This window comes from Akebia trifoliata, chromosome 7, assembly GCF_017979445.1.
Source record: "Akebia trifoliata isolate Shusen 1 chromosome 7, ASM1797944v1, whole genome shotgun sequence".
NCBI classification, from domain to species: Eukaryota; Viridiplantae; Streptophyta; class Magnoliopsida; order Ranunculales; family Lardizabalaceae; genus Akebia; species Akebia trifoliata.
Window position 1 is genome coordinate 22,400,849 of NC_141381.1, and position 72,089 is coordinate 22,472,937.

A 72,089-nucleotide genomic window follows, 5' to 3' on the forward strand; every position below is an offset into this window, starting at 1 on the left:
TTGGGACTCCCGAGATAATTCAGTCCATAAAAGATTCCTTTTGATCCTCCCATCTTCTACTGTGTAGAAATCTTGGGACCACTCAAACATTGCTTTAAGATATTGTTTATTATTGAAACTTTCCAACATTCTCTCGCGAATTACCATCATTACTTGCACCATGCACCACGTGATCTTTCTTCATTTTCCATTATATAAGACACAACTTGAACTACTTAATCATATTTTTATGGTCTAAATATATATTTTTTTTAACATGTAAGACTTTCAATGGATCAGGTTCGTCCGAGGTTCATTCAGGACCAATCCGAACTCTTATGGAATAATTAAAATATGAAATCTAAATAAACTTCATATAAAAAATAAAAATATTATACTTTATCATATTTGATTCTTATTGGATTAAGACATGGTTGATCCAGAATCGATTTGAAAATCTATTGAAATGGATTCTTATCGAAATTCACATCATCGATTTAAACCCAAAGATCCAGAGATTGGAATAGATTCGATTTCGAGTATGATCCGATCCATTGACAGCCTAGTATGGTCCCAGCCTCCTTCCTTGGAGATGATCCACATTTTTGAAATATGGAGGGACCCAAGCACCCTTTGAGTCAAATTGACTAACTCTGAAATGTTGTCACGTGGGAAAGACTTGTTTGTAAGTGATTATACACTCAATTGTCCGTATAAGAAATCTTTTATCTTTGAAGAAGACTTTTTTTCAAAAGAAGTGAGAAAGCAAGCACCACTACTGCTGCTACTACTTGTTGTCACTTCTTTTAATGAGAAAGGTTGATCATGGTTTGGCTAAAGCAGATTTTAGGGGTAAAAAGTTGTTTAATTGTCCCACCATCCATCGTTTATGGATGCAAATTAGCGCGTATATAATATTAATGGATGCTAATTTGTAAGGTCAAACTCAACAACAACATTAAAAGATGAGCCAATTGCCAAGACTTGACCAACTGAATCACCATCAAGCCATACCTTTAATCATCACCAATCTTTTGTTATGTTCTTATCTTTTCAAAATAGTTTCTAACTTACCTCCTATGTTACTGTATTTTTGGATCATATTTAGCTCCCTTATGTTTTGATTTGAGGTCAATGATACCCAGGGGCGAAGCCAGGATTTTTGGCCAATGGGGACTACACTGATAATCTTGATTTCCTTATATGAAAATGTTGGACTTATCACAACAAACAATGGTTGGCCAATAATCTCCATAAAAGTGATAGGAACTTCCCACCAAAACAATAAATTTTTGACTTGTAAAAAAACTTGACTTACGTTTAATATATCAAAATTTTAATTTTTTCAATATTAAAATCTCAAGAATAAGAAAGGATTTTTAGAGAGTTGAAGATTATAGATTTTGACAAGAATCTTAAAAAAATCATTTTTATACTCCTAAAAAATATTTCAATTATTTTATGAAACTTTATCAAATTATTTGAATTAAACCAAATTGAATTCCCTATGAAGAATTACCGAATCCAAACTTTATTACCATGTTTCTTGAAAATGAAAAACGGTTGAAGGTGAGTACCCTTAACTCATTTTTCATTAATCTAGGAATATCAAGGTCAATGAATGCATGTCGTCAATTTGAAAGAAAAAAAACACACATAGGAGTCATCTCTAATATCGATCAATACGTTGAGGGTTAAATCACACACAAAAAATAAAAAATAAAAAATAAAAAAAATTATATTCGATGGGGTCCCTGCAAGGGATGAACACACAAGAGTATCTCTACCATTGATTAAAATTGGTAGGGTAGGGTGGGAGAAGGCTAAATTACCTATACTTTCTCCAAAAAGTAAGTGGAATAGATATAGAAGATGATGGTCCTTAAGTTAGGGTATGTTTGGTAACACTTCTAAAGTCTGAAGTTGGAAGTTTGAAGTCTATTTTCCAAAATCTGGAATCTGAAATCTTATTTTGGAAAAGTTATTTATTTATCATTTTTTAAAGCTTCTGATTACAAATAGAATTTTAAAACAAAATGGCCATTTTGACAATATTACCCATTTGTAATTCTAATAAATTGTTAACCGAAAAACATAACATGTTATGCATAATAAAATCATCCACACATTTAATTTTAATTTCTAACACATCAAACATCTCAAAAGTATTATTTTCAATTTGAAGTCATACTTGAAAAATTATATTCCAACAAGGTAATACTCAAACAATAAATAATCATTCATTTTCTAGTTGAAAAATATAGGATTTTAAGGTTTGTATAAAAATATAAGGTTTTTAAACACAAAACGAGAGAAAGGGTAAAGACTTTAACAACATAGTTATAGAGGAAGGAGAGGTAGAAAAAAAATAAGAGGTAGAAAAGTTAAAAATAAGGGTTTGAGGGTTCGTATAAAGAAAAGATAAGTGATAGAAATTAGGGTTTTGATAGGGGTATTTCAAGAATAAAAAAAATCAGATTCCAGAAGTTTCATCCAGCATCCCTCTATCACTAGTTCAAAACTTTTAAATTTTGATTTTGAAGTCTGAAATCTGAACCAAAACAAATGGAAATAAAGCTTCTAAAATCTGAATTTTAAAGATGGATCACCTCCATTCAAACTTCAAAAGTATTACCAAACACACACTTATTTTTCATTGAAAAACACTTTCCTTATTAAGTAAAGTTTCTAGACCTCACCTTGTGGCATCCAAAAACATGAAATGATGTCATAGGGTTGTAGAGGATAAAATTCTAAGAAGTTTGAAAAAAAAAACATTTATAAAAACTTATTTTTGACCATAGAATTTTAATTTTAAATTTGGAAGTTCAGTAACCACCCATTTTCAACACCTTGGATCAAGCCCAAAAAAGACTTTTCTTTTTTTAATACGAATTTTTCTATGAAATCTAGATCAAGGGTCATAGTCATGGATTGCGATTGTCGGAATCCATGTGGACTCAAAGACCCTTAGGATAAGTTAGGCTAGCCTGACTATTTTCTTGTGAGTATTAGCCTTAGTCTTTTAAGATCGGAACAAGGGATGCATGTTTCTTCAATTTGAAAAAAAATAAAAATAGGGGTATATATCCAACATCAATAAAAAAGTGGGGGTTAAATCACTATATATATTTTTTTCCTTTTTTATAAAGGTCAATGGGGGCCAGTGTAATTAGGGGTGTCAATGGGTACTCATTTACCCGGAATCGAAATCGAAAACTCTGGTTCTGATTCCCTTTTTATTGGAATCAATTAGAGTCAAGTATAATATGAAACCAAACTGATAGGAACCAGAGCCATTAGGTTTTATCCGATGGGTACCTCAAATCGATTTATTTTGTCATTCATGTTTACATTGTACATTATTCAAGGTAATCTTATATTTTAAAATTAACATATATAATATAAAGTTCTTCAAATTTCATATAAAACTAAATATTTGAGATTAAGATGAGTCATTTCTTTTAAAATTTATTACTTGTAAAGTAAATAAATTTTAATATTTGAAAATAAAAGTCATTAAATCATCTTTTTAGTGGAACAAATTATTATTAAGTTGATACTTTACAAATAATATGTTATTTTTTAGAAGGATTTTTTTTTTTTAATAATGATTTTGAAATAATTTTTCTCATTCGATTCTTGAGAATTGGATCCGACAAGTACTCGTGATTTTTTTATGGTTTTAGCTCCGGTTCCGATTCCACTTATTTAAAATTAGAACCGGAACCAATAAAATATAAAGGTTATGGTTCCAATATTCATAGGAACCGAACCGGAACCGATCCATTGACACTCCTAAGTGTAATGGATGCATGTAGAAAATTTGAAAACACGGGTATATATCTAATCTTGATAGAAAGGAGGGGGCTAACTAAATCATCATGAGCTTTTTCATAAAGTTCAAAGGGTTGTGTAACCAGGGATATGTATCTAATACGGATTAGTATATATTGGTCCCTACTTGGCTTCGCCCCTAATAATACCTCAATACGGTGCATGTTGGCTCAATTGTTATTGTGCCTTAAAATAGTTTATACGGATGAAAATTTTCTCCTAACTTCAATTTACTTTATTTCAATTGGTGGTGAATTTTAACTTCCAATCAGGTCAGTAGAAAATGTGTACATTTATTTTTGTCATGTATCATTTTTAGGATTTTGAAAATACCTGACCATATCACATTCTAAAAGATTGAAATTGTCATAAGAATTATCAATATTATTGAACAATCATAGATCTTCCAAGACATTCATAGATAATAAAAAATTATTACCAGAAAATAATAATCAACAGATTCTTATCTAGAATGTCTTCAATCTATGAATTTGCAGAGACCTATTTTTTACTTTTCGCTTGATTGATTTACTCATCAATCCGATTGTGGTGGTTCTTGATAATGGACGAATGTTCTAAAGGCTTTTGTTTGTCACTAGATATGTTCTAAAGTTCACCTTAGAAATATGACTCTAAACATAAAAATTATCATTTCGAGACTAAAAAAAAAATTTTACAAGAAAAAATATTAAAATTTGATCAAATTATCAAAATACCCCTAACACAAGAACACTCCTAGAGACTACATCACACTTAAGAAAATACTTTTGAACACATCAAATCACGACTTGAAACCAAATGAACCATTTCGAAAATTTTCATAAAATTACCAAAATACCACTTGTTTGGCTCGCACCTATTTCAACTCAAAAATTCACAAATGACATAAATCGACATCTCTAAAAAAAAAAAAAAATTCTTGCAAAAAATCGATTCTGAAACACACAAAGAACATCAATATGAGAATTTACCAAGTTTAAAAAGTCAAAAATCTAATCGATTTTAAATATCTTAATAAATAAAATTTTAAATTTTAAATTAATAAATGCAATTAATTAAGCTCATGAGTCCAATTTCATGTATTGGCCCATTTATTTAAGTGAGGTCACCATATATATAATCAAAGGACCCTTCATGGGAGATCTTAAAGAATATCAAATAATTAAATAAAGAACCATCCAGGGAGTATCAAAGAATTTAAAAGATTTTATTCTCTTGTAAGTCAAATCCAAATCAAACCACTTGAATTTTTTTTCTAAAACCACAAGAGGATTAGTTAGAGATAGGTTTTATATAAAAGAGAACCAAATCTAACTGAAACATTATAATTATAAAAAATTAAAAAAAAAAAAAAACTCTTTAAAAAACACATTACCACCAAATCTCGTATGCCTACAGAAATCTTATGAAAAAGTGGTCAAAACTTCTTCATCATCCCCGAAACCCTAATATTGAAGTTCCAACTTAATATGCATACCCTAGACCTTTATTTCCAACCGAAAAACACCTAGAAAACATTCAAATCACCTAGAGTTCACAAGAAAAACACTAAAAATTCTCATCTTAGAGCTTGGTAACAGATCTAAAAGTATATGCAAATCGAGGAAATTTATAAGAAGAACGCTCACCACCAATTTTTAAGAAACACTAACCACCAGCAATCAACCATCAATTATATCTGAAGGTAATCATTCTAATGCTAGAAAATAAGTTCTTTTTATAGTGTACATTTTTTTGTAGTAATAGAGACCGACTTTTATTAGGTGGGATTAGTGTCTAAGACATTCTAATCTCGTAATCTGATTCCCCGATCTGATCTCCTCGTAGGAATTCATAAAATTTGATGAACCAATGCGTCAAATTTTTCATTGTCAAATTTTTTTTCAATGGGCTGAAACTGTCAAATTAATGGAAGATGGGGGAAATTTAACGGCTCTAAACCATCAAATTTAGGGAACATAAAAAATTTCAACAACTTTAGACTGTTGAAATTTGATTTCTAAAATTTGTGCGCCTTGGCCCGTCGAATTTTCTAGTTTCCATGAAATGAACTCAGCATTTTATCCATATTAAAGTCAATTTCAGTTTTTAGATTATAAGATTAGTAGCGACTCGATAAATATCAAAAAAAGATTTTCCCCTAAAATTAAAGCGAATCCGCACTCACGAATCAAAATGGTGACTGAAACAAGACAAAGTCTTAACGACAAATACAAGGATCTAAATATCAAAGTGAATTTGATACAATTCAAAACTTGGCATTAAGAGTAACTTTAATAAAGATTGGAAAATACCTTCAATTAGTAAATCCATGATTAATTTCGTGGAGATTGTTTTGTGCATGATGAATATTTAATAATAATTCCTCCATTACAACTGATTTCTAGAATATCTATTGGCTGGTTATATTACCTCTTGGACGTGTCTAAGAGTCTATCCAATTTAACTCCCAACTAATGATTAACAATGGGGTATTCAGTATTCCCAAAGGGCATAAACCTATCCAATTTTACCATTAAATAACAAAGAAACAAAGACACATTGAGATAAGTATAATATAAGATTAATTTGAATCTAAAACTGACTTCCTAACCACCACATATTCCAAAATTATTATTCTTTTGGGAGGGGCGAACCCTACTACACCCCTACTATGTGTAGGCCCTAAACCACCTAATAACTTCGAAAGGCTCGAACCAAGGTTTGTATCATCGATTCCCAACTCTCCTTTTGATATGTGGTCAATCTTAAGGAACCACGACACCAACTTTGGGCCATCTTTTAGGTGGGCCTAGAAACCAAAATTCAGTCTTAATGATCACTCTAGCTAGCTCTACAGGCCTTTTCATAAAGCAGGTAATAAACATTGATTGATTTCAAACAGTAAGGATTTTGCAGTCAAACTAAATTTTGGTTGGTAGATCTTCAAAGGGAGTGCAAAATATTCATACATCTGATGTATAAGAATATAACTTATGGCAATTAAAGGAGATGTGGAGTTGTGTAAAGCTGTAAGTCATGTAGTAATAGATCTTCACTGTTCAATCATTCACCCTATATTTGTTTTTAGCTCAGACGCAATCCAAATATCTCTGCAGAGATTTTTCGAAGCCCGACATCCGTTATCACACTACAGCGAACATGCAAACTCTGGAAGGACAAAAAGAAAAAGTGTGAGAGAGAGAAGATGGCGTTAGTATTTGGGTGATTTAGATGTACCTGTCCAAATTTTAGTGAATATTTGACATACCACCCTGTATTGTCAAACTAGTGAAAAGCCCCTTGACCTGAATTTTTTTAATAGAATAATAAAATAACCTAAATGGCATGTCTTCTACCACCATGGTTTTTAAACTCGGTATCGTGTCTCGTCTCATTCAGCTCCGATACCGAGTCGTCTCAGACGAGTTTTTCGATACGTGTGAGACGTCTCATGAAATAACTCAAAAAATTACATTGTGAGACGTAAAAATCGGTCAAAAAATGACTTGGTGAGTTGGTCTCATTTAGCTCTGATACCGAGTTAACTCGGACGATACGTCTCGATCTTGGACGAGTTTAAAAACCATGTCTACCACTAGTAAAAAAATTCATTGATTTTTCGTCCTAAAATATTTTCTTCAGTGTCTTGCGTAAAATATGTTACTCATTGGATTTTGCAGGCACTAAGTAGCTTAGTGGAAGTATTGGCGAAGGGGATAATGGAAGCCTCTATATTTTTAACTTGAGTCGGGCTAGGGTGACACAGTATTAACTGTGAATCTCACAATTTTGACGTGGATATGCATATATAACTGTAGATGATTTTTACTCGTATCACGAGAAAATACATATATGGTTATGTGCACATCCCACGTCAGACTTGTAAGAAGCGCAGTAAATGCTTTTTGTCATTTCAGCATTTTCCTTTTAACTTGTAGGATTATAGTTAATAATGCATTAAAAGTAAATATTGCTGTGGCAATAAGAATTCTCTTGTCTATGATTTGAGTAGGGGTTGAAAATGATTTTCAGATCAAATCCAATACTCATATATTCATCTCTAGGTCTTGTGGCACAAGTCCTCCCAATGATGGGCTAAATATTTATTATTATGTATTCTATTTATAGACATCTCTTATAATCCCTCCCTTATCAACAATTGTATCTCTTCAGTTATAGTCGTATCTCCTTTTCCATAGCAAATTGTTTCACGGGCGTCGGAGCAAATCTTTCCCTTAATTCTCTTCATTTTTTGCTTATCAACTTCAATTCATAACCCATCATCATAATCAAAAGATCCTACTACAATAACCTCAACATATATGTTCTCTCTAATATTTTACATGTGATTTTGAGCAAATTAGATCCCAATAATTATCACCTATATATGGTGATTTGCGTTCCTACCAATCCTACAAGAGCATGCATGGCCTATTGGGTTTCATTAAGTGCTTGTGACAATGGTTTTGTGTTGTATCTATTCCTCAAGAACTCATAAATATTATCATTGATGAGTATTGAATAAAATGGGAGGGGTTCTACTAACCCTAACTTATAGATCAAAAAAAATAAAATATTAATCTCATTAACCCCAATTTCTACGTGAAATTGATGAAATGTTATCCCCAATTGTCACCAATTACTACTCGGAATGAAATATCAAAAGATCACAATCTTAATTCTCACATGGATCTACTTTATCAAACGCAGTCCTTCCCTATATTGTTGGATAATATTCCAATATTCCAAAGCTGTTTAGGATAATCTTGAACTATCGTATGCTTCCCAACATAAAGTAGATCTAGGGTTGGGTAGCTATCTTACTCCCAAGTCATTGTTTGCACAGTCACATAAATAATTTATTTTTGTGTGTACTTTGGCACATTAATTCTGGACCATTCTTTAGTGAATCAAGTTGCAAAGTCAAGTAATCAAAAGAAAGTGAAGTCGTTATTACATTCAAACATGAAGTCAAACTAGGACTACAACGGATAATTTTCGAGGGAAATACCCATGAGATCATCACTTTTTTATAAGTCAAAAAGACTATATTAGAGGGACATGCCGTGATCACTCATTTTTTTTCCTCTTTTGTCTTAGGGTTTCTTTGAAGTGGATTCCAACATTCATCCAGTCCTTAATTCTTTTCAAGAAAGAATCTCCAAACCTAGCTTTGTATTTGAATTCTTCTTCTTTTTAAATACTATTCTAATTTGCTGAAACATAAAAAATAAAAAAAATGTATTTGTGTTGCTAAGGGGTGATAGTTTAAATTAAGAGTCATGCAACACTTACTCCGAATGGGACTGCATTCAAGCTGCACTGACGTGGCAGTGCATAGATAACCATAGATTTCTTTTCTCAAGGTACAAGGAAGAAATCTATGGTTGGTTGCACACTGCCACGTCAACACAATGTTGAATGTAGTTTTGACAAAATCAGCTCAACATTTTCCTTAAATTAAGTTTCAAAATGTATACATTTGTAGTTTAATATTAGGAAAAATTACTTAAAGGTCCCTGACGCTAACTTTTCTTTCTGATTAGTTCCTGACTTTTCGATGTGAGTTAAATAATCCATTTACAAAATCTCATTTTTCTAATCAGTCCCTCAACCACATTTCAATCAAAAAATTTGGGGAAACTATCCTAACCATTCGACCTCGCCATTTTGCAAGAAAACACTTTGTTTCTAATCCCAAAATTGTGATTTGTAGCTTTCATACCTACCAAAAACGTGAAAGAAAGAAAAAACCATTTTTCTAGGGTGGGTTCAAGTATTTTAACATGGCATGTTCTAGTTAGGGATTTTCAATTTTTCACTTCGTTTTTGAATGAAAATCCTTTGAATTCATCAAATAATGTTGTTTTAACATTTTTTTTGGTGAATTCTTTCAGGTTTTTTGTGAAAAAAAAAAAAAAAATCGTTTTGGATTTACAACGCCGAGGTCACTAATAATTTAATATAAATTGTGACCTCGACAATAATATAACTAAAGAACAGGTGAGTTCGATAATTTTATATAAAATTGTCGAACTCAAAATAAATTTGATGACCTCTATTATTTTTAATCAGAGTTCGACAATTTTATTGTCGACCTCGATAATAATCGAAAATATTTTTATCAAAATCTTAGACAAAATCTTTAAATGTCGGACTCAAAATAAAATTGACGACCTCGATAAACTTGTAAAGCTGAGGTCAAGAATATTTTAATTTTTTTACAAACGAAAAGTCAAGGTTGGCAAATTCTTTTATTATTTAGAGTCGACCATGGGAATATTTTTTCTATCCAAATGTAGACCTAGACAATTTTTTTGCTTCTCTTGGTTCAAACACCATTGAATGGTAACATCTACTTTAATTAGTTCATTACAATTCACTTTGGTTATTTCAATTGCTTAAGTGAATCAATTGTATTTCAAACACCATTGAATGGTCACATCTATTTAATTTTTTCATGCTATAACAAATCACAATTCAAACATCATTGAATGGTTATATCTACTTTAGTTGTTTCACGACATAACAAATTATATTAACTAGTTTATATAAACCTTTGGAATACAATCATTTCGATCTAAACCTAACCCTCAAGTCTCAACTTTGTCTTGTTGTTGACAAAAGCCTCATTATCGATGATTTCAAGTATCAAATCTCCTATTGTAATTACTAGTAATGATTTTGAAGAAGAAATCATGACCACAAACAATGACGATAGTCAGTCGGATGACTACTCAAGAAATTCCTTTTACCACGCGAGTAGCTTAGACAAAGTAGATCTTGGTGATATAATCAAGGATATATACAAACTATATAATTAACTGAAGAGTTTTTCAATGAAAAAAAATGTACAGTGGCATGCATTGGTCTCTGAAGTCGAATGTCTTAAGATGGTGATGTGTGATATTAGAGAAAAAAATTCCCCAGAAGAGAGCAAGAATGTACTCAAAGAATACATCATCTGCATTTGATCTATTTTTTGAACGTATAGAAAAAGAAAATACAGATTAAGAATCGTGGTTATCAGGATGGTGCTTGTCACTAATGATATTAGTCATTTAAAAGTTATATTTTCCATTTTATGTTATGTTATGTTTTCGTTTTTATATGATGTAAAAACTATACTTTTATTTTTTATGTTATGTTTTTCATTCTATGCTTCGTCTTCTATGATCAATCGAAGTCCCTATGTTTCTTCATAATCCAAAATTTTAACAAATTTAGATAATTTTATGACAATGGATTCAATCATCAATTGGTGTGCTAACTTGATGCATAACTTATTTACAATTGGGTATACATGATGATTTACTTCTACATCATGTCTTGAAATATTACATATCCATATCACTTCAAAGTTAGAAATGATCATTCAATTTTTTAAACAATATTACAAAATATAATCTCAAATACTAGTGTCTTGAAATACTAATAAAAATAACAATTCTAAGAAGGGAAATATGTTTATTCACAAAGCCTTTTAAATGTAACAGTTAAATCGATTTTCAGCTTCACTCCTACATCCTCAGTCGATGTCACTCAGGCTGTTTTTTCAAAAAGACAAGAAAACTCATCAATATTGAAGAGTTTTGATTTTCAATTGTTACCTTATTTCGATATGTTGATGATGCATCTCCCTTGTCTATCTTGCCAATGAACATAAAATACCCACAATCTTGTTGGCATTTCTGATATAGACATCATTTGTTCTTCGTGTCTAATTTGACAATAAAATTTATAATCGTTTCTCTTCGACAGTTGGGGCATACAATTTTATTCAGACATTCTAGGGCAAAATGTCCTGGTTGATTACAAGATCAATGTACATAAGTTCATTTTCCATCCATACTTCAACTTGGTGGAAAATAACAGTTGCAATTAGATAAGATACAACAAAATAACGTGCCCAAATATTGAGTTCAAATTAATAGAAAGAAAAGTGAAAAAATAATCATTTGAATTTGTATACCACCATGTGAAATCAAAACAAACTAATACAAATATTTCATGTAGAAAAATTTAAGTATCCATTTTTGTAGTTACTTACTACTGTTTTCAATAAGATAAAAACCTTAATATAAAATCTTAATTTATTCTATTTTTTTAGTTACTTGGTATTATTTCACCAACAAATCATATTATAAAAAAAAATTGCAATTGAAAATTTGATCCCATCAAAGACACTAAATTTGACTTCCAACAATAAAAATGTATTGCAAACAAACTGATCCCGTCAAATACACTATTTTTAGACATTGTAATGCATCTTGGTGAAACAAAAAAATTAAAAAACTCAACAAAAAAGTGAATTTTATTGCTGTCGAGGTCGACAATAAATTAAATTAAAGAGTTGTTATTGTCACATCAACCTTTACTAATTGACGTAACAGAAGCATATGAATCAATAGATTCGATAAGTAGTGTTCAATGGAACACTCAAAATTAATTTGAATCAATAGATTTAATTGATAAACAAATAATAGCTTAAAATAAATAAATCATAAAGCTAAAAAATAATCAAGAGAGGAAAGAAAATTGAATTGATTGATTGGTTATTTTCAAATTTTGAACTCTTTATATAGATAACTTTATCATAACAACTTATAATCTTACTAAAATACTAAAAATTAATATTCCTAACATATCTATTAGGAGTGCAACTTGGTCTAGTTCAAACTAAGAACCGAACCAAATCGATAGCTTTTGAGTGGTTTGGTTTGGTTTGGAACAAGTTGCGATCTGATTTTGAATTATGAAAATAAAAAATCAATCAATTTAGTTCAATTCTCGAATCAAATTTGTATAGAACCAAACCAAATCGAGAATCGAAACCCCTATGCAATGAATAAATATATATGTATATAATAAATATTATAAATTGGATAAATTAATGACTTTTTATGGATGGACATGTGATTGATTGTATGAAATTTTATGTTTGTTTTTTCATTAAAAAATATTACTTACAATTTATAGAATATTGGCAATCCGTATAACCGAACCAAACCAACTTTAATTCGGTTTGGGTTGGGTTGGTTCCAATGGAATTTGGTTCGATTCTAGTTCTTACTTGGTGGAACCAACCTATATTGGCTTGGTTCTAATTTGAACTTAAACCGATCCAAACCGAACCAAGTTGCACCTCTAATATCTATAACATAATACTAATTTTCTAATCCTATTAAAACTCAAATTGGATATTTCTAAACACTTTTAATATAGTCTAAATAATAAAAACGAATTTAAATAAAAAAAGAAACTAATAGCGAATATTACTACTAAAGTAACTAAAAAATAAATATCTTAATAGAATTAGAAAATAGAAACAAATCTAAATAGAATTAGGAAACTACTTAGAATTGTACATGTTCTACATCAATAATGCCACACCAATTCCTATGTAAACCACCAAAAATTTGCACATAGCTTATGTGGCGATAGTAAAAGTTGGTGTGGAATAGTAACTTTCTTAAATTATTACCGAGTTTGTCAATTAATTTTCATCGAGTTCAACAATTTAAAAAATCGAAAATTAACGAGTTCGATGATAATTTAAATTATTTTCGACCTCGACAATAATTTAATTAAATTGTCGAGGTTAGTGAAAATTTTTATAATAAAAAAATATTGTTGACTTCGACACTAAAACATGTGAAACATGATTTTTGGGTTTTTCGAAAAATGAGAAAAAAACTTGATTTTTTTTTTTTTTTTTTTTGTTCTAAAGGAAAATATGGACCATAATAAGTTTGTATAATACTAGTAAATAATAAGACCTGGCTAGATTCTTAGATCCACATAAAAAAGAGGTAAAACATCGAAAAATAACTTGTTCGAACATGTATTAGTAGAAGAAGAATGGTAAAAGAGCTCAAAGAGGAAGAAAAATCATCGAAAATTATGAATTTGGAACTAATTAGTATGTTATAGAAGAAGAGAACCAAAAGATACCAACAAGGGTTTGTATATAGAAAAAATGGTTTTTTCGGTAGTTCACAATTGAAAATGGAGGGCATGGGTTAGAGGGATTGAAAAAAGAATTTTGTAAATAGACTATTTAGTTCTCATTGAAAAGTCAATGACTAATTAGAAAGAAATTTAGTGTCTGGTCCTTTAAGTAATTTTCCCTTAATATGAACTCTCTCTTTTTTTAATTATGAACTAGATTAATATATCCCATAATAATAATATAAAAAAACCAAATAAATTGATTGGGTTAAGATTTTCAAAAATTGGGTCAAGATTATGAAAATCTCAGATGAGATGACTCAGATCTTGAACAGTTCTTATGACACGGGTGAGTCACAATGGATATCTCATTGGGATGAGTCTTCTAAGTCTCGATCAATTTTAAAATTAAAATTCATAAAACCTTTAATATTAAAAAGAGCGAGAGAGATAGAGACCTTCAATTGCCTTCCCAACTTTTCCTTATAACACACCAATTGAAAAATTATATATCAAAAAATTAAAATAAATAAATACCAATATCTAACTAATTAAGAATAAGAGAAAAAAAAATACTGAGTTTTACACCACAACCTCTCTCTCTCAATCTCTCTCCTTCTTTGATTGTGATGGTGGAAAAAAATATAAATAATCATCCCAACCCTTTCAACATCAAAGTAATTATACAATTGATGTATGGTAATATAAAATTGATGTCAAATTCAACATTTTTATAGTTGAGCTCACCACTTTTTATTATTGAGTTCAACATGTAGTCCAACATTTTATTGTTGAGTTCGATAATTTTTATTGTCAAATCCAACACTATAATGATAAATACATGTATTGCTATAACTTTTCTTGTCGAATTCCTCTATTTTCAAAAACTATGAAAATTTTAAGAGCTATGTTGTAGATACATCCACCTCCACAACCTTAAATCCCAATATATATTTTTTTTAATTGTTGAACTCAACAATAAAACTTGTCAAACTCGAAATTAAAATGTTTGAACTTGACAATAAAAAGTGGTGAATTTGACATTGTAAATGTGATCCAAATTTATTTTATTTTTGTAATTTTTCTGACTTTAATACTTGATAGATCTTCTCAAAATACCTAAAATGCATATACTATAGTTATGAAATTGACACTCAAATCAAAAGTTATAACGAAATCTTAAAAAAACATTAGAATCTCAACTTCATTCTTCATTTATTGTTATAAATTGTTGAAATAAATAAATAAAAAAACATATAAAATATTCAAAATTAGGAGTATCATTCTTCATTCATCCTTCATGGTTAAAAAAACCATCTGAAATAATTGAAATCGTGGTTGGAAAACCTATGTATATGGAGAAGATAAGAATAAGGGTACTTTGGGTATTTTAAGAATATTATAACGAGAGAGGAGGTTGAGGGTTTTTAAGAGAAACTCCAACGCAAATAAGCATCTCTACTAGGCATTTTATTGCTGAGAGTCATTTTGCCTTTTCAAGAAATCTTCACTCCAACCGTACTAGCAAAATTAATTTTCATAAATTCAGCTACAGTAATCTGTATCACAATTGCCATCATTTTTTACCGTCAATAAGTAGAGAGAGAGAAATTCACTTTCTTCTTTTTCCTATTGCACTTTCTCTCTCTCCAGAAAATTTTGAAGTAGAAAACTAAAGCCCGAGTGCGTTGGAGCTCTTTAGGAAGGCTTTGGCTCTGCATAATGGCATTTGAGAGAGAATATAGAACGAGAGTCTGAGTATGTTGGAGTTGCTCTAAGAAAGAATTAAATGCGGATATCAAGCTACAACTCAAAAGTTAGGACTATTTAGAAAGAAACCCCTAACATAGGGTCCATTAAGTAATTTATTCAAAAGATTAATTCTGGTGTCTCCCCAACAAATAATTGAGCCCCAACAATGTGGCTTATAACTGCAACAAATATTTAAATACATGGAGAAAGAGGACACAGTTGTCCAACTATAGAAAGCTTAGAGGTTTATATGAATTTTTTAAAAATATATAGCGATTGAATTAAAAAAGTGAAACCCCCTTACTAATATAGTAAGATTTTGAGCCTTACTACGGGTCGTTTTGCTCAAATGGGACATCAGAAATCCAATAGCACAACCCTCTAAATTTCATAAAAAAAACTTAGATAAAATTTTTTATTTTAATTAGATCCAAGGTTTTAAAAATGGACGGCTACCGAACTTCCACGTAACTCCCAAACTTAAAAATGAGATTCAATGGTAAAAATTAATTGATTTTCAATTTTTTTTTTATTTTTTTATTCTAAAATTCATAGAATTTTGTCCTCCACAACACTCAAGCATTAGATTATGTTTTTGGATGCCAAGAGATGAGCCCGAAGACCTTTATGCTATTTTTGAATTGGGAGAAATGAAGAGAAGAGGAGAAAGTAAATGAGTTTCTCTCCATTTCTCTTATTTGGATTGTTGAGTGGGGAGAGAAGAGAAAAGAAATAGAGAGAAGAGGAGAGAAAAAAGAGATAATTTTTTTTTTTTCTCTCCAAAATTGAAGAGAAGAGAGAGAAATGAAGAGAAATACTTTTAAAATATTTTATAATTTCAATTCTACCCAAAATCATTTTTAAGTGATTTTAAATTCTAAAGGTATCCTAAATTCTCTCATGTGAATTCAAGCATGATGAAGAGAAATTGAATTTCTCTTCTCTTCTTTTAATGAATTTCCCTTCTGATCACTTCTCTAAATCCAAACATAGCCTTAGTAAGGGTAAAATCCTTACAGACTTAGTAAGGATGAAGGACTAATTAAAAAAAGCCCAAACAAGGGGATGGAGGCCCACACTCATAAAAACTTGTACTTTATTATTATTTAGCCACACAAAACAAGCTGTCGTTTTACAATGTCTATAAATCCCCAAACAATTAGCTGCACTCCTCTGTGTTTCTATGCATTAAAGATCCAAAAGAAACAAACTCTCTCTCTCTCTCTGCCCTTTTATTTCGAGTTGCAGAAGAAGCTTTCAAGCTCTGTTAATGGCGTTCTGTCCTATATTTCTTCTTCTTCTTCTTCTTCTATCAACATTTTCAACAACACCATCAAATGCAAATCTTGAAGGTACATATGGAGACTATACATCTGTGAATAATTTTAATTGCTCCATTATTTCTATTTTTTTTTCTTAAAACAAATTGGGTTATATTTGTTTAATAGGTGATGCTCTTTATGCTCTGAGGAGAGCTTTGAAAGATCCAGGAAATGTTCTACAGAGCTGGGATCCAACATTAGTGAACCCATGTACATGGTTTCATGTTACTTGTGATAGAGATAACAGAGTTACTAGACTGTAACTACTATCCTTCGTCTCTCTTTTTTTCTCATTCTTTTGTTTTTTTAAACTCTTACCTTCAAAGCTTCAAGATTTGCAGAGCTTCTTCGTTATTAGAAGATTAAGCTTCAAGAACTTCTTCAAGTCTACACTTATCAATCTTAATTCAAAAAATATATATATATTAGAAAATATGTGTCAGACGACGTTTGACCTACTGCATCAAGCGTACAGTTGAGACAAGAAACAAAAACAAAATATTTAGATCTCTAGAACATCAGTTTTGATACCAATAAAATTGTGTTTTTCTCTCTTTATCTCAACCGTACGTTTGATGGAGAGTTTATAAAAATCCGACATTATATATATATAATCAATTAAAATTTTATTATTATTATATATTAAAAATTAAGGTTGTGGTTATTTGCAGAGACCTCGGAAACGCGAAGCTGTCGGGAAATTTGGTCGCCGAGTTGGGAAGGCTTGAGCGTCTCCAATATCTGTACGTATTTTAAATTTATTACACATGTGCCATTGACTTTTTGCCAGATTTGCTACGAAGCACACATATCTAAGTTGATATATATATATATAAGCAAGGCTGATTGTTCATTTATGATGAACCTATCCCACATCCCATCAGTCCATCACCATCACTTGTATCCGTTTTAATGCAAGTAAGTGGTTGGTTGTGTACAGGGAGATGTACAGAAACAATCTAGTGGGACCCATACCTAAGGAACTAGGAGGATTGAAGAGCCTTGTAAGCTTGGATCTGTTTCACAATAATCTCACTGGGCCCATCCCTCCATCTCTCTCAAATCTCACCAATCTGAGGTTTCTGTAAGTTATTCCTCTTTTACCCATTTATATAGTTTGCAGTTGAGCTAATATAGCAAAAATTTATCTTTCATCATTGATCCAATGGTGGTAAATAAAAGTGGCATATATTTGAACGTAGGGTGATTTAGATATACCCCTTTACTTTTTGTTTAATATTTGAGTTGCCCCCTGTGTTTTCAAACTGACAACATGCCCCTTGACCTCAGTCCTTTTTAATGTAGTAGGAATTGACTTAAATGCCCTTATTTTCATCCTTTTAACAGACAACCCAAAACCATTTTATAGACCTCTCTGATAAAAATTTACCCTACTCAACAACCTAAAGATTGTAACTATTTCAACATTCAAACCCACCTTAGAAAGGATTTTTGAATGATGAAATAATTCACCATAATAGAGGGTTTTGAAGAGATTGAAAAGGACTGGTCTGGAGAGAAAAAAAAATGGTATGTTTTTTGTTTACTAGTTAAAACAAGGGCATCTAGGTCATTTTCATTAGTGTATGGGAGAAGAGCAAGGGTATCTCAAATATATTCACCAAAACGTGGAGGGGTTGTCTGTATAGAAAAGTGTTAAATGACGAAATTGTCCTTGGAGAAGGCGTGTTTTTCCACTGAAAAGGAAAGAAAAACCTGCAAAAATGATGGTTAATTATTCTTATTCTTACAGTCTGCTTACGTTATGTCTATTTGTAGGAGACTAAACGATAACAGACTGACTGGAAGAATACCAAGACAACTTACAAAGCTTCGAAGCCTAAAGAGCCTGTAATTATTTCTAATCCCCAAAATACCCCTCTCTCTCTCTCTCTCTCTCTCTCTCTCTCTCTCTCTCTCTCTCTCTTCCTTAAGAACTAAACCAAACCCATTTGAAATCTGTGCAGAGATGTCTCAAATAATGACTTATGTGGTACAATTCCAATTTCAGGCTCCTTCTACAGGTTCACAGAGAAGAGGTGATCTCTCTCTCTCTCTCTGTCTGTAAGATAGGCATAAATAAAGCCAAATCTGAACTTACAAGTGCAGACAGAATAGTATATATGAATTATGAGGTTTGTGTTGTTTTTTTGTTGCAGTTTTGAGAACAATCCCAGACTGAAAGGGCCAGAGCTGATGGGATCTGTGAGTTATGATATTGTAGGCTGTGACTGACATCACAAGTTGATATGTCGTAATGGTTTTCTGCTGGAAAGCCTTGACAGTAGAGTACATATCATATATATGTATTTTTATTTTTATTTTTACTTTTTTAAGTTAGATATATGTTGTTGTGTTTAATCATTTAAGATCAATATGAGGGAGGTGTTGTATATGTTTCTGTTTGTAATACATTCAATTCTGAGCAATGTTTTGGTAAATCTGCCTATTAAATATGCCCATTAATGCAACAGATGAAGAAATTACCTGCACTAAATACACAAATGATTTGTTTGGTTTACTGGTTTCACATACATACATACATACAAACATATTTGATAAATTTTGCAAATTAAAATAAATTAAAGTATTGGTCAAACCAAACAGTAACATGTGCCAGTTTCTTTTGGTCCATCTCTGGATGAAAGTTCATGACAAAAGGCTGTCTCTGATTGATGGGTTCTAGTCATTTTATTTAAGAAAATTTTAGTAAGTCCACCAAACACTTCTTTATCATGATGAAAAAAAACAAAAAGATACAATTGAGATGTATTGGCAATATTTTTTTTTTTTTTAAATATCTAATAATTTTATATATTAAAAAGTATTTTTCCAATTTTCAGAAAATATAGTCTGATCACTTTTTATATCACAAAAACAATATTTTTTTCCGTAGGTGAAGGGATCTTCATTTTTCAATCTCATTCTTTGGATGGATGAAGGGAAATTTTTTTTTTTTTTTTCATAAAAATGTTTGTTTGTTTTCCATCTTTAACCATCAAGATGATCCATAATTGGAAGTTTGAACCGATCAATTTGTAGATTATTTGTAGGAGTAAGATATTTAACTGTAATTTGATCATTAGGTGCTTAATCATCAAGATGATCCTTAGTCAGAGGTTTAACCCACAAAAAATTGATCGGGATACCAAAAAAGAAAAAAAACAGACAACAGTATCCAAAGAGAGGAAATCGATAAATTAGACAATTGTTGCTATGTTTTCAATTTCAGTATGCTGAAGGTAGTAGGGAGGTTTGATTGATTGGTTGAGAAGATAACTATAATGAGGAGGATTTGATCAGGCTCAAATGGTTAGACATGGATCTTTGAAAGAGTTGACCAATGATTTGATCTCTTCGAAACAAAGAGAATATGCGTACGAACTAGATGTCCAACAACACCGCATTATTTGGTGATGTTAGATGTGCCCATATCAATGGAATGAGTGATTCCTTATTTCGATGAAGAAGATTATTTTAACACTTAGGGTATATTTGATTGCATGAAAAATGACTATTCATAAAATTTGAAATCTATGAAAAAATACTGATGAAAAATAAGTAAAGTAAAAAAATCAAATTCTATTGTTTAACTTTACTTGAATAAAATCATGAAAAAAATATGAAAACAACAGAGGGGGGAAAAAGATGAGAAAGGGGGGGAGAGGAAGAAGAAGATGAGACAGTGGTGATGGTAGCGGTGACAACAAAAGTAAATGAGGAAGATGGAAGAACGTGGTAGTAGTGATGACAAAGATACAGGATGGAGAGAGACAACGATATTGACAACGACGAAGTTAGTGTGATAGTTGTGGTGGTAATAGAGAAAAAGACGAGTGGATAAGAATTATGGATGAAAAACATGGGTGAAATTTATTTTCCCACCCATATAGATGGGAAAGTAAAATCTATGATTTGGTGGACTTTTAAATTGGGATAAAAAATGAATTTCCATTTTTATGTGCACTCAACACTTGAAAAATGTCATTTTTCATAGAAATTGATTTTTCACCTTATTTTCCATGTGCAATCAAACATACCCTTTGTCAAAATCTTACTAATCAAATTCCATTATAGGCACAATTTTTTCCTAAGAACTACCCCATGATATATTTGATAGTCTCTCTCAAACAGTATGACCATTGATCTTAGACATTTATAACATTTCAGATTTTACCATTTTTGTTTGCTGTCCCTTTGACCTTATAAATAAATAAATAAAATAAAAAATAAGTAGATATCGAACCTTTTTAAGACATTAAAACCAGATTTCACAAGACAAGCATCCTTTGCCACACCTTAAGGAATAAGTCCTGAAATGTTTTTTATTTTTTATTTTTAAACAACAGGTAGGACCATATCTCGTGAATTTTTTTATTTCGAATCATTATGTAAAGACAACTATGCTGAATAAGTGAAAATAAGATCATCATCATCAATGACTGAAAATGGAAATATTTACGGATGAAGTTGGGGTTGATGCCCCCATCAGGGACAAGATGACTTAAGGAGGGAGATGCTATAATTATATATACATTAGCCAGGAATGAAGACTCCGAGAAAGAGACCATTATCCAAACCTGTCAGTTGCCGATATCGAAATACTTGGGATCCGTCGGAAAATGGTAATCCACATTCAACTGCCATGACAGAGAAACATACCTCATTAGACGAATCAATAAATTACACAGAACATAAAGTAAAATAACCAATGTGGACCATAAGTAAATGGCTAGTATTTTGCTCTCTTTGCCTAAATCCTCAGAGAGCTAATATCCTAATAAGTTTTTTTTTTTTTCCTTCATTTTGAGCTCTTTCATAGAGACCTTAAACAAGGAATCTTACTTGAATTGAAACATCACATTTTCAAGCTACTAAGGAGCTCCCATCTTATAAAAGCTTTAGTTTTGCTAAACAATTATTATGGAAAGTTCTACTTAAAATGTTTATAGCCTTCTAAAGACTGTACAGCAGTCCAACATCCTTTTTAAACAATCGAACAAGTCGAACAATATTTACAGTTATTCAAGTACCAGTAAATTCTATTAGATAGAATATTAAATTACCCTCAAAGTATGTACTATACTGTCAATGTAAATCTAACATCCAATGTACCCAGATATTCCACTGGAAAATCAGCTAAATGGCCTTGAAATTTTATCTTTTAAACAGGCTATCGAAATAATTTGAAAAAAAAATTAACTGCAACAAAAGGGAACCAAGGACTTGAAGTAGAAGTTCCAATAAGTAGAGCACAAATGGGTTGCCAAAATCTACAACCAACAAGTATACATAGAATTCAAGAATAAACAGCCTACAACTGGGGCTGGCAATGATCCAACTATTATCCGGAATCCAATCCGAAAAAATTGCAAGATTTTGGATGCTCAGATCAGATTTGGATTGAAAAATAGAGATCCGAGAAATTTTCTGATCGCGTTCAGCTCAACCCCCAATCCAATCCGATAAAAATCTGATCCAAATATTTTTCTTAATACAAACCCCTCGTCTCCATTAAAAGTACATAATTCTCTGTGTGTGAGTGTTAAAAATCTACCTTCAATACCCTAACCCTAATGTCAATCCAGAATATGGCTGGAGCTAAACCGAAAGAACCCCCCCCCCCCTCCAACAAATCTACTCCATCCTCATCTCACCCGGAAACCAGATGGGAATCTGGCAACAACCCTCTGTCCGATCACAAATCCGCCTCTCCCAGTAAATCCAAACCAAGAAGACCCTCCTCAAACCTAAAGACAAATCTCCAGTTGCTCTCCCTCACTCCCTCCCTCTCTCCCTCTCTCCCTCTGGACGTTTGCTTGGTTGGGTTGTAAACCCCTCTCCTTGAAGCTGGTTTAGACGAATAGATCAATTCCCTTCATGACGACGAACATGCCAGGACAACGAAGACATGGTCGAAACTCACACCACACTCTGACTCACTCACTCACTCAGAGAGATAGAGATAGAGAGATGCCAAGACAATGAAGACATGGTCGAAACTGACATCTCTCAGATCTTAAGGAGGAGGAGAGGCATCATGGATTTCTTTTTTCTTCTTGAGCCCTGCTACATTAGCTCTCTTTCTCATTCTCTATTTATGACTGTTCTCTGATTTGTCCTCAAACCCTAGAAGATTTTGGGGTCTCTGATTTTACCCGGATCCATACTTCTCCGCAGACCCCCGATCAGATCAGATCGGATCAGTTTTGGATTATATAAAACCTAGATCGGATTTGGTTCATACAGTTCATACATTTATTGATCCGAACAAATCTCAATCATAGGGTAAATTTTTTGGATGAGTAGTGGTTTGATACTGAACCTATCCATTTCCAGCCCTACCTATAACAAATTTGATGGTAAGGAAGGGGAACAATGTTATAGTCACTATTTTGTTTGACTACAAATAATTAACAAACAAATGCATATAGAATACCTTAAGCAAAAGAATGATGGTGTCAAGCGAATTCAACAGCCAAAACAGACGAACTCAATAAGGTTTGCATCTAAAGGGAGCAGAAAAATTGGAACTGAGACATGCTCAACTGCACCTATTCCAAGTTCAGTTTTAACCCATGCCCATCATGTGTATCGAAGGGAAAAAAATCCATACAAGTCAATGACCACATTGGGGGTAAAAAAGTCGCATAAATGTAAGTCATAATTAAACCCATACCTTGCCCTCATCAGCGTCCGAATGGCGTTGTGGGAACACAACCCTCAAATCATTGTACAAGTAGAAGCGCCGCTCCCCATCAACGTCCAAACTCTTTGTTTGTGGAGAAGAGGAGAAAAGATCAGATTTGCACCTTTGAACCGACCTTGAAGATTTCTTAGGAGAAGGGCATAGAAAGCGAAGATGAAGAGCATAACGCAGAACACCAGCACCAGTGTTATTCTCATTGACCTTTGAAGAACTATGTATAAATTTCCTGTCAGTTTCACGAAATCCGTCCATTTGACTGTAATCCCCTTGATCAGTCTTCTGGCATTCACTAACATTGAATTCATCTATGTTATCCATATTAGAAGTAAGATCAAAGCCCATTGGTTGCTCAAGATAGTCTCCCAATGAAAAGTATGGGGGGCTTGTCGTCCCTTTGTGCTGGGATCGATTATGCAGGCCAGATTGTTGAGTATCACCAATATATACACAAGATTCTTGATTTCCAATAAATTTTGACCTTTGGTAACTTTTCTTTAGGACCGGAGTAGTCTTGAGTGCAGGATCTTTGCTTCCCCCTTTAGATGAGGCCAGACTGACCTTTTGGCGCAAGAATGTCTGCTTTCATATGAACACCAATGCAGCAAAAAAAACAGTCATATGGAATCTCATCTAGAGTTTCACCATAAAAACATAATTTATAAGATAACTACACATGCAAAAGAATGTTATTTTTGGAAAAAGAAAAAAAATCCACATAGTATTCCTCATACATGATACATTTAGAGTACAACAAATGGTTAAAGGTTTTTGAGTTATATTCTTTCTTATTTTCTCACTTAGTGAGAATGGGGGGATTGTAGCACTTGAACATCCAAATCTGGGTCAATAGCAGAAAAAACATCTCTGAACAAATGCCAAATGCGTCCAACATTTCCTTCTTGCCTAGATAGACACATTCCAAATAGTCACAAAGTTGGAAACTTATACAGGTATTGCATCATATCATCATTACCTTCATTGTGAACATCCTTGATGGTATAAAACTCATTAGCAACTCTCCTAGCTATCCAATCTCCTATTCTCCAAAGAAAACCACATGAATAAGATAATTCCTAATTAGACCATCACAAATATCCCAAGAATCCATTCAGGGAGACCAAGAATTGTGTAAACTTGATCTAGAGAAGCGACCATGTGAATAGGGCATTCTTAAGATATTTGGCAAGCCACATGGGTTTGGGGAGAAATGGATAGTATGGGTAATGGTAGTAACAAGATTCTTTAAGAGCTCTATTTATAGGACTAAGGCAAGGTGATACACAATCTCCATTTTAGTTTGTCAAGGTAACAGATGCCTTTAGACATTTACCATCTAAGGTAGTGTTTATTGGTGCCTAATCGAGATTTACAATAAAGGATGAAGACCCCTTTTATCACACCAACATCTGTTGATGATAATCTAGTTTTCTGGGACAGATCAATGAACCAACTGAGATTCTTTAGAGGCTTGCTTTGTTCTTTTGAGGTGATCTTAGGACTAACCATTAATTTGCAAAACATAACATATGGGGTCGGCTCAACCAACAACCTGCAAAGGCTAGCATGGTCTTTTGGTGGTGATAAATTTGGATCTTTTCATTGTCTTATTTGGGGGTTCCTTTCGGGGCATGTGTATGAAAGCCAGAATATTAGTCACCCAACCATTGAAAGAGATTGGGCTCGTGGAAAGCAAAGTATTTTTCAAAATGGGGCAAACTGGCATTTGATCAAAAGCACACTACAAAGCATTCCAATATACTTTCTATCCACATTCTCGATTCCACGAAGTGTTGATGTGAGGCTTGAGAAGTTATAGAGAGAACCATAAGTATCATCTAAGGAAGTGGAAATTGATTTATATCGCAAAGAAAAACAGGGGATTAGGTGGTGAAGGGGCTCGGGCACATGAACTCGACATTATTATTAAGAAAAAGGCTATGGAGTATTGGGGTGAGATCTTTGGATGGGCAAGTTGAGAAGTGAAAAGCTCCTGTGACTGTAGCATTTGGAAAGGTGGTGTCAAGATTCTGCCAGACCTCCGAAAGACGATTGCACTTATGGTTGGCAGAGGAAATAGGGCCAGGTTTTGAAAGGATCAATGGTGTGGTGATTAGCCCATCTCTACTCTCTCCCCCCTAAAAGGAATTTATCAATAGATGCTTTTATGATTTATAATGGAATGAGCTGTCTTGGAATTTTGGCTTTAGGACAGGTATTAATAACTAGGAGATCCAAGATATAATCAGCTTCATAAACTATTCAGCACTTCTATTTTCCTATCAGAAGAGGGCCGAAGAGAATAAACTATAATCGGATGGATCTTCTCAGTTAAGACATTATACTCAACTTTACTAACCTACCTCTTCAGTGGATTTTCCTGCCATCTCCATCTAAGACCCCAAAATCCCATCCAAAGTACCCTTTTCATTTGGCTAACCACTTTCGAAAAAATATTGACTTATAATCACTTAATTAATCGGAGATTCTATACAATTGTAAAGCTATTGGGGAATTAGTAGACCATTTGTTGATTCATCGCTCCTTTGTTAGGGAGATTTGGTTCCACTTCCTATCATTGTTTCATACCTATTGTGTTTCTTGGGTTTGTTTTATCCCAAAGCTGGCAAATCATAGGCCATTTTGCATAGAGAATGAATTATGTGGGCCTACCACTTTTTGCAGTTTGTTGAGGAACCTAAAAGAACAGAAACGGAAGAACCTTCGATGAGAAGGATATATAAGGTGCAAGAATCAAACAACAATATGTAATACCATCCAAGTATTTTAGATGCTTAGCTTTGGTATTACCCATGAAATAATATATATATATATATATATATATATATATATATATATATATATTATATATATATATATATATATATATATCTATATATATATATATATATATATATATATATATATAATTAGCCTTGGTAGGTGAGTTCAACCTGTCTGCCTTGATAGCGGTTCACAGTTAAGAGTGCATCAAACGTATAACCACGAGGCACCGCAGGACACAACTCACATGATTTTTTTTGTTATTATTATTAATAGGTATAAAAGGTCAAGGTGGGGGTTCTGATCCCAAGCCTGGCATTACCACTAACAGAAACTATCATCATGTAAACCATTGTTGAATTTGTCACTAAAAGTCAATATCAATATACTCATGAAGCACCCCAACCGTATGTACAGGAGTGTGAGGAATAAAAACTAATTGTGATGTATAATAGAACGCATTTCATTCCTGAACAAAGTGGTCTTTCTGCTTGTGATGAGAATGCTGCAAATATGGCTACATAATACCAATTTGGAACACAACCCACAACTTGCAATGTTCTTGTACTTGAATGGATGGTCAATGTTAACACATTAGGAATTGTAGGTCCTTGAGGGAAGGGTCAAGATCATGAATTTGATCATTTTTGTCACAATCGACACAAGGGGTAACCTCAAATTTCCATCAAGAAGTTGCTGACCAAATGAAAACATGTATGAACACACATCATAAATGAAGCCCCTTCATCTTTAGCGTCCAACGAAAAGATTCCACTTTGGATGGTTCACAAACTCAGGACAACGATGTGATCTTCGATATGTGCGCACATGTCCATCTTCCACATCACAAACAGATGGTCAAATCGAATGGAGATTAAAGAAGCCCTTGATCTTGAGGTAAAAATATTGGAAAACTTTTACTTCCATCGTGTTTTAAATAAACATAAAAAATTGGAGATTTCAGATCATAACTAATATTTGATGAATATCCAGCTGATGGACTTAGTTAATGTAGAAATTTTGAATATTGAACTACAAATAGTAGACTGAGATTCACTGCCAATTTCCAAAAAATATTGAGATAATGAATAAAGTATCTACGTGATAAAGTAAGAAGCCAAAGAAAATAGTTCTGAGATTAAATTGTCTCAACTCATTGTTTTAAAGGAGATTTATGATTTGCATAGATGTATGCCAATATCTTCTTAGGCTTATGTTGATCCATTAGGGTTGAACTTTTATGGAAATTTTCAACAATGATTCCATTCTGTTTTTTTTACGACATAGCTGCACCATCCTTCTTGGAAGTAGGACTAGTCCCTCCTGTATGCCCAGTCACAACAATTGTGCATCAGGTTAATTGCGCACGCCCGGGAGCAGTCGATCTCACATCTTTGGGCCATGGAGAGCAACCTAGGGCCCTGAACCAGTTAGACATTTTTTTTTAACAATTTCTTTGAGAAGATGAGTTCTCCATCCAAGAAAAAGTCAGACCAAAGCATTAAACTTTCTAAAATCACATAGTTGTAGATCAAAGGTCAATAATCGTTTGAAGGCAACACACAGATGTTGGGAAATGAGGTCTAGGTTCTAGAATCTTATCAGGTCTAGATATCGTTAATTCTAAGAAGTAAAAACATTTTAGATATTTGGTTAAGAAGCTGTAAATGGGTTGGAAAGCTCATTCAAAGATCTACAAAAATAATAAAAAGAAAACCCTAAGCCAGAGGTTTACAAGTCATTTCATGATTTTTGTAGTAATCCGCATGTTTTGAGCATCAATATTGTGTTTGAAGTTCTTCTAAATGCTTCGTAAGGGGAATTATAAGTATTTAATCCATTATTATGAAAAATGATGCTAGTTTAGATGGATGGCCAGGATTTGATACATAAGTCATAAGTTAGGTTTTAGAATTGTGTTTTTTTATTATAAATGGCTATTATTAGAGAATTGTATAGAAGACGTGATTATTGACAGACATTTTAATGTTTTTGTAGTTCTTTTGTGAACTTCAAGGTTTGCTTATATTATCACCCTACAAGAGGCTTTCCCTCAACAAAATCTAGGCTTCAATAGTGATCGAAGTTATCAATTTTTTTCACCTACCATTATTCTAGCTCATCATCATCACCATCAAAGTCTTATCCTAAGATTTTGGGGTCAGCTCAATGAATCTTGTTCCTCGTTTTAGCTGCCTACAAATTATAACGGAAAATACACATTTTTCTCAAATCCTTTTCCACTACATAAATTTGTAAGATATCAATTAAGATATGCTATTCAACACACCTTGGTTCCGGCTGGCATGTCACTCAAATCATAGTTGCAAAAGAAGGTGTGCACAGGTGTCTTCTCTGGATTGCTAAGAACCTGTGAAAACAAATTCAGCTTGTTAGTAGATAAGATATAGCTTAAGCTAATATTTGCACAATACATTTTTTTTTTTAACAAAATCTAATGCTGAAACTCTAATGTACCAAAAATAGAGGAAGTTCTTGTAATTTCTCAGAAAGTTCATACAAATCGAATTCCCATGTTCAATCTGTTAAGTTCACAGAACACATTGCCAGCATAGCATAACAATGAAATACCTCCCATTGCTTGTTAAGGCATTAGAATAGCCATGGTCTAGACTTTGGAGGAAAACATTAGTCCTTGCACTTAAAGTAGCATGTCTTAAAGATCTTCATATATCAAATTGAAAAAGGCCATGCACTTTGAACTACACGCTGCCACCTTAACCCATCTTAAGACTATACTCACTAAATATTTTTGGGGTGCACAAATCCATTTAACTTCAGTAATAATGCCCATTTTTGTACATATAATCCCGATTATCATGAGGGCATTATCATTATTCTCTTAGGTAAAACTCCCAAATTACACATAAAACCTTACACCAACACATTGTAAACTCTTTTGCAGTTTTGAGCGATATTTAAGCATCTCATGCAGTTCATGTAGGTCTCATGCAAAGCCAAAAAGTATAATTATCCTAATTGAGGGTATTTATTTAGTGGGAGGAGAATGTGGAGCATTAAAAGCCAATGGATCAACCTCGAGACACATAGAGCTAGAGATCATCTACAAGACTTCATGAGCATCATCCATAGCTATGTGGATTCATCTCATCCATTCATTTTAAGAAGATATCACATTTTTCATTCTACCTAGCATTATTCACCTTTTAACTTAGGTTTCATCCTCTCTTTTCAGCTCTCTATTTCCCCTAACATTAGTTTGAAGAACTTGGGAAAACACCTTTAACTCTTCATTCTCATGTCTTGTTTTCTTTTCACCAATCTCTTTCTCACATTTTACCAACCAAGCTTTAATTGGTTCTCCTTTTCTTCTCCCCTTTTTGCCCTCCACTTTGAATTTCCCTACTTTTCTCTATTTAATATCTTTCTCTCACCTTTTGGAAGATCATCACTCCATATTTTTCTCTATAGATTCACCCTCTCTTTTGTAGAGCATCTTCGTCTTCACTTCTCTACCTGCTTCTATGGCTAGTTCCACCATGACTAGCTAAGCCATTAGTCAGACCTAAGAGAATGTAAATTTCCACTCTCTTTTTTGTAAGATTCTGAAAATATTCACAACCATTAAGGTTTGATTGTACAAGAATTTCTTCCACTTTATTAATATTTTCAAGTATCTTTTACATTTCATATAATGTATGTTTTGTCATTAGTGATCTTGCACATTGATGGAATCTTGAGGTGTTTACTTTATTTCTCTTGTGAGTTTTTATGTACCTCATCTTTGACTTAGCACATCAAGCATTCTAAGTACTTAGAAAATACACAAAACACCAACACACTAAATTGTTCTAATTTGATCTTCATAACTTAAAACACCTTTGTGAAGGAAATTTACCTTATTTCCTCTTTTTTCGATTTAGTGTTTATCATTTGAGGGAAGACAACTCTTTAGTTGGTACTTCCCCTTATTATTTGCACTCAACAAGTATAAAAAATGGGAAGGGTTGGACTAATCTCAATGTCCTAACACCTCTCATCCTTGATTTTATCCTTAAACTACTTCCATTTACATTTTTACTTAGCGCTATTCTCATTCTCTCTTATCTATTGCATTCATGGAACATACACCACACCATCATTTTAAACTTCACCCATATTATTTTCCATTTTTTTTTTTCACTTGTAAGAAACCTTAGTATCCCGTTTATCACACCAATCCTCGTGGAAATAACCTTAGGTACAACCAAGTACTACTTGTCTAGAACTTGACACCCTACTTAGCACTCCCATACTTTGTTACATCATACTTTAGTGTTCAGAGAATTTAGTGTTGCATTCATGGTTTATTAAGTTGAGGGATGCATCATCGTATTTCTTTTTCATTAAAAGTGTGCACATTAAAACTGTAACATTTAGTCATGAAGCTTAAGATAAAAATTCAAATTTTCATATTAAATCCGCTCCTAAACTGACCACTCCATATGTATACTTGTCTTTTTTAAAACTCACTGCTACATCAAATTCCATCAGTAATCATGGATCACAATCAGACAAACTTGGCAAAACATAGTATCTCTGATAGTTTTTAGAATCTTACATAATTTTCAACATATATTAACTAATATACTATGGTATCTTTATGTTTATTCAACATTAACAATGTTTTATCCTACCAATTAAAAAATAGGTCTTAACCCAAGTAGTACAGTTCCACAATATGAATATTGTTTTTCCATTCAAAGTATATTTATATCAACTATATTTTCTATTTTCCTCTTTAAATCTTTTTTGAGAAAAACATACATGAAATGCTCTAAAAAAAAATTGTAGCCGAAAATTCCAGAGAACAAGACTCTTTAATATGGCTTAGAATCAACTATGACGAAGCTTCTATAAAAATCCTTTACTTAATGAGTAGGCCAAACTTTAAGTTGCCAAGTCCATGTCTAGCAACTTCATTGCATAAAATGCAAAAGATGAAGATTGCTCAGACGTAGAGCTTGTCCCAACAAAACCAAAATATTAAGAATAGCAGCCCCAAAAGCTTTGACACAGTTCCAAACATTCCAAATGCCCAGCCACAATTTTAAATAGCAGCCAATATAGTACAAAAAATACAAACCCACATCCCTTATTGCCACACCAATTCAGAATAGTGCTCAAATTTTGTTATTATATAGAGGTTGCAACCTGATCTTACTATGGGAATACACCTAAAAGATAAGATAAACAGGCATGTAAAGGATATCCCATTCCTTATAATTTCTACTGTTATTTCTTATAAACCACCATGCTATGGGAAGGCCATACCAAGGGCAAGTCAGTACATGATTTTGCACGAGTAGCAAGCTACAGGCCCTCCTAAGCACTTCAGGCTGTTTGGCTTCAGGCCAGCAACAGAAGGATCCCAACATCCAGAAATCACAAATAAATAATATAGTTATGGGGACAAGCAAACAAGAAGAACATGCGATAAAATTAACTGCTACTTTTTGTATTTGAATCTCTTATAGGTCATATTAGATTGGAGAAGAGCTAAAAAAAATCACAAAGCTAAACAAAAATCAACAAGCAATAACAGGTATTGACCATACAGGAAGCCCATTTTTATTTTTATCTTTTGCTAAGCATACAGGAAGCCCATCTAAGCAATAACTTACAGCAAAATAACATAGATTTATAGGATTGCCACAACAATGACATAATTATATGATAACAAAAATGACGAATGTACAATAAAAGTGAAGTGTATGTGAAGGATTGATGGTGAATATGAGTTAGTTCAAGGTGGACTCAAAAACACTCGGCCACCATTTCATTCTCACTGTATCTTAACGTTTCCCCTACCCACAGGAGTGAATCTAAAGAACATATATCATGATGGTTTAAAGGAATTTTATAATGTAACCAAGAGATGGAATTTTATTTTTGCTACACTGGACATGTTGATACACCAAGAAACATATTTAATGGTTTTCTGGTATAAATAAGTGAGTTGGTATGATTAATTCATCCTCCATACACATAACATAATCATTGTTTAATATTAGGGATCTACTTTCATTTAATTATGGTCTATAAAAATGTTTTCTTTTCACATATTCCTCTCTTCTTTGATTTAAAACAGTTGAGATAACCACACCTTAAACATTATGCTATAATATACGTGTATGGATGTGTCTGTATTTTGGGCTTCTCAGAGGACCATATCAGACACCTCAGATCAGTGTCAAACATGGACATACATGTTCGTGATACATAGTTTATAAGTTAAACAAACCATAATATATAACACCACAACTGTTCAAATGAAAAAGTAGTACCAGTTGTATGCACCCTTTCACAGGTATACGCAAGCGGCTCCTGGCAACTCGAGAATCGTCATTGCTAAGGCTTCTCTTCAGCTTCGGGCCTTTACACTTGTTTGAAGGCATACTTCCAGCGAGATCAATAGAAGCATAATATAGTAAGTAGCTATCTCCATCCACACTAGTCACAGAAAACGGGAGTTTCTGAGATGGCGGGGAGAAGTTCCCTCCCGTAACATTAAGAACAGCTAGAAAACCATCAATTCTCTGCATCACAAGAAGCCATATTAGAAGCAAGACAAAATACAGACCTTGTGTGAAGTGCATTACTAATAAGAGATACTAACCTTACTGACTTTGCCAGATAAGAATCGACCAGACAACAGTGATTCTTCAAATGAACCAACCAAAGACCTCCTAACTGGAAGCCCACTCAGACTTCTGTTTAATTTGATGAATTGAGGGGTAGGAGATGAATCAGGACCCCAATGCGGACCATCATAAGTGGTACTTTCAGGAGTAAATGGATCAAAATCTTTATGGAAACCAAGATCTTGAAATGATTTGGTCGGCATTTTGAATTCCTCTTCTTCCAGATAAAACAAATTTCCTGAGACAGCTCCATCAAGTGACTTCTCCATGTTCTTTAAAGTTAAGTATCCACCTTCCATTTCTCTACTGGCATTCCTATGTGCCCCTGCAGTTTTCATTCTTTCAGAGAATTTTGGACCAAGTGGAGACAAAGAGAGAGAAGGCGAGACCACCTTTTTTGGAGATATGGCAATAGCCCAAGTTTGGGTCCTTGCCTTACTTGGTTGCCCAAAAGAATCAGGTGAAACTAAAGATAAACAATGTCCATGAGTTGGGGTCTCCTTGTTATCAAGCAAAGGGCCATCAGTGAAGAAATCAGAGCTCGTCCTACTGTTTCTATGTAACGTATTTTCCCATTTCGGATAGCTAGAGGACCAGATTGAGTTTATGAGATGATCGTTGTTGTTGCCAATACCTGATTTGTTACGCTCTAGTGACATAGAAACATTAAATTTGTCACTTGGGGAATTGGAATCAATCTCAATATTGCCCCTAACAATCTCTAGAAGATCACCATTCGATTGATCTGAACGAAGCATTTCATTCAAAGGGGACAATGAGCGCTGCCTGACTAGAGACGACCCATGCAACTCAGCTTCATTAGAAGTAATGCCAGCCACAGTAGATGAATGAACAAGAGAATCGGATCCGCCGGATTCAAAACCCACAATCCTTGAAACGGGACTCTGAATATTCTGTCCAATTTTTGGAGTGAACCAACCATTCTTATTATCCCGGGAACCAATCCACAACCCATGAACATTGGATGCAACATCAGCAGGGCTTTTATATTTAAAAAGCCCATCTGAGCCTTTTGGGGACTCTAAAGTGGTCTTCCTTTGGAAATCTCCAAGAGAGGAGCAAAGAGAATCCCCCAACACCCCATCAGTGCTTCCACCATGCATTCCATCGGAATCACAGCAGTTGAATCCAGCAGACGGAGGCGAATTTAGGACAAATGTGCTCAATGTTCCCACGACTTCGTCAGCAGTTTTGCCAGACAACACTTGAGGCAACCCCATTGGCAAGATTTGCAGTAAATATCAAGGTTTCTAGCGTTCTTACAATCTAAGTGTCCTTTTTTATCACTCTTCTTAATGTCTTTTTCTTGTTCTATCTATTCTTAATGCTTTTGCAAAAGAAAGAGAATCCACTCTCAAGTTCTTGATGAATAAATAGAATCTAATCCTAAGGATGTCGAAACTCCAGCTACAATTCAATTTTAAATAACTAAATTTCTACCAGAACAAGTAACAAAATCTACTTGAAGCTGATACTATCTATCTCCCATAGGCATCCTTATGTCAACCACAATTCCTTTGTTACAATCCAAATAGAATGGAATGAATCGAGCTTCTGGCCTCTGTAACAACATGCGATGACCCACGAATGATTCATGATTGCTTAAGAAATCAATCCACAAGCCTGAAATAATAACCAAAATGAGGTTAAAAAAATTAACCAAGAAAATGATGAAACACCCATATGAAGAAAATGTAAGAAACAAATGTAGATTTGATTATTTTTCATCTTTGATCAATAATACAGAAAATATATCAAGAAATTGATCATTCCATTTATAATATTTTTTTTACCAAAAGAAACAAACAAATTCAAATAAGAGGAGAATCCAACTCACATTCTTATTAGAAAGGAAATAAAACTACAGATTAGCAAATAAAACATGAGTTCTTCATCTATCCATTAAAGAAGACTGACAAGGGAAGAAAAAAATTATATATTTTATTCCCAAGAGCTCTTTTTATCCTCTTTTATCGATGAAACCAAGCAGATTACACACTTTGATGAAACCCATAACAAAGTTCAATCTACAATCTACATGGCTACGATTTCACAAGATTCTGACCATCAAACCCGACATTTGGAAACCAATTCAACAGAAACAAAAACAGAACCAAACCGATTCTTTAAGAAGATCAATAAACACCTGAAAACACTCAAAAATGTTCCTTCTACGGCAAAAATTCACCAAAAACCCAACTTTCCTCGTCATATACCTTCAAAACCTCAACAAAACAGAATAATCTCACAATTTCACATCCAAACCCTCGTAATCCTCAAAGAATCCACCATTAAAACATCAAAATAATACAAAACGAATCACCAAAAGAATCGAATTATAAAACGCACCAGTAAACCGACAAATCATGATCGGTTTGCAGTCGATTCTCTTAAAATCGAGTTTAAAAATAAAAGAAAATCGTCCAGCCGTACAGAAAAATCTCTAGGGGATTTTTTTTCCTATTTTCTTCTTCTTTTCTTCCTAGTTGCAGTTGCAGTCGCAGTTGAGGTTTCTGTTGCTGTTTGTAGTCGTCCCATCTCTCTCTCAATCACTCACCTCTCTGTTTATATCCCCAAAAAATTTGCGTCACCACTTTTTCCAGGCAGAATTTAAAACGCCACATGCCACATTTTTCCTCTTTTTTTTTTTTTTTTTCCTTGTATTTTACTGTACATTTTGAATTAAAATTACTTTATAGAGCCACCCTCATGGTTTTGTGAATATCCGAGATACCCTTTATGTTTCCTAATTGAAGGCGTACCCCTTGACCGAAGTGTTTTCATCGATGAAAATGACCTAAATGCCCTTATCTTTGTCTCTTTTTCAATGTTTGAGAGTTAAAACACTTTCTATACTTATCTTCAACTTCATGATTAGGGATATAAATTAGGCTCATGAGGGTCTGGTTCGAAACCAAGCTTGCTACGGCCTAAGCCCGTTTATACATGACAAGCTTGGCCTGGCCTTTGGAAGCTCTCGAACTCTTGATTTTTCCCCCCAAAATCATCTTCAATATGTAATAGTAAATTATTTTTAATTTAATAACTTTAACTTAATTGCATTGAAATCCTTGATTTTTCTTGACAAAATCCTGTTACTTCTTCTTCTAAAATTTCATATTTCTTTAAGTTTGAAGGTTTATGTAAATAGAATCTTGTTTCAAGGCCACACTTCCATGTGGTATCCAAAAACGATTGAATGGACACATGGATGTAAAATACTAAAAGTTTAGAATTCTTTTTTTTTAATATAATTTATTACCGTTGGATTTACATTTTACATTGTTAATTTATTGATTGTTCATTTTCAAAACCTTTGATAAAGGCAAAAATTAAAAAATAAAAATAAAATTAATCTAATCTAGGTCATGAAATTTCAAGAGTTAAAGTCATGGTAGTCCATGTGAGCCCAATAAAACAATAAAATCTTTAAAGAATTTTTTTTTTTTGTTTTGTTTTAATAGACAACTCAATGTTGAATATGATGGTTTTTAAGTCATTTTTCATTAGCCTATTCAAGAGGAATAATGTCAAGGGGGCATTCATTTATTTGAATCATGGGAATAACTCAAATAATATCCACCAAAACATAAAGGGATGTAAATACATGGTTTTTGAGTTCAAAGATCACCACTATGTGAATTTGGAGTCGTCGCCATTCTTTTTATAAAAATGTGTGAATGGTCACTCGGAAGGTATTTTTTGAAACAAAATTTGATGTTTTGGCATCGTAATAACTCTCGTACGGTTTCGAATATTGATCCACCTAAGATCTAGATAAGAGTTCAGTTAGATAGAGAGGAGGTATTAGGCACCCCTTTCTTTCCATCAAAATGTGGTAACCTTTAAAAATATGGTCATTTTAAGAACATAAAGGAAACAAAAAAAAAAATCAAACAAACAACAATTTGTACCTTTAAACATAAGGGGTTTAATCTTGGCTTAGATCGTAAGGATCATCTCATTGAAAGATATGATCTTCACATAAATCTTGCTTTGAAGACATTATTTTGAAAAGTGTTGACTTATGGATATGAGCCCACTTTCATGGATTGAGGAAAACCCAACTATCAATAACCTTAAAAAGAGTTGAGTGGTGTGTGCAAATTGTGTTTGAGAATTTAAAATGATTTTCTTTTAAAAGTGATTACAACTTCTACACTTTCGATCCAATCAAAGTCCGATCTACTAGAGGTAGGGGAGGGTGAATATTACATCTCAGGGGTTTTCTAAAATCAAAATTAAAGAAGTGAGGGAAGGGGAGATAGAATAGGGAGATGGAGAAGGGGAAGATAGGGAATTTACATAAATTGAAACTCCTAGACCTACATTGAGGCTTGAAATTTACTTCTTCTTATTCTTAAGTTCTTATGTCCTTAGTAGAATTATAAAAGTTATTTCTTAGAGAAGAAAAAGTTAGTGAGAGGGAGAGAGAGAGAGATTTAAGTAGAGATTGAAGAGGATTTTTAGAATTTCTTTGGGGGCTTGAGAGCATAAGCTTTTGCAGGGAAGATGGGGATTTTTATAAGTTTCTTAGATTGCTTTTTGAGTTAGAGATGTCCAAGATAAGATGTTGGGGGATAATGACATGAGGTTTAGGCATGGGATGTTTATTATTTTGATGTTAGGGAGGGGTATATTGTAAAAGTGGATGGATTGTTTTTTACTCAAACTCATAAATAAGATCCAATTGGATTGGTTAGGCAACCTATTCCTAGGTTGAGGTTGAAGATTATGGGTATTTGATAAAAAGAATGACTTGTGTAAGGGATTAGATGGTTAGGTTTTGGGAAGGGTGAGTTTAGTTGTGACATGTGTCCCATAGTAGTAGACATGTGTAGCTTTATGATGGGTTGTGTGAGGAAATTAAGGAGAAGGGGTGTGAGAATTATTTGCAATGAATTTTTTGATGAGATGATGAGGGTGGGTTATGACATATAGTATGGATTGATTAGTTTTTTTAGGGTAGTGATGAAATTAAGTAGAATGGATTTGGGAGGTGAATTGTGGTGATGACAAGTGTCTACATTGATGATCAAGAGTTGCATGGATCTTGATTGGCTATGATCATGGATATAGGTGTGGCTTTGGGCTAGAATATGGGTTTAATTAGAATAGGCCTTTGTGTGTTGGGTTTGGGATTAGGTATGTGACTTAGGTTAAAATTTCCATTGGAATTGTTTTAAGTCTAGAGTTAAGGTAAGATTTGTCCTAAGGTGTGGCTTAAACGGGATTTAGGGTGATTAAGGATTGGTGGGCTTAGGAATGTGCTCGAGACTTAATAATAGGTTCGGATTTGAAAATGTGGTGGGCTTAGAAGCGTTATTGCGGCGGGTCCATGAGGCCTTTAGAGGTCTTTTGAACAAAATACCTAATTTTGAATATTTGAGCCCTTAGGCTTGTTAACGGATTTTTGGTAGAAAAATAATTTTTTGTGTCATTTCAAGTGAGTCATGTTCAAATTGGGGTGTTTACAAGGGGTATTTAAATATTTTATAAAAATAGGCTTATTTGAAGCCCATAGTGTTGATCAAGCTCGGGCTTGGGTATTGGTGCTCAACCCTACCTATAGACACCCGATACCACTTAAGTTCGATGCCTCCTAGCCTAAAGTCAGTCCATTACAAAATCGATCCACCCCATTTGCATCCTTATTAACAATTCTATTTCTTTCAATTTCAAGTATCAAAAAAAAAAAAAAAGATTTTTGTGAAAGTTCAATGGACTTTTAGATAAGGGTTTGTTTGATTACATGAAAATTAAATTTCATGGATTTTCAATTTCTTGAAAAAATTATAAGTAAAAAATATGAACCATGGAAAAATTTGATTATATCATTCCATTGCTCTCGAGAAAATAATGGGGGGAGAAACAACAAGAGAAGAAGAGGATAAGGAGTTGTAGAGAGAGAGAGAGAGGACAGGGCGAGATAAGGACACAGGCGAAGGGAGGAGGTAGAGAAAGAAGAAAACAATAGAGTGTGAGAGTGAAAAAGAGAGAGGTAAGAAGGGCAATGATGATGATAATGAGCAAAGGTGGAAGGAGGAATAATAAAAAAGAAGTAAATGGATTTTAGGAGTAGTTTTTTTATGAGGGTCAATATTTTTTTTCAGGAAAAAAAAAATCAATCAAAGAATGGAAAATGAAAATTCTACCCATTTTCCATAAGTAATCAAATACACCTTGAGAAAAATCTCAAGTGGTTTTGGCAAGAGATTAAGACTTACTTGTTTAAGATTGGTAAAAACTTTATTGCAGAGGTTGAAGAGTTTGAGGGTGTTGGAACTTTGGGAGAAACAAAATTAAAGGTATTTTGCTTAGAGGCTGAAGATAAGGACATTTATATCATTTCCCATTAGTATCTCAAAGAAGACCAAGGTCAAAGGTACATCGCCACATATTGAAAATAGAAGGGTAACTCAAGTATTACCAAAACCAGGAAGGTCACCTCCGAATCACCCATAAGTCAGCATTTCAGAGCCGTGGCTCTCTTTGCTTAGCACCTTTCTACGCCAGTGTGAAAAGACATAAACGTCCTTCAAATTATTTTATTAAAGCTGGCATTGGCATCCCAACTTTCACTTATTACACACCAAATACTTAAATTATTTACCACACCCCAATTAAGAATTAAGATTAAAAGACACTCTTTCAAACATTACAAAATAATATCAATAGCAGTTTACAATTATGATTAGGCTCATATAAAATTCTAAGCCCTAAAGAGAAAAAAATATTATTTTAGCACCTCAACTTTTACTTATTACATCCAATTAAAAATAAAGAAAATAAACAAATGATTGGAAATAAGTAAAAGTTGGAGTGCCAATACAAGTTTTTTTTTTTTTCCTTTTTCAAACGTTCTATTTTTTGGGTGTAGGATTTTATAAGAACTAATCATAAGTGTAAATTAACCATAAAAATTATGTGAATGGGTATTATAAACATTACCTCTTTGTAATGTTTGAAGAGTGTGTTTTAATCTTAAATGGGGTTGAGAAATAATGTAAGAGATTGGGATGTAATAAGTAAAATCTAGTGTGCCAATAGTAGTTCTTTATTTATTTATTTTTAATATATATATATATATATATATATATATATATATATATAAAAGAGAATAAGAGATACATCCCTTATTTTTAATTGTGATAATTATATTCTTAATTGTTATTGGATAACAATTAAATACGACAACTCTTTCTCTCTCATGCCCATAGTGAAAAAAAAAAAAAAAAAAAAAACTTTTTAATTTGATGACATTCAAAAACATGATACGATGCAATGGAGTTGTAGAAGATAAAATTATATGAATTTACAAAAATATTAAAAATAATTTTTTTTCACCGTTAAATTTTATTTTTAAATTTGGGTGTTCGGTGATCGTCCATTATTAATGTCTTGGATCAAGTTCAAAAAATAATATTTTTTATTTATTTTTAATATGAATATTATCATGAAATCTAAAAAAATGTGTTAGTGGATTGTTAATGCGGGCGTTAATCCTTTTTAAAATTTGAAATCTAAAAAAATAAATACGAGCACAGCAGACAAGAGAAAGAAGCTCTCAAGTGTGTGAGCCAAAAACAATGGCCATTTAGCATTTCTCAAATGCGTTTGGTGCTGGTAGAGCTGTGAAATTAACAGATACGTGTAAGACATGCACGGAAATGGGACCCATGTCACTATTTCCTAAATTGTTCTTATTAGACACGTTGTATCACTCTCATTTAATTGTTCTAAGTACCTTACTTCATCAAAATTTTAATTGGGGTTTAATTATTAACCACAGAAATATCCAAGCGCACGCACAAAAAAGACAAACTCTAATTTTTTGTGTGTATTAATTCAAGAGAGATTTACTGGGTAATTTTATTTAAAAAACTCTCTTAATTTATCAAGTTAGTTAAGAACAAACCTTACTTTATAACTAGACTATCATGACTAACTTAATAAGATTTTAAATTTTATTTAAAGTTATTAGGCCTACATGAATTATAAAATTATCAATCCAACAATATACTTTCTAGATTTTATGAAAAAATTCATATTCAAAAGAAAAAAAAATCCAAAAAATAAAAATCTTATTGAGCTTGATCATAATTATTGAAAATGGATGGTTACCGAATACCCAAACTCAAAGTTAAGAAAATTAATTGTTTTTTTTATTTCTTTTTTAAATTCTTAGAATTTTGTCTTTTACAATCCTATGACATCAAATCATATTTTTAGATACGAAATATTAATTAGATTGGAATCTATTTCAAGGTATGTGAAATAACAAATTAAACGCATAAGTTTGAATTTTATGACATGGAGTCCCACTCCAAGGTCTGTTGGGTAACAAACTTAATAAAATGAGGTTTGTTGATTAATGAACTTTATAAAGTAAGGTTTTCTTAAAGTTGTCAAAACTCGAGTTCTTATAATACAAATGCAACAGTTAAATCTGCCAGGTAAATCTCTCTTAAATCAATCCATTTCAAATATGAATGAATGTGTTTCTTCAACCAAAAAGCATTATTAACACACTGCCATAACAGTTATTATTACATTTTGGTAAGGGTAATATCGTCATTTAAAATATGTTACCATGAGAAAAGAAGTTGTCATCTTGCCCTTGACATTTTACCAATTGTATATAGTACAAGTGTTCATTGGTGAAAGGAGAGACATCTACTTTTTATGTGGCCTAACGCCTAACACAGACACATCTTGCAGCTAGAAATGAGAAAAACGGAGAGACATCTACTTTTTTATGTGGCCTAACGCCTAACACAGACACATCTTGCAGCTAGAAATAAGATTTTTTCGTATGGGACCTGTCACTCGAGAAACTATTGTCCGTTGAACAAGAATCTTGAGTTCTCCTCTTTTACTTCACTTCCTCAATCCTATTTTGGAGTTTTAATTTTTTGAGTTCAATGAATGGACATTTGGCAATTGGTTTATGGCAACGGAAGAAAAATACCACTTTTCTTTTTGTAAAAAAAAAATGCTGAAGTAACATGGAAATTGATATCGTTCAAGACATTGTTGACACGGATGTGTCTTTAAAACCATATATTATTTTCATTAAGACACGAGTGAGAAATATTCATGGTTATGTGCATACTAATGTTCCAAACGATGTCAATTTCAATGTTACTCTAGCACGGCTCATTTTTTAATGCTCAAAATAGGGTCATTTGCTATAATTACTCATGTTTTTGGATAGAAATGCCCCTACCTACATTTTCTTTAGTAAATTCTTGAAGAATATTCTCCTAAATTGTAATTTCCTCATTCCCAACATTTTATATTATAGAAATAGAGAGAGATCTCCAATTCCAACGGGTTGGCTCAATGGAAATTATGGACTGATAAGTGATTAATACTCGTAGGTCATGAGTTCAACACTCAATATGAGTATTAATTCCTCAGAGGCCAACCGCGAGGGCGAACCCTCATTTACTTAGTATGTGTGTTGCCACGTGTCCCGGGACTAGTCCTTGGACAAGATCATGGTCTATGGATTGGGCAAAACCCAAATACAAGTTCGGTCTACTGTCTATAGGGATACCCAATTATCAAAAAACAAAATAGAGAGAGATCTCCCCATTCTCCCTACCCAAACCCATCAAATAGCCATTAGAGCTTACTAACGAGACTCTGGCTTTGAAGAACGATAGTGAACCTTGAAGATATGTCCACTCTCATGATCTATTGGAATATTTCTCCAAATGTTACCGATATTTCCTCTCTTTATTTCATTTATTTAAATTTGTTTACATATTCTCATCAACCTTGATATATTTTTAATTATATAAATGAAAAATGATAGTTAAAAACTCAATGATATTGTGAAATTTTATAAGGTGTAATTCATAAAATCTACCCAATGTTGAACCTAGACGTTGGAATGAATGTATTAAAACGTCGAGGCTCAACGATACCTGTCATCAAAACTCAACAAATAGCTATAACAAAATGTTATAATACATTCTAGTGTCGAGGTTTGATGATAGGTAATGTTGAGCCTCGATGTTATAATATATTCATTCTAGTGTCGAGGTTCGACATTAAGTAAATTTTATGATTAACACTTTGACAATTTTGCCAAATTATTAGTTTTTTACTATACCAATTGCCATTTATATAACTATGAAGAAAAAATATATCAAGGTTGATAAGAATATATAAATAATTTTAAAATAAATGAAAGAAAGAAGAAAATAGTGATAACATTTGATGAAAAACTCTAATAAACCATGAATCGAACACGAGAGTGGACATATCTACAAGATTCACTATCTTTTCTCAAAATTAGAACCTCGTTAGTTAGTTAGTTACAATAGCTATTTGATGGGTTTTGGTAGAGAGCATGAAGATATTTTTTTCTACTTCAATGGGAGGGAGGAAGTTACAATTAAAAAAAATATTTTTCAAAGGATCATTAAAGAAATTATATGGTGAGGGCATTTCTATTATAAAAAAAAAAAAAAAAGAGTTACAATAGCAAATGATCCAATTTTGAGTATTAAAAAAAAGTGTCCCTTTTTTGTTAATGACAAAAACCTATGGAGTTTTTATGTTAAAAATCCTTGAGCTACATTCAAGAGTTTTTTTTTTTAATGAATTCCAAGGATCAAGAGGAGGTATAAAATTATTACAATTATGTTACTTGTTGGATTCTGATGCATTTGCTTAGAGGGTTTTGGATCGTGTGAAATCATGAATTTGAAACAATGAATATCAATCTTGAAGATTTAACTAAGGGTTTATTTGATTGCCCATGGAAAATGAGGAAAAATTGCATTTTTCATGTGTTTAATTAGCATTTTTCATAGAAATTAAATTTTCATCCTCATCTCTGAAGAATCAAGTTAAGGTTAGATTTCATTTTCTCACCACTTTTCACGGGAAAATGAATTCTACCCCCAAATATACCTTAAAAAAATCCTAAATAATAATAATAATAATAATTTCAAATGATAATTAACCCCATTTCAAAAAAGGTACATAAATTCTAAACAGAAAAAGGGGTTCGATTTTTATCCCTTCACCTTACAATTGTTGGCATTTAGTGAGAGACTGGATTTTGGGAGAAAATCACTCCTTTGTGATGGCAGATTGGACATTTGTGTCATTAAAGTATTTTATTTGTTTACATCTTTAAAAAAGGGATCCCAAGTCCCAAGCAGCCGCATTGCATGTTTGTGTGTTATAATACTCAACATAGCTTTGATACATCCCTTTATTCTAATACTGCCATGTTAAAACTTCTCATCTCATCCACAGCCGTGGCTAACTCTAACTTTTGAGTCCACCCATACAACACCCCAAAAAAAATTAATTAATTAATTGAGACCACAAAAATTAAATGCCACATGTCATTCGACTCACTTTGAGACTTTTTTATTGACCATTAAAATTAGGGTGAATTACACTTTGACCTTCTATAATTTATTATAATTACATTTTGACCTCTTAATATTTTGATAATTGTACTTTCCTCCTCTTTCATTGACAAGGTTATAATTTAGATGTTACTTTACTATTTTACTCTTTTATTTTATATTAATTTTTTTATTAAAAAATAAATTTTAAAATAATAATTAAAATGCCATTGAATTCATTTTTGCACATGCATATTTTTGTTTATAAAAAAAGAATAATATTTAATAAAAAGATAAAATAGTCTTTATAAAAATAATTTAAATGTTAAATTGACGGCAATTTGACAAGAGGGTAAGTGAATCCCTTAGATAATTATAAGGGAGGTAAGTGCAATTATCAAAATATTAAGGGGTCAAAAATGTAATTTACCCTAAAAATTATGCAGAAAAAATGATTTTTAGATGAATGTTCAATTTTCCTAAAATGTTATTTTCTACCCAAAATGAATTTTTTTTTCTTCTATTAGGTGGGAAAATGTTTTCACACCCCTTTTCCTTCAAAGAATTGTTGTTCTACCTACTAATCAAAATAAATAAAAATTGAAAAATCAACTGTGATTTTGACATTTTCTTTAATTAGGTGATCAAACAATAAAATGTTTTTTTCCATGATCAATTTGAAAATGAATTTTTTGCAATCATATAGTCCAAAATGTCAACATGACTAATGATTTTTGACATGAAAATATAGAAAATAATCATTTTGAACCGGTTGACTAGGTTTGCAAGTAATTTCGATGGCGACCGAAAATCAATAATCATGCAGATTTTTATCATCATGGGGTGTACGCAACATTCATATAATTACGTGGCACTTAAAGAACAGTTGCGATTACAACATAACTATTGGAAGTATATTATTGCTAATAGGTCCACACATATGCTTTGGAAATGGATCAAACATGCATTAGTTGCATCAAAATATTCGATCTGAGGTGACTCGATGCGACCTCCTCCAATCAATCTCATTTGTGATACATTAAATAGGCCACAAATTCTATAAGGAAACATTCTATTATAATGGTGACTTAGAGTTATTAGATTTGATGATAACCCTCTTTTGTTGATTTGTAGTCATTGACTTTACCTAACTTCATTAACAGTAATATAATTAATCAAGCTAAAGTTCCTTTTTTAGTAACTCTAACGAGAGAATAATCGAGTATGATAGGTTTTATTCATGAAAAATTGTCAACCTCTCTTTTTTGCTATAGTCTTGTATCATTTCAATTGATCACACCGTATTTATTTAGTGTTGTTTTTTAAATTTTTTGTCCTTACATATGTTAAGACATGTGTAGATCATTACGAGTGACAATTAAGAAACTTGTGCAAAGGTAAGTTTAGTAAGTTATCTAACTGATTGTTGTTGCTATTTATGATTAGCTCGTGCTTTTATATGTTGTTAGTGTACCACCTCCCATTCTCAAAATGTAGGCATTGTTTGTTTCTCTATTGCTCATTGTTCTATGGTGTCTTTCAAATGAGGTTTTAGCTAAACCTAAGTATCATGGGTTCGTCTCTAGTAATTTGAGCCAATTATGTGTTTGCAGGGACAAAGATGGTAAGGAGCTTGTGTGAGTGGGGGTGGGGGTGGGGCAATTTTCCTTACAAAACTTTAAGATATCCTTGTATTCCCCCCCCATCCCGACCCTCACCTCTCTCCTCATTTGCCCAAACCCCCTCACCCATTTGGCCTGACTTTTGTTATAAGAACTAAGATGAGGTTGACCCAACTTGTTGTATCAATGGAACATCCTAAATTTCATGTAATCACGATATATCTCATATAACACCGCGTGTCTCTATCTTCTAATATTTATTTACTCTAAAACAACGGCCATATATGGATCCGGAAGAAATGATTTTTCTTTAGAGGGCTGCTATTGGCACTCAAAATTTTACTCATTACACCCCAATTTTGAAAATTATTTATCACACCGCACTAAAGATTAAAACACTCTTCAACCATTACAAAGGCTTCGCTCAAATTATAATTTCAACATTGTAAAAATGATAACACTTTGAGTAGTTGTTTACAATTATGATTTAGCCCATATAAAATTCTAAAACTAAAAAAAAAAAAAGAGAGAGAGAGAATTTTTATTAGCACCCCAATTTTTACTTATTTTCAATCATTTACTTAATTTCTTTATTTTTAATTAGAGTGATGTGACGCTAATAGCAGCTCTCTTTCTTTATCATGAGAATCTGTCAAGAAATTGTTCAAATGGTTGACGATAGTTGGGCATTAAACATTTATTTATGCTTATGAGATAACCTTCACCACGCCTTCCACATAGGAAGGGATAAGGTTCTTGACATCTTTTTCGTATGGAGGGCCAAAACTTCAACTCAATTCCAGCCTTGAGAGTTCCAATACATTGTTTCTAGCTAACCACAAAGATAGTGCAAGTGGCACCCATCAAAGGATTGAAACCCACCTACCTATCTAAGAGATCAATGAGTCAAAAGTTAACCTGATATATGATCTTGACCCCTCACATTTCCTTTTTTATTATTTTGTTATTATTACTTTTTTATAAATGCCCTCAATCATTATCATCTTTTTTTTTAATGAACAATAATGAAATCTTATGCCTAACATTTGAGATTGGATAAACAAATTCTAACCCTTCATTTAATTCCAAATTTTATTATTTTCATACACTTGAAAAAATAATTTTTGTGAATATTGTTATTGTTCTATATAAATCCACTTTCCTAAATATTGGTTGGATTGGTGATTCATAATCTTCGAATTTTTTTTTTTTCTTATGATATTTGATTTTCATATAAACACATTCACGAATGGCTCCAATCATGTCAAATGCATTTTCTTTTTAATGGGTAAACTGGATTTGAACCCATGACCTCAACTTATTCATCCACACATGTCAAAATGTTACCCAAATATTTAGGGTTAGTTAAAGAAACCTTAATCTTTCATATCATTCTAGCCAAAATCACATGTTCTTTTATTGAAAATGCATTCACATCTTTATTTTCAAAATCATTTGAGATTGGGATGATTCATTATCGTTCATGTCTTGCCCTCAAACTCTACATGAATCCCAAGGATTCTTCTTTTAGATATCAAGGCATAATTAACTATCTCATCCCATTTTAATATATAATAATAACTAACAATAATAATGCGGTAGAAATATATATTGTCAATAAAATAATAGAGTGTAGAAGCTAATGACAACCATAACTATGATCCATAATATTCAAGTCTTATTAAAATAAGTTTCACCAATTGAAACAAAAGACATAACTAAGTAATAATATTGAATATAAATCGACACGCATTGCCCTGATATAAGTATCTCAAACTGAAATATAAATATCCTAAACTCTAAATACTACTCAAACTAATAGAGGTGGTGAAAGCACCCTCGATCCGCGGGGTGAGCGGATCCACTTTTGACCCTTGAGGTTTGGGAGTTGCCACCTAGTTATTACGGTCTAGGAACCAAACTGACTCTAAAATTGATAAAAAAAACTAATCTACTACAGAAAAAACTGAATCCGGAGATCATATTACGGGGTAGGAAGGTGTTAGGCACCAACCCCGCCCGGCCAATGACGGTCTCTACTTATCCCAAATATAACTACATCGCTAATGACAAAACCTAGATAAAAAAATAACAAAAACCTTACCTTCGATCTGCAAAGGTTCTATTCCTTCAGATCTGGTGAAAATGCTCCTTGTACCGTACTCCTTACTTCGTTCTGTCTCCGAATCTGATTTTTGATCTCCGAGGTAAAGTATCTCCTTCTTGGATCTGGGTGCTTTGAATTTGTTGTGGATTTTGGGAGATTTTTGAAAGGCTTTTAGGTATTTTTTATGCTAAAATCAAAGCATGGGTATTAAGTAAGGAGTTGGGGCTTCAAAATTAGGGTTTTGGGGAGGTTGGGGAGGCTTCTTCACCTACTTTTTCTAGGATTTTTTCTTTTATACGAAAATAGGGTGTGGAGGCTCCTTTTTATAAAGTTTTTTAGAAGCATTAGGGTTTGATTAGAGTTTCTTTTAGAGTTTTAATTAGGGTTTTGACTTTGATCTTATGAGATGGACTTAGTCTTTAGGGTTTTGACTTTGGTCTTATGAGATTGACTTGATTAGTTTAGGTTAGGGTTTTGACTTAGGGTTTTGACTTTAGTCTTATGAGATTGACTTTAATTATTTGACTTTAGTTTTTCTTGGTTGGCTTTTAATATCTTGACTTTAGTCTTACTTGATTGACTTTAAGATTTACTTTAGTCTTACTTGATTGACTTTAATATTTCACTTTATATTATTTAATGATTTTTTTATTAATTTCGAAAATTTTAATTATTAAAATTGTAAAATTACCGTTTTGCCCTCGAAGAGGATTTTTTACGTTTTAAGTCGTTTTTCAATGTTTCAGGATGTTTGGAATCAGTTTTTCGTAAGGAATTCAATGGGAATGTTGGTTTTTATCATTTATGAAATTTTTTGTGTCAAATGGTCATGAATTTTATGAGGGGTATTTTCGTAATTTTATCGAATTTTGTGAAAATTGACGAAGTGGTTTATTTGATTTCGATTGATTGTTTTATGTGTTTTGAATGGGTTTTCCTAAGCGTAACGTAGGTTCTAGGGTTGTTTTGATGTTAGGGGTATTTTGGTAATTTGGTCATTTTTAGTGGTTTTTATAGTGAAGCTTCTTTTTTATTTGCGAGATGATGATTTCTATGTTTCTGGGGTCGTATTTTCCTAACGTAGCGTGGTTTCTAAAGTTTTGTCAGTTCAAGATACCTCATCCGGATTTCTGAAACATATCTGGTAACAAAATAAAGCATTGGAATAGACATCCATCATTGAGAACCGTTGCGATCGGATTGACGAGTTGATTAATCAGGCGAGTACAAAAATGGGGTGTCTACAGGTGGGCTACTCATCGACACCCTCAACTTTAGGTACCTCTTCATGAATCTCCTCCTCAAAGACTGGCTCCTCAATAGTTGTATAATATAAAAATGTGAATGGTAGGGTAAGTAACGAGGGTTACCCAACATAAAATCTACCGTTAGAACGTTTAGTCACAACATGCAATATATAATCATACTGAAATTTAAATTATGTAGGTTTTGATATAATATAACATTCGAGTAAATACTATATGGAAATAAAAATAATAAAAACAGGTATATTAAGCATCAACCTATTAGTCTTATCATGTAAAAATGTAATCAGTTCTATCATGCTTTCAAAGTAAGAAAATATTTATCTTTCAACATACAATAAATATAAAAATAATGTAGATACGTGAGGATTCAAAATCTTTCGAGATTTTGATCTCATCTAGTTGAGGTTTAAGAGTCGCCACCATTCAATTAAAGTATGGATGAACACCATAAATGAGTTTTAAAATTCTATTTTTCTTGAATTGTAGTGACTCTCATATTCAAATGATAAAGGGGAAAGATCTACTTAAAGAATTAAGGTAAGAAGGTTCGATTGAGGGACAAAGAAGGTATTAGGCACCTTGTCCCTCTCATTCAAAGATGGTTATTATAAATTGACCATTTATGAGATTAAAAACTATTTTTTAGGTTTTGAAAGTAGAAAGAGTTATATAAACAATTTAGGAAAATTCAACTATAGTAATTTTAAGAAATAAAGAAATTAAACTAATAAGGAAGCTAAAAGTGAAAAATGGTGCTTACTGAAATTTTTTGTGAGCCTAGGAGTTTGGTGGAAATCCACATGGATTTCATCATCTTTAATCCCAAAACTCTTTTGAAAGCTTATGTGTACACTTGGGATCATCTTTTTGTTAATTTATCTTTTTTGAGGTATCCATGAGTTGAACACCACCATAAAAAGACTAAGGGCCTTTATGCATGAGTTGTGTCATCTTTAAGACTATCTTGTGTAAATTTCGATAATTAGGTAGAGATGTAGGAAGATCACCACCTTTGATTATTAATCTCTTTACAAATAAAGAGTGTGATGGATGCAAATGTGTATGCATAGAGTATTCCTAGAGGAACTTATTCATGGTCTTATGTTAGAGAAGATTATGTCACATGAGTGAGGGGTTACTCTCTTTCCTCATTGCCATTATAAACTAACAAAGATTTACTCTAGACATTTAAAAGTGGTTCAAATAAATTGCAAGAAATTTAAAGGACTTGAAGTAAAGTGCAAGGCATTTTAATGCTCTTGAAAAGCTTATCATAGATTTATTTTAGGAAGATTACTTCACATAAGTTAAGAATTACTCTTTTTTCTCTATACCATTAAACTAGAAATGAAATTACAACTGCATTGCTTAGAATTGAAATAACATTAAAGTAAAAGTGCTTGAAATGTAAAGAAAGAAATTTAGATAGAAGTGAGGGAATGAGGGAGGGGGGAGGGGGGGGGGGTTTAACTACATAAAGAAAAATAAAAAAAATATGAACTCCTCTCCACCTTGGTCTCTTTTTTTTTTTTTTTTTTTTTTTGATTTAGGCTTCTTGGGTATTTGAAAAAGGATTTGGGTAAAGATTTGGTAAGCTAGAAAACTTTGAGGAATGATTTGGATAGAATTTTAGATCACTAGAGCTTCTCCCCCTTTTTACCTTGGATGGGTTTCTTATTTATAGGATTTTGGGAAACCCTTGAGATAAACTTATCCTAAATCTCATAGTTCTTAATATTCCCACTAAAACCATTCTCAAGGACACTAAAACCCACTTGTCAAAGAGTCATTGATTGTCTTTTACAATTCTACGAGTCTAAGCAATGATGATAATCAAATGACATAATTGTAAAAGATAACAAGTTTTAGAGAATTCTCAAGGAGAGTCAAAAGAGTTTAGATTTTAGGTAAAACAAAAATAAATTAGGCTAGATGACATGTAAATATGAATTTGGATTTTGAATATTAATGTCATTTAGCTTGGCTAACTCTCTAACAACGTAGGGATAATCTAATATTTGTGCATAAGTTCTAGAACCTTATAATGGTTGGGCAAAATTGTCAATGCCCTTAGAAAATGATCAAATTACATTGAATCCCTTTGGATTGAGGATAAACTTAGGGTTACAAGAGTAAATCACCTTAATTTGACTCTAACAAGATGGGGTTAAGGTACTAATTGAGCTCATGTGGGGATCAACACTTGACCAAGGATCTTTGTTAGAAGATTTAGGAAATTTCTTGAAGATTAAAGTGCAGGAATTATTAAAAGATAAAATGAAGGAATTTCTTGAGGGAAAAGTCATTAAGAAGGAGGATTAGGGGATCATTTCTCTTAAAGAAATTTGAGCACACATGGGCTTGTAATTGCCTAACAGAATTGGCCTTGAGTTAGTTATGACCTGAACAAACTTATGCCTGATTGAATGTGACCTTCATATAGTGTAAAAATTAAATATAGCAGTGGGTCACCCCTTTACTGTGCAAAACTTTACTTTGGCCATAGGTGAGGTTCGGTCAAGCCAAAAACTGGCCTAGCCTAGGGTTACTCACGGCCAGGTGTAGACACCCCATTTTTGCACTCGCCTGATTAATCAACTCGTCAACTAGATCGCAACGGTTCCCAATGATGGATGTTTATTCCAATGCTTTATTTTATTACCAGATATGTTTCAGAAATCCAGATGAAGTATCTCGAACTGACAAAACCTTAGAAATCATGCTACACTAGGAAAACACGACCCCAGAAACATAGAAATCATCATCTTACAGACAAAAAGAAGTTTTACGATAAAAATTACTAAAAAAAGACCAAATTATCAAAATACCCCTACCCTTAAAACATCCTTAGAGCCTACGTTACACTTAGGAAAACTCATTCAAACACATAAAACAACAAATCGAAATCAAATAAATCATTTCGCCAATTTTCACAAAATTTGACAAAATTACGAAAATGCCCCTCATAAAGTTCACGACAATTTCATATAAAAAACTTCATAAATGACAAAAACCAACATTACCATTGAATTCCTTATGAAAAATTGATTCCAAAATATCCTGGAACATTGAAAAACGACTTAAAATGTAAAAAATCATCTCCGAGGGCAAAACGATAATTTTACAATTTTAATAATTAAAATTTTTGAAATTAATAAATAAACCCTTAAATAATATAAAGTGAAACATTAATAAAATTAATTTAAAAATTTTAACCAAAAAATCGACCAATCAGGCTTTCAGACAAAATTGTTGATGGTTGCGAGGATATTTATTCAAGGACCCCTCCATCTGGGGCCCAAAGAATTAAAGATATAATAAAAAGATGTCTCCAAAAATTAAAGTCAATCAAGTAAGACTAAAGTCAATCTTAAAGTCAATCAAGTAATGCTAAAGTCAAGATATTAAAAGCCAACCAAGAAAGACTAAAGTCAATCTCATAAGACTAAAGTCAAAACCCTAAATCAAAACCCTAATATAAACTAATCAAGTCAATCTCATAAGACTAAAGTCAAAACCCTAAATCAAAACTCTAATCTAAACTAATCAAGTCAATATCAGAAGACTAAAGTCAAAATCCTAAATTAAAACCCTAAAAACTAAGTCAATCTCATAAGACTAAAGTCAAAACCCTAATTAAAACCCTAAAAGAAACCCTAATCAAACCCTAATTCTTCTAAAAAACTCTATAAATAGGAGCCTCCACACCTTATTTTTGTATCAAATCATAAATCCTAAGAGAAGTAGGTCAAAAAGCCTCTCATAAACCCTAGTTTTAAAGTCCTAACTCCTTACCTAACACCCATACTTCGATTTTAGTTTAAAAAACACCTGGAAGCCCTTCAAAAATACCTCAAAATCCATAACAAATTCGAAGAATCCAGATTCAAGAAAGAGATACCTTGCCTCGGAGATCAGAAATCAGATCCGGAAATAAAACAAAGCAAAGAGTATGGTACAAAGAGCAATTTTATCAGATCTGGGGGAATAGAATCTTTGCGTATCAAAGGTAAAATTTCTTTTATTTATTATTTATTTATTTATTTTATTAGGTCTTTTAGCAATGTAGTTTACTTGGGAATAAGTAGAGATCGGCATTGGCCGGACGGGGTTAGTGCCTAACACCTTCCAATCCCGTAACTTGATCCCCAGACTCAGTATTTTTTAGTAGATTAGTCATTTTTATCCGTTTTGAGTCTATATCTGATTCCTAGACCGTAATAACTAGGTGGCGACTCCCAAATCTCAAGGGTCAAAAGCGGATCCGTGCACCCCGCGGATCGAGGGCACTTTCAGTGACGACTGCACTGGGGACTATTGAGGATCTGACTTGAAAAATCCCAAGTATGGGAACATTGCCAATGACCTAGTTTTATTTTATTTTATTTAATTTTTAGTTAGTTTCTTCGTATTGCTTGTTTATCTATTTTTTTATTCATTATATTTATTGGTCCAATCAGTAGTTATTCGGTTTGATGCCAGGTGCGTTAACCTGACATATTATTTTTCTGTAGTTCAATCGAGACTCACTTAGGGTGACTTTAAATAATGCTAAATTTCAAAGGGTAATTTTATTGAGGATGGAATGATGAAACAAATGGGATCTTTTATTTATTTATTTATTTTTAGTTATTCTTCCTTTTTTAATTATGTCGATCTGTTTTTTGATAACAAAAGATTTCTCTTTTAAAAACAAAAAAACAAAAAAAATGTTTGATCGGCTATTTGACAATGTTTTAAAAAATATATATATAACAAAAAAAGAATTTTTTTATTTATCTGTTTTTCGTTTATTATTTTTGTTTAGGTATTCAATTTTTTTAGTTGGCAAGTTTTACTTTCCGATGACAGCAAACAAAAAAGGATATATAAAAAAAAAAGATTTTATTTTTTGAGGTTCTGTTAGCAGCAACTTGCTGCTTTTATTAGGACGGTGTGTCCACAGTAAAAATCAATTTTTAATGGTAAAAACCTTAACGTTTTCATATTGATTAAGTGGTGTGTCGCTAGGAATTTCTTTTTTTTTCTTTTATTATCTCCTTCTCCAATGGAAACAGCAGAGAGATAATGTCTCTCTCTCTCTCATGGGTTCTGATCGAAGAATAGTTTTTCATCTCGATCAAAACAACCATGAAACCACCACTAAAATTGCCATCTCTTGAAGTCGAAAATTTGTGTTGATAATGGTTATTAGCTGAACCATTATCACTAAAATTTCTATTCCTTGAAGCTGAAAATCTCTGCTGATAATGGTTATTAGCTGAACCATGTGAACTAGGAGTTGAAGGAAAAGGATTTGGTTTTTTTCCAAGGAGACCGAGAATTTGAGACATGTCCATCAGTAGTTGAAGAGAAACTTTTTGTGGAACTTTTTAATCATGCTGTCCATGGATAGCAAGCAAACACAAGTCGTGTTAACGTTGTCAACAGCAACAACGTGCTGGTTGGGTGGGTGTGCCATGAATAATATCATATTTTTCAGTTTTCACACCCTCTTAACAACAGCATATGTTGGTATGAATGGTGTCATGGATAAAAATTTTCTTTTATTTCCATACCATCTTCCCAAACTGTTTATACCCGAGTTCATCGTTTTCAACAGGTTCGAGAGACAACTCAACTGATTAGTCTCGATCTATAAATCTGATCAATTTAAGATTTGGAGCAGAATATCAAGATCTTGATCAAAGAAAAGTTTTCTTTTAGAAATTCGTATCGATAACAAGCAAAATTTGTGTTTTTCGATTTTGAACTTGAATCAAGAACTACTCTATTTTGTTTTTAATCGAACCTGTAACATGGGAGACCTCGTGGTCATTAAATCAACCATGGTGAAGCCGTGACTCGTAGAATTTGTGGAAACTGTTTAAAGAAATATATTGTGTGTGCTGCCACCTATTTTTTAAATTGATTTTGTGTAGTGATGGCAGCAAATACAATATGAGAAAAAATTGTTTATAAGGGTTTTTGGTTTTGCAAACCATAATTGGGCCTACTTGTCCTTCTTAAATTTTTTTGGCATTTTCATCATAGAAACTCACTATTATATGAAGTTTGAGAATTTGTTGTGAATGTTGACAGCAATAAAAACGTTTTTGGTTAAAATAATGTCATTTTGCATTCTCATGTTGTGCTGCCAGCAACATAACAAAATTTCTTTTTATTATAGCAGCAACATGAGTTTATATAAAAATATGTGCATCAGTTTTTTTTAAGTGAGTTGAGTGTTGAATGTCGTTCTCAACCATGGTTAGGTGACACTCCGTTTCATGCCACGTAACACTAAATGAGACTTATTGACCATATGGATGTATAGTCCATCCCTTGATGATTCCGCAAAAAAAAAAAAAAAAATTATGTTTGATTAGTGATGAGAATCCATTGATGATAGCATTGTGTTAAGAATGATTTCTAATCATTGGATTTAAATCATTTCAAGAGTTTAGATCAAGTGGATCAAGTTAGCACATGTTATTACTTTTAGCATCCATGTACATCAAGGAATGAACCACACATTAGTATGGTCAGTGGGCCTCGAATAGTGACACATAGCATAAAACACATTGCCGCTTTACCTCAGTTAGCAAGAGGACATCACTCCTTATCTCCACCACCACTATCCTCAATTAAATATTCTTTGAACTTTTAGATTATTTTGGGTCGCCCAAATCGATCTTGATTGGATCATAGATAAAAAAAAATCCTTTTATTTGGATTCAAAAAATAAAATTTGTGCCTATTTCAATGTTGGATCGGATTGATGATTTTTTTTGTGATATCTTGATTGATCACCCATCTACTATACCATGATTTCTACATATGTATATTTCAATGTGGTTGCTTTGATTTCAATACGTTAGTTTGTATTATTTGATTAATATAATATTCATATGTTGATGATATGATCAGATTCATGGGCCCATGTGTTTGAAAAAGGCCCCGGGCACACCCCACCCTGTTTTGCACACACCACTAGCACGTTTATATTATTGCATTGCACGTTGCATGTCCCTTACAGCCAACGTGACACTAGTGTGTGGTCCGATCTCCTCGGAGATGCGACGTCATTCATGAAAATCACAACTCCAGTCACGTATCTTAAGGTATATCAAACTGGGACATCAGTACCGTCTGATCAGATGACTCTGAAAGGTATATCGATGCATCCCAGGCTGGAGCGACCTGAGCCTTTGACCTATTGTAAGCCGCACAGTCACATGTCCTGTTTGCCAACGTAGTACTAGTATGTAATCGGTCCCCTCATGGGATGCCAAACCATTTATGAAAGCTACAACTCTTAACCCGTACCCATAGGTATATCAAAGATAATCCAAGTACATTAAATTGCATTTCTTAGTCAAAACCGGTGCCTAAGCGAGATCCTGCCTCGCTGTACCCTACTGTACTAGGGGGATAGACTACGTCTATTCTAGACGAGAGGTATTTAAGTGGGCTCTTGCTCAGCATTGTGCGCCACCTCTCAACTGGGGATCAAACTGGTTGTTTTTTGCTTCAAAAAAGTGAGTTGAGGTTTTAGATTATCACCTATACGGTATATCAAATCAAGTCACCACGTATCGAGAGGTATATAGGTGTGCTTGGACAAGGGTGGCCAGATAAAAATGTATTGCACGTAGTAAACTTAGAGTCTAGAAACCTTCCCTGTAGGTCACGACTCGAACTTATCGTGGGTGTTCCCGAGTTATTCATTGAATAGAACCTTATGATTGATGAGTATATGTGAATGATGTGAATGATGAGATCAGAGCGTATGATTGTCTTCAAGAATCAAAAATTTTATTTTTATAAATTAAAATAGGTGCACCGACCCAATAAAGAATCCATTCTTTGCAATAATTCATAATGACCTAGTCTATCTCGATCCAACAATCATGATGGGTCGGACCATTCAAATCAAAATGGTATTCAAACTTTTTGTTGAATTCAGGCTTCCATCCATTTTAAAAAAAGATGTTCTCAAAAAGAAAAATATTTTTTAAATGAAAAATATTTTTCAGAGAAAAAATGATTTTCCAGAAGAGAATATTTTCCAAAAGAAAAGAAAATGAAGGAAAAATGACTTACAAAAGATCTATTTTCTTTTAAGGAAAAATGATTTACAAAAAATCTATTTTTTAAAAGAAAAATGATTTACAAAAAAATCTATTTTTTTGCATGGACCTTGAAAAATTACTAAAATATGTTTTCCTAAAAAATGATTGTGAAAAATAATCAGATTTGTGCGATAAAATTATTTTTCTTCTGAATAATCATTACATGAATGAATTGTTTAATGGATTGGTGCACAGAATTCGATAAAACCTTAAGGTTTATTTAAAATGTTATCAAGGGGGTAACACTGAAATTGATCAGATTCACATTTGATGGGGTTTCAAGGTTATCATTGCACCTAAGCTCAATCGTTCACCGTTTTGTTAGGGTTACTAGTCCGATCAGTTAGAACAAACGTCAACACCAAATCAATCATCAAAAATCCTTTAGAATATCTCAACATTTCCCAGTTGTTCCTTGAAGATCACAGTGCCTCAGTCATGCCGGTTGTAAGCAATGTCTCAGTCCTTAGTCCTAATTAAGCCCGTTATGGGTAGTCTTGAGTTTTCATGAATCATTTGGGTTAGCTCGAGTCCTTTTTTTTCATCAAAGTCATGTCTTCTTTTCGAGTCGACTCTTTTTTCTATTGAGTCGAGTTAGTTTGTCGAGTCATAGAGGTGTCTGTCGCCCCAACTGAATTTAATTGGATAAATGAAATTTTTGAATACCTCGAACGTATTAACAAATTAACTAATGATATGGCTTCAAGGATAGATTCCTCTCCTGAACAAAAAGATAAGAGTTAGGCTCAACCTTTAATCGAGAAATCAAAGGTCATTAACCTCAGAACAAAAAATAATTCTCAAGAAATTCAGATTAAAATTATCCTATCCCAAAAGGAACACGAGGGAGTAATGAATTACTCAGAAATTTCAAAAGACTTGATGTGCAAGCTTGGGTGTTGTTCAACACGGAATAGATACTCGTCTATATCGATGAAATCATAGAAGATGTTAGTAAATATATCAGTGCTATTCTCACGGCATCTCGAGTTGTAAAGTTCATTCAAGTGCATATTCTCAGTCAATATGGAGGTACCTTTTGAGCTGATCTTTGATAATGGGTCGTACTTCAAAGCTTAGGTTATTACTCAATGTTCAAACTTTAGGATCTGACATCACAAATCATCCCCCTACGTTCTCAGGCTAATGGAAAGGTTGAATCAGCTAATAAAAAGACTCAAAACAATCATCAAGAAAATGTGTCAATCACACCGGGAATGGTCAGAGAAGCTATCATTCACACTGGGGGCATATTGTACTTTAATACAGTCTTCCACTTGAGTTATTCCCTACTATCTAGTGTATGATATGGAAGCAATCTTACCAGTTGAGATGAAAATTTCGTATCACAAGGTCTTGATGGAAAGTCCAATGTTAGAAACATACTGGGTTGTCATTGGTATGAAGAGCTAAACTTGATTGAAGAAAAACAACTTAGAGTTCTGTATCACGTACAAGTTTATCAAAAAAGAGTCGTCCGTGCATTTAACAAAAAGATCAAGGCCCGTCACTTACAAGTCAGGGATTTGGTATTCAAAGAAAATTGGGCACCTATCTTTGACCCTAGAGGAAAGTTCAAACCAAATTGGGGAGGTCCGTTCATCATCAAGGAAATATTATCAGGAAAAGCTGTCAGGCTTCAAGATCATGATGGAATCGAATTACCAGAATCAACCAACATTGACCAAATCAAACGGTACTTCATTTAAGGAGGCCATCTTTGGCCGAATCAATTCTCCTATTACCCAGTTCAATATATTCTTTCTCAACCCCTTTGCAACATTTTCAAAAAGAAAAAATCATGCATTTTTATTGCTTAGCCTGATTACCTAACCTAAGGGAGGGGAGATTCGAACTACGTCTTGGTCTGATCCCAAAATTCTGGGGTAGGTAAGCAGCCTGAGAAGTTACTTCAGGCCTGACCACATCAAAATAAAAAAATAGATTCCCCGACAAAGAAGAAATCTAAAAAGGAAAAAATTCAAAAGAAAAAGAAATATCATCCAAAATGGGGAAGAAAATTCAAGAAAAAATTTTAAATGAAATGCCACACAAGGGGCATTCGATTTTTTTGAGCCTCAAAATTCCTTTCTTTTTATACCCAGTCCTAAGCTTACCTATAAAAGTCCTCCTAAATACCGTACGAAAAGTCAAGGAAGATAGCAAAGCATGATCAGATAGTAACTCTAAAAGTTCAGAGAAGAAGAAAAAGATAAAAAAATGATGAAGCCTACTAAGTTGAAAATCTGAAAAGGGTGACTTAGGCAAAAATTAAGGCAAGCTCGCAAGGTTGAAAATCTGAAAGGACAACTTTGGTAATAATCAGAGCCAAGAAAAAAAAAAGAAGCTCGCTAGATCGAAAACCTGAAAAGGCGATCTAGGCAAAAGCTAGAGCAAGCTCGATAGATTGAAAACCTGAAAAGGCGATCTAGGCAAAAGTTAGAGCAACAAAGAAAAACAGAAGAAAATCCCAAGCTGAGAGCGCTTCGAGCTGAAACATCAGAAGTCTGAATAATCAAATTCAATACTTAGCTTAAACCAGACATAGACTCAGAAGCCACAAGTATCTTGTCTACGATCGATCCGAAAATTCTTACTTCCCCAAGTGAACTAATGGAGAGAAGTGTGAATTCTATGATGAGTCTCAAAAGGAAATATTTTGTTTTCTTGAGCCTGATTCAAAATCTTCAATAAAATTAATCAAAATTAAAAGCTAGATCTTTATTGTGCTTGTGGTAATCAAATATTTCAAACCTTCATACAATGGGCATTTTCTTTTTTCTCTAAATATGTAATTTCCCCTTATACTAGGGGTATTTTTTTATATTATTTTATTCAATTATCTCGAGTGCCATATTTGTTATCAAACCAGGGGCATTTTATGTTTGAGCAATGTTAATCCTAAAAGATAATGGGAACCCCAAACTTAAGGTTACTCTCTTGATAATAGTTTTTCGAAAATCCCTTGAGGTTCAAAAGAAATAAAAACTCAGGTTTTAAATTCATAAAACTTTTGGATAAAACCTTGAGTTTCAAACAAATGCATTTTGGATCTCACATAGGAGATAGGGCATTTATTCTGTCCCAGATCTATTCATTCCCAGATTCAATCACTCTTTTCCAGATTCATTTTCAATCGTTCTTTCCTAGATTTATTCCTTCATTCTCAGTTTTACTCAGCCAGATACCGCCGAGGATTTTCTCTAAATTATGCTTAGATGCCGCCGAGGGTTTTCTCGGACTATGCTCAGTTACCGCTGAGGGTTTTCTCGGAATTATGCTCAGTTACCGCCGAGGGTTTTCTCGGAACTATGCTCAGATACCGCCGAGGGTTTTCTCTGAATTATGCTCAGATGCCGCCGAGGGTTTTCTCGGAATTATGCTCAAATGCTGCCGAGGATTTTCTCGGAACTATGCTCAGATGCCGTCGAGGGTTTTCTCGGAATTATGCTTAGTTACCGCTGAGGGTTTTCTCGGAATTATGCTCAGATGCCGCCGAGGGTTTTCTCGAAATTATGCTCAGATGCCGCTGAGGGTTTTCTCAGAACTATGCTCAGATGCAGCCGAGGGTTTTCTTGGAATTATGCTCAGATGCCGTCGAGGATTTTCTCGGAACTATACTCAGATACCGTCGAGGGTTTCTCAGAATTATGCTCAGTTTATGCTCAATTTAGCTCAATTTATATTCATTTTGTGCTCAGATTTTACTTAAACTCTTTGAAATCTATCTCAGATTTTAAGTCCACACACTTGTACAGTTGTTACATCAGTCAAGGAGAATTTTCTAAAATTCAAGGATCTGACACTGCCAGTGAGAGCTCGCGCTCAAGGACCTGACATTTTTTTAGTTCGGGGAGAGTTTTACCCTTAAGGATCCGAACACCCTGACGAATTGTTAAATCAGGCTGCAAAATGAACTGTCACTAGCTTTGGCATTTGGATATCGCACTATCTACCAAAATAGATTTGCTATCTAGTTTGCTTCAACCCTCTGCCAAAGAGGGGAATCTGTAGACATCCCATTTTTGCACTCGCCTGATTAATCAACTCGTCAACCCGATCGCAACGGTTCCCAATGATGGATGTTTATTCCAATGCTTTATTTTGTTACCAGATATGTTTCAGAAATCCGAATGAGGTATCTTAAACTGACAAAACCTTAGAAATCATGCTACGCTAGGAAAACACGACCCTAGAAACATAGAAATCATCATCTTACAGACAAAAAGAAGCTTTACGATAAAAATCACTAAAAAATGATCAAATTACCAAAATACCCCTAACCTTAAAACATCTTTAGAGCCTACGTTATGCTTAGGAAAACTCATTCAAACACATAAAATAACAAATCGAAATCAAATAAATCATTTCGAAAATTTTCACAAAATTCGACAAAATTATGAAAATACCCTTTATAAAGTTCATGATCATTTCATATTAAAAACTTCATAAATGATAAAAACCAACATTCCCATTGAATTCCTTATGAAAAACTGATTCCAAAACATCTTGGAACATTGAAAAACGACTTAAAACGTAAAAAATCATCTCCGAGGGTAAAACAGTAATTTTACAATTTTAATAATTAAATTTTTTGAAATTAATAAATAAACCCTTAAATAATGTAAAGTGAAACATTAATAAAATTAATTTAAAAATTTTAACCAAAAAATCGATCAATCAGGCTTTCAGACAAAATTGTTAATGGTTGCCAGGATATTTATTTAAGGACCCCTCCATCTAGGGGCCCAAAGAATTAAAGATATAATAAAAGGGGGTCTCCAAAAATTACAGTCAATCAAGTAAGACTAAAGTCAATCTTAAAGTCAATCAAGTAAGATATTAAAAGCCAATCAAGAAAGACTAAAGTTAAAGTATTAAAGTCAATCTCATAAGACTAAAGTCAAAACCCTAAATCAAAACTCTAATCTAAACTAATCAAGTCAATCTCATAAGACTAAAGTCAAAATCCTAAATTAAAACCCTAAAGACTAAGTCAATCTCATAAGACTAAAGTCAAAACCCTAATTAAAATCCTAAAAGAAATCCTAATCAAATCCTAATTCTTCTAAAAACTCTATAAATAGGAGCCTCCATACCCTATTTTCGTATCAAATCATAAACCCTAAGAGAAGTAGGTCAAAAAGCCTCCTAGCCTCCCAAAAACCCTAGTTTTAGAGCCCCAACTCCTTACCTAACACCTATACTTCGATTTTAGCTTGAAAAACACCTAGAAGCCCTTCAAAAACACCTCAAAATCAATAACAAATTCGAAGAATCCAGATCCAAGAAAGAGATACCTTACCTCGGAGATCAGAAATCAGATCCGGAGACAGAACAAAGCAAGGAGTACGGTACAAAGAGCAATTTTATCAGATCTGAGGGAATAGAATCTTTGCGTATCAAAAGTAAAAGTTCTTTTATTTATTTATTTTTTATTAGGTCTTTTAGCAATGTAGTTTACTTGGGAATAAGTAGAGATCGGCATTAGTCGGGCGGGGTTGGTGCCTAACACCTTCCAATCCCGTAACTTTGTCCCCGGACTCAATATTTTTTAGTAGATTAGTCGTTTTTATCCGTTTTGAGTCTATATCCGGTTCCTAGACGGTAATAACTAGGTGGCGACTCCCAAATCTCAAGGGTCAAAAGCAGATCCGCGCACCCCGCGGATCGAGGGCGCTTTCACCAAGCTTAAAGCCAACCATCTTCAACCTCTTTTTAACCTTACTTTTCACTTCAACCTTAAAAAGACCTCATCTCCATCTATTTCTATGAACTGCCTTCGTTCTAGAGCCGCAAACCGAAAATTACGAACCTGAATTCAAACTGAGCGAACCCACGAACTAGGTAACATAGCTTCTGAATAATCATTCCTTTGCCTATAATTAGTATTTTTAACTCACAATTTTTCTTGATTCTTCACTAATTATACATTAGAGAATTTCAAATTGAACACAATCATAGTTTTAATTATTTTGTGGGGTTCCTTCCAAAACGCCAATTGATTGTTGCATGGTACCTCAATGTGTATCATATTTGACAAAATAAATGAGATTCATTGAATTAACCAAGTCAATGTTTGCACCTCACTTATAGTTGAATAAGCAAACCAGCAATTGCAGCCCATTGAATTTTATAGTTGGCAAACCACCACCAAGTACCAACTTTACCCCAAAATTTTATGAGAAAACGAATTTTCCACAATCATTAGGGCCCCTAAGAGTCTGTATGATTGTGTGTAGAAAATGAATAGGAAATTTGTTTTTCTTGAAAAATGTGATTTTCAACTGAATGATTATGTATTTTTCTTAGAATTCATTTTCCAACCCAAAGCAGTATTCAACTCTGGGCTTTCAAAATGTTTTCGTGCCCACCATCTTGGAAACTAATTTTCCCACCTCCTAATGATATTCTCTCAAAATTAACCCGAAACCGATACCAAAAATCAATTCTCTTCTTGACATTTCCCTAGGTGCAATCCCATGATAGAATTCATTTTCCCTCAAAATATAGTTTTCCATAATAATTTTTCAGAGAAATTCATATTCCCTTTAAAACAAATTTCCTGCAATCATATGGACCATACCTCCCTAAATAATGTGAAAAGGATTTTTATGGGTATCTTAATCAGTTTCTTACCTTCTAAATATAAAAAAATGTAATATATTAGTGGTAGGCTATTATAATATATATAGCATCCAAGAAGACTCTAAACTAAGATCATTAGAATCTATCAGTTTAATAAAGACAAAAGAGAAAGGCCCAAAATGTCTATTTAGAATCAAAATCCAATAATTATACCCCACAAAAGAAAATTATTAGAAGATCATTATCTTTTCTTCTTATCTGAGCAAATAAAAGAGGGACACCACTCACTCGACCGAACCCAACGACACCAACTTTGCTGAAAGTGGATGGTGGGTCTCCATCGGCCCCACCGGCCCAAGAAACATTACTCACAAATGGTGGAAGGCCCTTTCCAGGTTAAGCCCATAAGTGGGGTTAACCAACTTAGTTCTTAGTTTTACGGGCACCTACCCAAGCCAATGAAATCATGGTTTTTAAACTCGTCCCGAGATGTATCGCCCGAGTTTACTCGGTATCAGAGCTGAATGAGACCAACTCACAATGTCATTTTTTGACCGAGTTTTACGTCTCACGTTCAATTTTTTGAGTTATCTCACGAGATGTCTCAAACGTATCGGAAAACTAGTCCGAGACGACTTGGTATCGGAGCTGAATGAGATGAGACGCGATACCGAGTTTAAAAACCATGAAGGTAATTGTTGTATAGGTTATATTGTAAATCATGGAACCTGATCTTGTTAGAGGGGCGATTGGTAAGGGACCAAATGGCCTGTTACTAATTGGGCCATAAAATCCTAATCGGACCCTGGGTTGGCTCGTCTTTAACCTACAAATTTTCTTATCTATTATAAATAAAATTAGAGAGATTCTAATTCCACACCAACTTTTACTAGGGGCACACGCCAATTCACATGATATTAGCGAAAATTTAGTACTGATTTTTGTGTGCTCTTAGTCTTACTAAAAGTTAGTGTGGCAATAGAAGCTCTCTAGAATTATAATAAAAATTAGTGGGTTAGTTCCCAAGTTTGGCCTAAACAATGATTTGGGCTTTAGCCTAGATAGGCCTGATAATTAAACAGGCTAATAACTCTACCCAAACCTAGTAAGATGGGCCAAGTGTGGCCACCATCTTAATTAGTGCAACACATAAGTGTAAGAAAGGCCCGAGTATGTCGATTGACTGATGATCTTATTAGGTGCCTTCTGTCTATGTGGGCTGTTTTGGAATCTTTGTGGGTGCCACTTGACATGCTCTTTTAGCCCATTAATTCAAGGATGTCTGCCCCACCGGCCCACCCTTCAAATGGGGTCTCCAAATAACATAGATTAGTTTGACCAGTGATTTCTATCCATTGGATTCAAGCACGATGAAAAACACAAAAAAACAATAATAAAAAATGACTTTTAATGGAAAGTGTTGAAAAATAAAAAGGTTCGAAATATATGGTTATGAATAACCAACCAGACGTATATTGATAGATCGGTTAAGGGGGTAAAAGAACATGCCATGTTGCATGTTGTAAATGGAGTAGCCCAAAGGATTTCAACTCTTGTCGATAAGGTCTCGAGGATGTGATTGGTGGAGAAACATAGTTGCGCAATGATTTTGACTTTTCTCTAAAGATTTTCAGCCTCTCTTTTAACTTCTAATCGTACAAATATGTTTGAACAAAAACATTTGAATGTAGGCGTTCGAAGATTTTGACATTTTTTTGTGTGTGGGCCTTTTTAGAGTGTAATCATTCCAATGAATCTAATGAAGTGCAAGGGGGGGTTTATTAAGTAATGGAATAAAGTCTACAATTTGTCAATCCCTAATTTAATTAAGGGTGATTTAGGCATACCACAATACATTTTGGTAAGTGTTTAAGATATCCCCTTGTGTTTTCAAACACACGCCATAATCTAATAGAGTAAAATGAAAAAATGACTTAAATATCGACTATCTTAGCTTTAAAGTTTAACTTTTCTTTCCAAAATAAGTAAAATGTTTTTTATCTTCATCCTCAATATTAAGATTCTTTTAACTTAAACTTCAAATCTCGAAACGAAAAGACAAAATTTTTAGAGAAATAGAAGCAATTGTTATTTTGGGTAGAGATTAAGGTGCAAGGTTCTCTGAAAGGTAAAGGTGAGTATTTTTTTTTTGGGGATTCGGATAGAGGCAACTAGGTTCTTAGAGCATCATATCTCACTCAAATCCCTCAGGTATATAAAAAATCCCCCACAAATCACACATATCAAGTAAGTCGGGATAAATCCTTGTGGATCGTCAAGGAGGGGGTTTGTACTCAAGACCTTTCCCTTTTAGAGCTTTGGCCACTTAAGCCCAACACTCGTTGGTTAGGTGAGGTTGAAGATAGATTTTTGAGAGAAAAAAATCATGGATTTTGTTGTTAGAGGATGAAAATGAAGCAATTACGGAGTACCTCAATTATTCACCAAATTACAGAGGGATATCTCTAAATCACTCTTTAATTAAGAGAGAGGTATTGGCACCTCAACTTTTACTTATTATACTCTAATTTCTTAAATTATTTATCACACCCCAATTAAAGGTTAAGAAACACCCTTTAAACATTATAAAAAGGTTTGGCTCAAATTATAATCTCAACATTATAAACACTTGTTATTACCATTTCAATAGTTGTTTATAAGTATGATTAGGCTCATATAAAATCCTAAATACAAAAATAGAAATCTAGCAAAAGAAAAAAAAAAAGAGAGTTTCTATTGGCACACCAACTTTTATTTATTTTCAACCATTCAATTATGTGTAAATCTTCATTTCATGAGTTGAATATGATGAAATTTCAAGTCCAGTACACTACTCATTTTAATTATTAAAACATGCATTCATCATTTTTATAACCTACAAACTCGTGAATTCGTCATTTTTAACATCTATGAATTCGTAAATATACCAACGAATCCACTCAAAATGCATGTTTTGAAAATTAAAATAAATAATATACCGAAATCAAAATTTGAACATAAGTTGTGCACATTTTAAGAAAAACCCCTTCAATTATTTTCTTTACTTTTAATTGCGGTGTAATTAGTAAAAGTTTGGGTGATTGCAGCTCTCTTAACTAATTAGTAAAAACCGTCGAGCTATCATTTTAAAATATAAAAAAATTGAAAAAAAAAAATCTATTTTCTTACACCTTAAAAATGGACCGGTTAGATTTTTTGTGTCTTGTCGACGTGGCAGTCTGATAACCGTTCATTAGCGCCAGAGAGGATCCGCTTCCCCAGCTTGTTGGCCCTAAAAGCTAAAAGCGAAGCGGGCCCACAATTGATGTACCATGATGCAGAACGGTGTCCCTTCGTATGCCTACTCTGTCTACGTGGCATGTTTTTATAAGAGATAAAATACATCGGGCTGCGTGTTATAAACCTGATGTGTTTAAACTCCAAAACAAACACATGCCACGTAGACACCGTTTTTTACTTTATAAGAACGTGATATCGTATATGATTCTGATTCTTTTTCTCAAGCTTTCACGCCGACTAGCTTTTATTTTATTTTTTTATTTTCTCTATCTCAGAAGAGTAGAAAATGTGCAGAGAGGGATTCTTTTGTTCTTTAAAAAGTTAGGGTTTTTCAATATCTCGATCTCAATCTTGCTTTCTCACTCTCTCTCGCAAGTACTGAACTTTTTGAAGAAAAGTTCAAGAAAAAGAGGCGATTGTGTGACTTTGTGTTGGGCGATCGATTGAAGATGATGGATTTCTCGCGCGTACAGAAAGAACTTGTGGATTGCAACAGAGACAAAGCGATCTCTGGTGTAAGTATAAAGCTCCATGGCGATGATCTTTCGCATCTCTCTGGAACAATTACTGGTCCAATTTCCTCACCTTACGAAGGCGGAATCTTTCAAATCGACATACGATTGCCTGGTATACATCTATGGAGAAAGAATTCTTGATTTTTTTTTTTTTTTCTGAATTCGTTTCTATGTCAGAAATTAATTGTCTTTTGGTGAATTGGGTTGAAAGATTGCATTTTTCTTTTATTAATTGCAGAACTTTATTGAACTATTGGATTCTTGAAACTAATTTTAAGGTTTTAATGGCCTTAGTTGATAAGATAGTATTTGAAGGGATTGAATAAGATTAGTAAAAGAAATAAAATTACTTGTGAGCTCTGTTCTACACATTTTCGGGAATTTTTGGAGTGTTAGATGAATTTACAGTGCTTTTATATTGAAGAAATATCGTTTTTTGACAAATAAATGATTATGGTATTTATATGAATAGGTTAGAAAAATGGAAATGTGGAAATCACACGTTCAATAGTTATTTTTCTCACAATTCCTTCAAATTTATTGTGAATCATAAACAATGTAAATGAAATAGACTGAAAAACTAGGTTTGTGTCTAGATTGACATGTAGAGTAGGTTTTAAGGGAAGACTTGTTGAGAAAATCGACAAGAAATAACAAGAAGTTATTGTACAGAAAACGGAAACTCAGATTTATGAGGTTTGCCCTTTCATGGACTACATCCTTGGAAGCGATTGATCATTTTCACTATAATAAGAAATGGTTACAAAGGGATTCACCCTTCTCTGTCTTCCTATCTGTTAGATCGAAGTTATATATTTATACTTCAACTTGATTACAAAAATACCCTAAGAAACACAAATAGTTCACATTGTGTCCCCAAAACTAAATACAAGAAAATCTGTATACTAGGATCTCAGTCACTAACTGAATACGATACATCTGCCCAGCAAGATTCTACAAGTTTGTTAAGGATTCTCTTTCAATATATTTACTCAAATAGTCTTTCATCAGTACCCCACTTTTGCAAGTTCCGCCCTTCGTTTTCTATGTGCTTATTTGAGGTATTTAGTTTGGGTGAATTATATTTACTTCATCAAGTTGAGTTCTAAGCTAATTGATCCTATTTTCTGGGACCTCTTTCGGTACTTTCAAGATGTTGTTCGTTATCTATTTGATGTTTTTGGGTAGGAAGAAGGAAGAATCAAACAAATCCTTGATGACTAACAAAGTTAATGTTGGCCTTGTTTTGCAGCTGGATACCCTTTTGAGCCTCCAAAGATGCAATTTTTGACAAAAGTTTGGTATGAGCCTTTTTATGTTACGCAGTTCATCACTTTATTTACTTGTAACACTTGTCTTGTACTTCAAACTAATATAACTTGTAGTGGACTTCGTATACAGAGGAGAGCACGAATCTATCAAATATGCCGTTAAGACTTCCACAATCAATTTTTTGGCTTTAAATTTCTTATTGGGTTTTGTGATCATGTATTTTGGGGGTTACGCCTAACAAAAAAGGCCTAAAAGAGAAACTTACAAATGGGAACAGGTTGGGTTTGCTTCAGTAGCACCAATTAGTTTTCAGTGGGTACAATGTTCAAGTTGATCTTCATACATGGAAATTATTTGAGGGACATTGTCCTTGGTTTGATGCTGCATTAATATGCTTCTGGTGCATAGCATGCCTTATTATTTGACCGTGTTGTTTACTTTGTAGATGTTGGGCATTTAGAGTGCTAATTTCTCTCCCAAGTGTCTTATCGATTCTTGAGATTTCATCAGGGTTTACAATAAAAACCTCATGTTACTTGTCAAAATTTTGTGGTGATGTTGCAAGTTTATTTGTTATTTTATCATTTTTTGCTTCTAATCTGAGTCAAAACTCTGAGGTCCAAATAATCCGCGGGATTAGTCCCTCTTCCAAAAAAAAAAAAATTATTCAACAAAATTCATTAATTTGGTGATTGAAACATTGGTGGTCAGTGAGCCATGTTATGAAGATGTGGTTCATTAAGAATGATAAACTCTACTTGATCATAACTTTTCCTCATACTTGGCTCACATGCAAACCAATTTATTCAACAAAATTGAATGCATACTGAACTAGGTTTATGACATTTGTTGATGCATGTTACATAATGAAACTTTTTCTCAGTTAACACTTTTTCTACAGGATCCCTTTTGGTTTCTGACTTTCTCATCTTACGTTGTATCACCTGTTAAAGGCACCCCAACATCAGCAGTCAAAATGGAGCAATCTGTTTGGATATCTTAAAGAACGAATGGAGCCCAGCCCTCACTCTGAAAACAGCACTGCTTTCTTTGCAAGCATTGCTTTCTTCCCCCGAACCTGATGATCCTCAAGATGCCGTTGTAGCACAACAGGTAGTGTTTGCTCCCACTTTAACAAAAGTGCTTTCTCTTGATTTTAGTTTTAAGTTTGTTTTTTATGTTTTGTTTCATTTTGTTTTGTGTTGTTTTTCAAAAGTGCTTATTGTTTGGCAATTGCAGTATCTTCGAGACCATCCAACCTTTGTTGCCACTGCTCGCTATTGGACTGAGACTTTTGCCAAGAGGGCATCTGTCGGGACTGAAGAAAAGGTGTATTATCAAATAGTCACACTTTCATGTTGTTATTATACAACAACCACAAGAGTTGATCTCCATCACCTGAACTTGAGAATTTTGTGTTTCTTATTACAGGTACAGAAGCTTGTTGAGATGGGCTTCGCAGAAGGTTTGGTGAGGAGTGCACTTGAAATTGTTGGAGGTGATGAAAACCTAGCTCTCGAGAAGCTTTGTTCTGGCTAAAATTGTCTTGCAGTAGTTAGCTTCCAGCATCTTTTCCCGCAAATCGGTTTCTCCCTTGAGAGCCTGAAAATGTAAAGGGAGAAATCCAATATGTAGAAACCCCTGATTCAGTTCTATTTTTATATTTTCTAATTGAACTCCTATATCTCAATACCTCCCTTTCCTTTGTAGGATCTCTGTTATTGTCGTTCTACCCTAATTGACAAGCTACTTCTCCAAAGACTAAGGGGCTGTTACTTCGCGCTTATTTTCAGTACTTAATGCTGAAAATAAACAATTCAGAACTTATTGACAAATCAGCATGTTTTTCACCTCATATTTTCAGCACTTAAGGCTGAAAAATAAGTGAAAAAAATTAAGTGAAATTGGGTCACTTAATTTTTTCGCTGAAGTGGTAAGCGCTGGTCTTTTTTGGTACGGACAAGTATGCCCTTATATTTAAAAGGATATTACCTCTCATGTCTCCATATCTTTCACGTGTAATTATATAAGCACTCCACAAATAAGGACAACCCACATCATAGCCAAATTGATGTCTTATATGGGTTAAATTTTTTGGAATGAGTTGATTTTTGGTGAGGATGATCTCTTTATGATGAGGAGATCATCCTCACCAAAAATCAGCTCATCGCGAAACTTATAATCCCAAGTTTAAGAATTGTAAATTGTTCATTTTTTATGAAAATCAATTTTGATGGGGTTAGAAGTTTCGAAATGAGCTGATTTTTGGTGAGGATGATCTCTAGGCCATATAAATCATCGGCTTATTAAAAAAAAATTAATCCATGTAAGACAAAAAAAATTGGTTATGATGTGGGTTGCCCTTATTAATTCGTGGGGCTGTTTTATAATTGCCCATCTTTTATTTCCCTTGAAAATTATTCACCCAAAATTTAGTTCTTTCATCTTTTAAATTAGACAATGGGCTGTCCCAACTGCTACTACAAGAGTTAAAATTTAAAATTGGATGAGAAGATTGCATGTGTTGTATGAACAAATTTAAAATTAGATGAGAAAGTTATTTTTTATGATTTAAAAGGGTAATATAGTCATTTTATCAATTTTCAATAGTAATTAACAAACAATATTCTGTGATTACAATACTTAATTTGAATTAGTACAGACAACATTCTCAACACTTAAATTCTGTGTTTGTATAATTTTAACAATTATAATCTTTCATTACTTATTTGTTCAGTTTAACAAATGACTCTCAAGACTTTAGGAGTTAATGGATAGTAATTGAAAACAAGGTAGAAAATACATAAAAGTAGATTGAATAGCAATTGTAAGGGACAATCATAGATTTTTTAGCCCTCAAATTAACCTAGCACAGCCAACTCGAAGAAATTATACTATACAAGCAGCTACATCGGCTAAAAACATATGGACTTCCTCCTCTCAATTG

At 33.1% G+C, this 72,089-nt stretch overlaps 3 protein-coding genes across 4 annotated transcripts; 2 read left to right on the plus strand and 1 right to left on the minus strand.

The window, feature by feature from the left end:
- Nucleotides 1–16,694: 16,694 nt before the first annotated feature.
- Nucleotides 16,695–19,279, plus strand: LOC147398410 (leucine-rich repeat protein 1-like). Its single transcript, XM_086447597.1, has 7 exons — nt 16,695–16,853; nt 16,950–17,082; nt 17,495–17,566; nt 17,764–17,907; nt 18,603–18,674; nt 18,791–18,862; nt 18,983–19,279. Exons 1-7 carry the CDS (start codon nt 16,772–16,774, stop codon nt 19,056–19,058), a joined length of 651 nt encoding a protein of 216 aa, XP_086303723.1. The 5' UTR covers nt 16,695–16,771; the 3' UTR covers nt 19,059–19,279.
- A 1,951-nt stretch (nt 19,280–21,230) lies between these two features.
- On the minus strand, nt 21,231–35,587 carry LOC147398411 (uncharacterized). Of its 2 annotated transcripts, none has more exons than XM_086447595.1 (6): nt 35,349–35,587; nt 32,954–34,622; nt 32,622–32,873; nt 28,604–28,684; nt 23,503–24,108; nt 21,231–21,463 (listed from the first exon to the last, which is right to left on the minus strand). In XM_086447595.1, exons 2-6 carry the CDS (start codon nt 34,217–34,219, stop codon nt 21,407–21,409), a joined length of 2,262 nt encoding a protein of 753 aa, XP_086303721.1. In that variant the 5' UTR covers nt 34,220–34,622; nt 35,349–35,587; the 3' UTR covers nt 21,231–21,406. The 2 variants fall into 2 exon arrangements, with proteins under 2 accessions (XP_086303721.1, XP_086303722.1); XM_086447596.1 differs by lacking the exon at nt 35,349–35,587 and adding an exon at nt 35,146–35,335.
- Nucleotides 35,588–67,601: 32,014 nt separating this feature from the next.
- Nucleotides 67,602–70,832, plus strand: LOC147398412 (ubiquitin-conjugating enzyme E2 27-like). Its single transcript, XM_086447598.1, has 5 exons — nt 67,602–67,982; nt 69,123–69,171; nt 70,096–70,255; nt 70,382–70,471; nt 70,574–70,832. The coding sequence occupies exons 1-5, from the start codon at nt 67,805–67,807 to the stop codon at nt 70,679–70,681; spliced, it is 585 nt and encodes a 194-aa protein (XP_086303724.1). The 5' UTR covers nt 67,602–67,804; the 3' UTR covers nt 70,682–70,832.
- Nucleotides 70,833–72,089: the final 1,257 nt, after the last annotated feature.

Excerpts from the sequence above, each read along its gene's own strand:
- LOC147398410 (XM_086447597.1), top strand. The coding sequence starts at position 16,772 with ATGGCGTTCTGTCCTATATTTCTTCTTCTTCTTCTTCTTCTATCAACA. Across the intron at positions 17,567-17,763 it reads CTTGAGCGTCTCCAATATCT|GGAGATGTACAGAAACAATC; the intron begins GTACGTATTTTA and ends GGTTGTGTACAG. Across the intron at positions 18,675-18,790 it reads CTTCGAAGCCTAAAGAGCCT|AGATGTCTCAAATAATGACT; the intron begins GTAATTATTTCT and ends AAATCTGTGCAG.
- LOC147398411 (XM_086447595.1), bottom strand. The coding sequence starts at position 34,219 with ATGGGGTTGCCTCAAGTGTTGTCTGGCAAAACTGCTGACGAAGTCGTG. Across the intron at positions 28,685-32,621 it reads TGAAAGGGTGCATACAACTG|GTTCTTAGCAATCCAGAGAA; the intron begins GTACTACTTTTT and ends TTGTTTTCACAG. Across the intron at positions 21,464-23,502 it reads CGGACGCTGATGAGGGCAAG|TTGAATGTGGATTACCATTT; the intron begins GTATGGGTTTAA and ends CTGTCATGGCAG.
- LOC147398412 (XM_086447598.1), top strand. The coding sequence starts at position 67,805 with ATGATGGATTTCTCGCGCGTACAGAAAGAACTTGTGGATTGCAACAGA. Across the intron at positions 67,983-69,122 it reads AATCGACATACGATTGCCTG|CTGGATACCCTTTTGAGCCT; the intron begins GTATACATCTAT and ends CTTGTTTTGCAG. Across the intron at positions 70,256-70,381 it reads ATGCCGTTGTAGCACAACAG|TATCTTCGAGACCATCCAAC; the intron begins GTAGTGTTTGCT and ends TGGCAATTGCAG.